Source organism: Benincasa hispida, chromosome 4 (genome assembly GCF_027475165.1).
Source record: "Benincasa hispida cultivar pf3 chromosome 4, pf3_genome.v1.1, whole genome shotgun sequence".
Classification (NCBI taxonomy): Eukaryota; Viridiplantae; Streptophyta; class Magnoliopsida; order Cucurbitales; family Cucurbitaceae; genus Benincasa; species Benincasa hispida.
Window position 1 is genome coordinate 52845432 of NC_143481.1, and position 64102 is coordinate 52909533.

At 36.9% G+C, this 64102-nt stretch overlaps 1 long non-coding RNA gene across 2 annotated transcripts; it reads left to right on the forward strand.

Moving 5' to 3' along the window:
* Window positions 1-36199: 36199 nt before the first annotated feature.
* LOC120076740 (uncharacterized) lies at window positions 36200-46866 on the forward strand. Of its 2 annotated transcripts, XR_016529195.1 has the most exons (5): window positions 36200-36381; window positions 36679-36764; window positions 42418-42571; window positions 42666-43208; window positions 46311-46866. It is a non-coding gene; the product is annotated as an uncharacterized LOC120076740 (long non-coding RNA). The 2 variants fall into 2 exon arrangements; XR_005481631.2 differs by lacking the exon at window positions 36200-36381 and having other exon boundaries at window positions 36623-36764.
* The last annotated feature ends 17236 nt before the right edge of the window (window positions 46867-64102 follow it).

The window sequence follows — 64102 nt, forward strand, 5'->3', positions numbered from 1 at the left end:
AATCGAGAAATTAAGTTGATATTAGAGAAGGTGGTAAAGCCTTCAAGAAAAGATTGGGCAACAAAGTTGGACGATGCGTTGTGGACATACCGGACTGTCTATAAAATACCGATAGGCATGTCTCCGTATGCATTGGTATTTGGTAAAGCATGTCATTTGCCATTGTAGCTAGAACATAAAGTGTTGTGGGCGATGAAGAAGCTTAATTTTGATTTAAAAGCAGCAAGGGATGCAAGAAAGCTACAACTGGTCGAGCTTGATGAGTGGAAACGCAAGCTTATGAAAATGCCAAAATATACAAAGAGCGAGCGAAATGGTGGCATGACACTAGGCTATGCGGTAAAAATCTCCATGTTAGACAAATGGTCTTACTCTTTAATTCATGGCTACGGCTCTTTCCTGGCAAGTTAAAGTCGCGCTGGTCTAGACCCTTCATCATTAAAGAAATATTCCAACATGATGCGATGGAGCTGATTACCGAGGACGGGAGCCGTACATTTAAGTTTAATGGGCAGCGAGTTAAGGCATATTACGGGGGTGATTTTCAGCAAGAAAAGACCTCTGTATACCTGAAATTCTTGGAATAGAGAAAAATGGAGTGGCCCTGTGCTGGCATGTAACATCATCTGGGGCGCAAGTCTTCTGGAGTATCCTTTTTATGATTCATGCATTCTCATTTCTATGACACTTCAATTATCATTTATCTATCTGCATTTTAATTGTTCTCTAAAAAAAAAAAAGCAAAAAATATTTTGTTAACTTTTTTATCATTTGACCCTCTCGATGTTTCTTTGCAAACGATCAAGGTACACAATTGCGGAGGCACTATACGAAGAAGCAACTTATGTTACTCCGTCATTGCAATCCAAAGAAGGTGGATCACCGCAAACCAGGATGAGTCAACAAACAATGCGGGCGACAGCGCAAATTTGGGGGTTGTATTTTTCCTTCACTTTATTCCAAATTCTGCACTATCGCATCGCATTTTTACTTTTGAAAGTTTCATCACCGCATCCTCTTTAATTACCGCAATCATTTTATTGATGAATTTAGTAAGTCACCATATGTTGTCTCTTTGCCAATTATGATTTCAATGTTGAAACACATGCTTCTATTTTTTTTCATATATACTAGAGTCAACTTAATCTTAGAAAAGTCACCTCATGAAATATTTCTAGAAATTTGTGGTCTGCTAGCTTTCTTTCAAACTCTCTTTACGAAGTTTTCTAAGAACATTGCATGACTTCTTTCAATCATTTGGAAATGGGGACCGCATTTTAAATTTGGGGGTGAGGTATTTATTTTCAACCTTGCTATTATTAGCTTTACGGAAAAAAAAAAAAAAGGAGGGAAGAAGAAAATTTTGAGAATAACAACTCCACTGTCAACGCAATAGGGAAACCCATGTTGACAAGAGTTAAGTTGTGAAGGGCACTTACCCGTAGTTGGATGTCCGCATGACACACGTGGAGGCAAGCCAAAACGAAAGTAAGTTGCCAGGATCAATGCATAAATAAATGACCGCAACTCCACTGCCAAGTATGTATAAGTTTAGTCTGAGGAAGAGCGCCTTGCTCGTAGTTGGATGTCTTCATGACACACATGAGGGCAAGCCAAAACGAAGGCGAGGTACTTGGATCAGTGCAAGGTTAGAAATAATAATAATAATAACAATGATAAAAATACGCAAGGAGAAAAATCATTGAACAACCTAGTGAAAAAAGTTTTGTTGAAATAAATCATGCGATGTCCTGGAATCTAGTAAAGTCCTTTTGAAGGTTAAACTTGCGATCCCTAGATCTTAGAAATATTTTAAGAGGAGACTTGAATAAGAATTGAGGAAATTTTGGTGTATAGGATTTGAATGAAGCATCCTTGAGAAATCTAGGAAAAAGGATTTGCGGTGAACTTTCTAAAGGAAATCTTTAGCTTATGCTTGAGGACAAGCATTGTTTAAATTTGAGGGTGTGATAATGGGCAGAAATGCACATTATTGCAGTGCTAAGTTATTAAACAATGAAGGTTTGCATTAATAACATATGTTAGATTTCATCCAAAAAGCATTAAGTTCATAACATTGCGGTCTCATGTGTTCATCGCATAGAAACAGTTAATTTTTGTATTTTTATGCAGAATATGCATTGACGCAAGGTGGAAAGCACGATAACAAGAAATCAATGGTCGAGCGCAGCATTACTGCAAGGCTTTGTGGTGATTTGTGTTCGCAAACATCTGCTCAAGAAGGATTGCCGCATAGAGCCAGCGCAACTTGGTGGGCGCATCTGGGTGAAAAGCATAATTAATCACGATGGGACAGAAAGTTGATGATGGTTAAATTCGTATTAAGTTGACAAGCCGCTAACGATAACAAGTACACTCAGCTTTTCGGTGACAAATATTCGGTGCATTAGTCAGAGAATTAATTAATCTGTGCAATCATAAGAAAGAAGCCGCTTTTCACCCCGAAGCTCTATAAATACCGAAGGCATCCTTTAGAAAAGGGGTTCAACAAGTTCAGATACTTAGATAATTTTCTCCATAGTTAGAATAGCCTTGTTCTTAGATTTTCTTTTATTTTAAGGAAGCGAGAGAAGAGAGATTGTGCCGACAGATCATTCCGGTGAACTTGGGAGAGTGCTAGAAGCTTCAAGATTAGAGAGAGGGCTAACTCCTGCGGAAGCAGGAATATCTTTTGAACCGAATAAAGTTGATAGTGTAAAAGCCTTAGGAAGCAAGGGATTGCTACCAGGCTCTCTATCCTTATCTTCCATTGTTATTTTGTACTCAAACTCATCCATTGAAATGGAATTTACTTCTCTATATCTGTTCACTCTCTGTTTATTACGCATGAGTAGCTAAATCTGTTGAATGGGTTGAGAAGCACTTAGCTAGCATAACTAGGGATCTTCATTCTATGCGATTATCTTGTATTATGTTTGCTTCATTCGTCCATTAGAGATACTGGGAGGGTAGTCTAAGGACAGGATCTAGGCTTGGAAAAGTCAGGTTAGAATCTAGGCTCGGGAGAATCAGATTGGAATACATAATCAAGAGATAGGAGATTAGGAATAAGCACTGTTTGCTATTAACGCACCACATGCATCCTAGAGATAGGATATGATTGTGTGCTATCACCTTGTCTTTGTGTGCATCTTGCATCATCGCATAGGAAAAGAGTAGAGACTTAGGAATAAGCTCTATGGACACTTTGGCATTCAACACATGCGTCTTAGACTTAGGAGCACCGCATTTGCATTGGAAAATGATTTGCTGTTGCATGAGTGTAGCATGATCGCATAGTCTGACGTATTCTTAGGTAACGTTAGTTAAAGACCTTCTCAACCCGTTCATCAGCATACTCAGTGCATCTATCGCATAATAAAACTTTTCTCAAATCCGCCACATTTATTTATTTCATTATCGCAACCAACAACACCAAACAACTATTTGAGTTACCGGTTACTGCAAATTCTTCGTGAAAAATTATCAACGCATACTGTTTTCCCAAGTTCCTGAGTTCGACCTTGGGCTTACTAGGAAACTCAGTGGGGTTTATACTTGGATTCTGTTGAGAAAGCTTGATTGCTCAACGCATTTCCATCACCGCATTTCATCCATATTTTCATCTCATAAATAATGCATCAAATACTGACCCTACTGATAAGGCGCGGAGGTTAGAAAGAACACATCAGGAGGAAAGAGGAAGGTAAACGATCCTGTGGGTCAGGAAATGACATCGTAGGGAGAGTCTAGTACTCCCCAGGCAAGGGCAGATTCCAAGATAGAAGATATAGTTTTTGATAGAATAGCATAGAGGTTGGCAACCAGTGTAGGCTCAGTACGGGGCCGACCTAGAGAAGAAGTATGACATTGAGAGGTTTAAAGCCCAAGAGGCTGTGACATTCAAGGGTACAGCAGACCCGACTGAAGCTGAGTTATGGCTGGATGTACTTGAAAAATGTTTCAATGTTGTGGGTTGCCCAGAGGGCAGTAAGGTAGGATTAGCCACATTTCTACTGTAGAAAAGAGCGGAGCAATGGTGGAAGGTGATATCCGCCAGACGAGCTAGTACAGATGCAATATTATGGCCTGAGTTTAGGAAGGCCTTCAAAGACAAATATTACCCCAGCTCATTTCGAGATGAGTTCCTCAAACTGACAAGGGGAACGATGTCAGTAGCAGAATATGAGTAGAAATTTATAGAGTTATCACAGTATGCTCTACCGATTATTGCTGAGGAAAGAGACAAGTGCAGGAAGTTTGAGCAAGGACTGAGGAAAGAGATTAGAACTCTGGGGACATCTACGGCTAATTGGTTAGACTTTAACTAGTTAGTAGAAATGGTGACATGAGTCGAGTAGAGTTTAGCAGATGATGAATAGTTGCAAAGGGACGATGAGGCTGTGGTAGGATCGATAGATAGGGGATCCTGACCCTCAGTTGTGAGTCAGACTAGTGGAAGCCAATTCAGGGGTACGAGTTGGCAGGGATCCAAGAAGAGGAAATGGAGACCGTCGGCCAGTGCAATCAACCTACCAAAGATGCCACGAGCTGATGAGTCGATAGCCAGCATAGACAGGAAATCGGTGTGCCCTAGTTGTGGCAAGAGGCATCTTGGAGTGTGCTATAGTGGCAGAGGGGTATGTTTCCAATGCGGTCAGGCAAGGCATTTCAAGAGAGATCGTCCGCAGGTAAAGAAGGAAGCCCTATAGCACAGCAGACAACCTCTCAGACAGTTAACCAACCAAAGAGCGCTGGAAATTGAGGTGAAGGGTCAAATGGTGCCAAGCAGAAGGGTGTGGTAGGTCGACCCCAGCAGCAGGGGAGAGTTTATGCCATGACACACCAGGAGGCATCGAAGTTTCCAGATGTTTTGACCGACAATGTGATATTATGTGGACAGTCTGCCTATGTTTTATTTGACCCTGGTCCCACACATTCATTTATATCCAACATGTTTGCATCAAGTATAGATAGGTTGTATGAGCCTATGCCTGAAGAGTTATATATCTCTACCCCTATGAGAGATGTGATAATAGTAGGGGAATGTTATAAACATTGTGAGATGCTGATCAATGATCAAGACTTTTATGTTGATTTACTTCCTTTGGATTTGCTAGAGTGTGATGCTATCCTAGGGATGGATTTCCTAAGTAAATATCGTGCCTCAGTGGACTGCTACAAGAAAGAGGTAGTGTTCAGAAAATCAAATGGCCAGAACGCAAACCTGGTAGGAAGCAAAATGAAGTATCCAGGCTTCGCTTAGAAAAAAACTCAATTTGGAATCTATCTATTCTATGATTACTACTTGTATCATATTCGATTTATAAATAGCATTGATAGAAAACTTTTAATCAATCGAGTAATATTATGAATACGTTGGTTGAATATTTGGTTAAAAGTATGAAGTAAATTGAAAAAAAAAAAAAAAGAAGTTGTAGCAAAAAGACATGCTATTGGGGCATTTGTCCTATATGTGCAAATCCAAATCGGGCAGATCTTGACTCAGAGTAGAGCATAAAGGTTAACGGTGGGAAGTCTAATATCAGTAGTGAAGGCTAGGAAACTACTAAGTAAGGGATGTAGGGCCTATTTGGCTCATGTTGTGACTGATCAAGGGAAAAAGCTAAACCCGAAAGACGTCCTAGTGGTAAATGACTTCCAGGATGTATTTCCTATGGAATTATCGAGATTGCCACCTGATAGAGAAGTGGAGTTCACTATTGACTTAATTCCAAGGACAACTCCTATATCACAGACACCATAAAGAATCGCACCAGCTGAGTTAAAGGAATTAAAGGTTCAACTGTAAGAATTAATTGACAAGGGATACATTCAACCTAGTGTATCACCTTAGGGAGCTCCAGTGTTGTTCGTAAGGAAGAAAGATGGTACACTTAGATTGTGTATTGACTACAGGCAACTGAATAAGGTAACAATTAAGAATAAATATCTGTTACCACGCAATGATGACTTATTTGATCAGTTAAGAGGAGCCACGGTGTTTTCAAAGATAGACCTGAGATTGTGTTATCATCAACTGAAGGTGAAGAAGGCTGACATTCCTAAAACCGCATTTAGAACAAGATATGGACATTATGAATTTCTAGTAATGCCATTTGGACTGACAAATGCCCCTGCAGTATTCATGGACCTTATGTACAGGATATTTCATCCTTACTTGGACCAGTTCGTGATAGTATTCATTGATGATATATTTGTATATTCTGCCAGTAGGGAAGATCATATGACCCACCTGAGGATGGTATTGCAAACACTGCGAGATAGGCAGTTGTATGCTAAGTTTAGCAAATGTGACTTTTGGTTAGATCGGGTTAGTGTAGATCCCCAGAAGGAGGAAGCAATAGTTAACTGGGAACGACCCACAACTGTTCCAGAGATACGCAGTTTCCTAGGTTTGAAAGGTTATTACAGGAGGTTTGTAGAGGTTTGAGGGGAGTCGTAGCATTCTCCAAGAAAGACTCAAGATTAGGTTATCACCAGTTGAATGTTAGGGAAGTTTATTTTACCAAGACTGCTTTTAGAATGAGATGTGGGCATTATAAGTTCTTAGTCATGCCATTTGATTTGACAAATGCTCTAGAAGTGTTTATGGATATAATGAATGAAATATTTCATCCTTACTTAGACTAGTTCGTGATCGTTCTTATTGATCACATTCTAGTTTACTCAATAGATAGGGAGAAAAATACAGAACACCTAGCAATTGTACTGCAGACACTATGAGAGAAGCAATTATATGCTAAATTCAGTAAATGTGAGTTCTTGATAGACGAAGTTGTATTTTTAGGACACGTAGTGTTAACTTCGAGAGTATGTGTGGACATTTAGAAAACATAAGCTATAGTGAGGTGGGAGCGACCTACCTCAGTAACAGAGGTACGTAGTTTCCTTCATCTGGCAGGCTATTACAAGAGGTTTGTGGAAGGCTTTTCAAAGATAGCTATTCCATTGACAAGTTTGACCAGGAAGGATGTAAAGTTTGAATGAAATTAGAAGTGCGAGCGGAGTTTTTAGAGCCGAAAGCAAAGATTGGTGCCTGCACCAATTCTAACTCTTCAAATGCTAGGGAAGGAGTTTGAGCTTTATTGTGATGCTTCAAGACAGGGTTTAGGGTGTGTGTTGATCCAATAAGGGAAAGTAATTGCCTATGCTTCTAGACAGTTGAAGAAGCATGAATGTAATTACCCTACCCATGATCTAGAGTTAGCAACTATAGTGTTAGCTCTAAAGATATTGAGATATTACTTGTTTAGTGAGCGATGTCATATATTTACTGATCACAAGAGTTTGAAGTATATTTTCAATTAGAAACAGTTAAAATTGAGATAGAGGAGGTGGTTGGACTGATTAAAGATTATGATTGCACTATTGAGTACTAACCAGGAAAGGTGAATGCGTTAGTGGACGCATTAAGATGGAAGTCAATTAAGGGTATATTGTAATAGAAGTTGAAGAGTGTCAATGCCACGCTGACAGTAGGCTAGTTGGGGAGTTTGGTAGCCCATTTTTGGGTAAGATCTAGAGAACAATCAGGGGATCCCAATCTTCGGATGTTAGCCGAAGAGGTGAGTAAGAACCAAAGGTCAGATTATGAGTTGACGTCAGAAGGAGCCTTATTTAAGGAAGGCAGAGTATGTGTGCCTAATGTTCTGAAAATGAAAAATGCTATTCTAGAGAAGGCCCATAGTTCAGGCTATGCCATGCATCTAGACAATACCTATGTACAGGACCCTGAGGAAGTCCTAAGACATAGTGAAATTTGTAGACAAATGTTTGATATGTCAATAGGTTAAATCTGAATGACAGAGGCCTGCAAGATTTCTTAACCCACTTCTAATGCCGGAGTGGAAATGGGAACATGTCACGATGGATTTCTTGTTTGGATTACCCAGGATGTGGAGTGGTTATGATGGCATATGGGTAATTGTTGATCGGCTCACAAAGACAGCTAAGTTCTTACCAGTTAAAGTTACTTTCACACTTGACTGACTGGCTAAGCTGTATGAAGATACAATAGTGAGCCAGTATGGAGCTCCTGTGTTGATTGTGTCAGATAGAGATCCGAGGTTCACCTTGAAGCTTTGGCCCAGTTTGCAGAAGGCTATTGGCGCCGAGTTACATTTAAGTACAATGTTCCATCAACAGATAGACGGACAATCAGAGTGGACGATCCAGACCTTAGAAGACATGTTAAGGGCATGTGTTTGCAATTTAAAGTGAGTTGGGACACAAACTTTCCGTTAGTGGAATTCGCCTACAATAATAGTTACCGTTCCAGTATTGGAATGGCCACTTATGAGGCATTGTACGGGAAATCGTGTAAGACTCTAGTTTGCTGGAATGAGGTTGGGGAAAGGAAATTAATGGGGCAAAAATGGGTGCATTCAACTTTAGATAATGTAAAATTGATAAGAGAGAATTTGAGGATAGCCCGAGACAGACAGAAGAGCTATACAGATAAGAGAAGAAGGGAATTAGAGTTCGAGATTGAGGATTGAGTGTTTTTTAGGCTATCTCCATGGAAAGGGATACTTAGGTTTGTCAGGAAAGGTAAGCTGAGCCCAAGATATAGAGAACCCTATGAGATAATTGAGCGGGTTAGGCCAGCAACCTACAGTCTAGCTTTACCTACAGAGCTATCGAGGATACATGATGTTTTTCATGTATAACTGTTAAGGAAATATGTATCGGACCCTTCGCATATTTTACAAGTTGAACCAATACAATTGACGGAAGATTTGTCATATACGAAAGAACCAGTACAGATTCTCAACAGGAAAGAACATTTATTGAGGAATAAGATAATACCATTAGTATAGGTATTGTGGAAAAACCATGAAGTTGATTAAGCTACATGGGAATCCGAGGAATAGATGAAGAGTAGATATCCCCACCTGTTTTTGTGATAGAGCTTGACACAAATTTTGAGGACAAAATATTTCTAAATGAGAGGTAAATTGTAAACCCCTAAACCTACTTTACTAAGTAATTTTGTTACTCTTTTTAATTATGTGTTTATGATGTTAGGAACTGTTAAACTTAAATGTATGTGATGTAGAATGTATATAAATGTCAAGAAGAAGAGAAATTTCTCTTAGTGTTAAGAAGGTATGGCTCGGGTAGCTTGTTAGACAACCAAAACTTAGTAAAACATTGAGAGTTGTAAGTAAGGGGAAGTTAGGCGTGAAGATAAGCCAAATGAAGGAAGGAAATTCCCTAAGTAAGGAATATTGATGCTATCGGGTGAAATAAGGAAATTTTGTTGGGTTTTATATCCTAATACTCGCACTTTGTAAAATGATAAACATTTTCTATAGTCAATAAAGTTATTATTGATTTTATAAATTGTATACATGAAAGTCTAAATCAAATAAACTAAGACCCATGACTATTATATGAGTACTTGAACTTTATGTGGAGACATAAAAGTGGATCAGGTTCGAGTAAATAGTCAAAATAATCTATAGTACATGAAAAAGGTTGGGTATCTTATTCTGGTAACACTATTGGATGCGGCCTACTCTGTAGTTGTTACAAAGAGTTGTAAAGTGCTACATACGAAGTAATCCTAATTTGTACATGTTATGACATGAGGAGTGGGGGCGTCCTATGCAATGAGTTTACATAAGATCAGAACAAGAAATAAGTCACTCTTACTTTATAACGTTGTTTACTTTATAAGACTGACTATTTCACTTAGATGACCTAGGTAACTCAATCTTAATCCTGAGCTAACTATGAACTCCTGTTTATTCGGGATTATCCTTAGATTTGCATAGGTGAGGGTTGGCTCAACAGCGCCGGCTTAATAAGCCTCTCATTTAAGGGGTAAAACCTAATAGATAGTTGGGGACATAGAGTGCAATATGGAATTCACAGCTACCCAATTTTAGGGATAGGAGAAAGGTTGTTCTCTCAAGTACTGAATCCAGGTCTTGAACAAGGGGCCCCACCCACTCACCAGGCTCAGAGAGTTTTGGTTTATGATTGGATCACAAACCAGTTATTCATTAGAGGATTAGTAGGAACTTGAGGAACAAGAAGTAATCTCGAGGTTAAAAAAGATATTTGACCCAGCCGTTATTACGAATAACCTGTGAAGGGTCGACTTACTAATTATGGTTAAATCACGTGGACATAATATATCTACAGTGAGGGGAGTGCAACTATGGGCTTTAGTGGAGTGACCCATTAGTTAATGAATGAGGGTTAATTTGGTCTAATGGGTTTAGCCAATTAATCTCAGATCGTTGGAGCCCATGATTTGTAGGTCCGCGAGGTCCCCCTACTAGCTGGTAAATGGATTAGCTTTAGAGTAGCATGATAAGTTAATTTGAAACGTTCAAATTAGAATTAAGGGAATTAGTAATTATGTGAGATATAATTACGTACTTAATTTTGAGAATTAAACAAAATAGGAGAATTTATATTTAAATATGATTTAAATATATAAAGATGGATATGTGTAAAAATTAATTTAATATTTGATATTAAATTAATTAGTATTATTTAAAAATTAATTTATGAAATTAATTTTATAAAATTAATACAATTTTTAGTTTTTAAATCAAAATTGGTTTTGAAATCGGTTTTAATGGAAATTGAAAATTGGTAACATGCACAAATGGAAAAACAAGTTTTTCCATTATCGATCTTCTACTTGCTCACAAAAGACCCATCATCATTGGCTTCAATTACTCCAAGCATGAGCTGCAACTCATGCAGTTGTCTTCCTTGCATGATGATCTGCAATATATTGAAGAGTTTGGAGTGAATTTGAGGCAGGCAACCGATAGAGTTTTAGTTGAAAATTCGTGGCGATGAAAGTGTTCTTCAACAAGATTACTACTGTGAGCACTTCTAAAAAAATCCCTTGATTCAAGCTTGTTTTGAGTCCAACAACTCAATCTAGAGCACCAAGAGAATAGTGGGGAAGATCTTGAGCTGGTCTGCAACAAGATTTGGAGAAGATTGCAGTTGGAAATCGAGCTTTGAAGAACATCTACAAAGGTATGTCTTGAAACCCACTTGTTTCTGCAAAAGCATGCTTTATATTTTGTAGAAATTAATGAATTAGAATACTTAATGATCCTTGTTGCTTCCGCTGTTGCTGATACAATCCTTCGATTTGTATTAGAGCATCATATAAGCATTCAATTCGGTTTAATTTTTGTGTGGTGGGTGTTTTATATGAATTATATGAAACTACTGCACTGATATGGTTTTCTGAGTTTTGGCTTTTAATTTCTCTTTGATTTCGCAATTAAATTTGTAATTGGCTCTTATTTGATGAGCTTATATGTGTTTTCTAGAGTTTGTAATTTATTTGGTGTCATTAGAGTTGAAATTAAGTTATAATTGAAGAAACAAGTGAAGAAGTTCGAGCTGTTGTTTCCAGTTTTTTCAGCTTCTGCTCAAAATTGTCGTTGAGGTTCAGATGCTAAACAATTGTCTAGTTCCAAGCGTTACACGATGTGAAGAAAAGCTAGACGATCGTATAGCTATGGGCGCTGGTCGTTATGATATTGGACGCTAGACGATCGTGTACCTACGGGAGCTAAATGATGTGTTGAAATGTTATACGATAGCACTACGCGATTGTTTAGCTTTGTGTGGGAACTAAACGATGCGTTGGAAGTGGTATATGATGGCACTACATGATCGTGTAGTTGTTGCTCACCCTAATTGATGCGATGGCACTATGCGATCATCTAGTTGCGGTGCTAAGCAATGTGTTGAAGTTTTATGCGATAGAACTAAACGATCGGGCTTAGCGAGATTTTGAGTTTGGATCGAGAGTAGCCGATTCGACCGGTTTTCTCGAGGTTCACTCTGGTTCAGCCTCAAAGGGTTTTTGGCTAGTCTGGTTCAGACTTTTTTGATCCAATTCAGACTTATCCAGTTCGGTTCAAGATGCTTGGGTTCGGTTTGGAGCGGTTCGAGCGGTTTAAAGACGATTTTGAAGCTGTTTGTAATAGTTAGGCTTCTGGTTTCTTATTTATGTCAAAACTAAAATCATATCGGTATGTGTTTAATTATTTATGCATTTGATGTATGTTATAATTAAATAAATCTTGTATGTGCATATAGTATGCCATTAAGATTTAAAATCCCACCATAGGAAGCATGTTACATGCATTGAAAATATGTTATAGTATGCATTTTAGGGTTTCTTGTATTAATATAAGTGTTATATTAAATATTGAATGCCTTTATGTACGTTATGGATGTTTAGTATGTCTAAAGTTTTATAAGTTATAAAACTGGGTTAGACGTTTAAAATCCATAAAGAACAGTTGCATGCTCACGTAGGTTGACCACCTGTTTTAATAGTTAAAACTTGTAAAACTCGGGTTACAAACTCAACCGGCATATAATCCTGTCTAAGGTTGGGGGTGCTTAAGTTGACAGTCTACGGAACACCTCCTACCTGGGGATTATGGCCAAATTATTGAGCGTTGGTAATCGGTTTTATGAGCATACGTGAGCGATGTGAGGTAACAAAAAGGTTTATCACTTAGACATCGTAGGTTAAAATCCAATTATAAGCGTTATACTTGGATAAACCACATACCTAGGGTTGTTTTATTAGCCGAAAAGAACCTAAGTACAAATCTACCCAATAGAACACTTCAGTGGCAGTTTAATAACTTCTATATGATAAAGTTATTTGAATGCTTCAGTGGGAGATTAATAACATGTACGATATGTTATTTTAAGCTTTCATGTCCCTAAGAGTTCACAATCAAGATTTAAACGGTACTTCGTGTCACCCTGCAAGTGACCTCCATTTGGAAAGTATTTTTTAGCTTAAATCTAGATTGCAGTGAATAAGGGGAAGTTGTTCAAACACAAGTCTATTATATGATATATAGATTTCAACTGCCACGTCTCCACGGTAGTTTACACCGTGAGATTCATATGACCCTTCGTATCACCCTGGAAGTGACCTTCAGTCGGAAAGTGTTTTGTATGAGTCAATAACAAGGTAAATGGAGGAAGTTGTTTATAGTAAGTGGGTGAAGGATATGTGTCAATATATCCTGCAGTCTCTTCCATTAGTTTAGACTGTGAGTTTCCGATATTGCACCTACTGGTTTGCTTTAGGCGGCTCTTGCTAGTCGTTTAACGACATCTATCCCCTCGAAGGGTTGTAACATAGGATTCAGAACAACTCAAACTCCAGAAATGGATAAGATTTATTAAGTCCATTCCCAACCTTGACTCTCCATTTCGGTACCATAGTTGGGGCCGACTTCTAATGTTTGAAAACGAAGGGTTACACTTACAGAATTATTAAGAGTGTTAGTAATTTCTGACCGAAAACGATAACTACACGACTATAGGAATAAGAGTTATTCCAGAGATAGTGTTTGGTCAAAATTGTTTTCTTTCGTAAAGGAATATTTGACTACCCGTTGGTAGCATGTATTCTGACTCACTAAAGTATTGTTGCAAATAAATAATTGTTATGGGAACATTATTACTTTTTGCTAAAAATTGATTCTAGATTTTGTTACAATTTGCTAACTAGAATTTGTTAGAATTTTATCAACATGTCGAATTCTTCTAGAATACTCTATTCCGAATTAAATAACAGTAAAATCAAATCAACAAACAAATTACTAGCAGTTGATAACACCAAAAGAGTTTTAACAGGGGATTGGCCTCTATCTCCCAACTCATCTAAAATTTTGAATTATATAGATGAAAATGAAGAATTCGAACAAGTAGTTAAATATGATTTACTTGTTATCGAAGCATGTTTAGTGAAAAACGATAAAATCTGGATAATTGATTCAGGTGTCGCTAATCCTGTTTGTACTATCTCACAGGAAACAAGTTCCTGGAGACAATTCTCTTTTCTAGGCTCATTTATATTGAATCAGGGTGGTTTTCCTTGGAGATGGAAAATTCGCGAGTGACGGAGGGATCGTACCATTCGAGTTCTTTCTTTGATCTTCCCAAGAGCTTCTTTTACTTTACAAAGTGGAAGACCAATCACTTCCCAAAGGTAAGGATCGGGGAGGTTGTTCAGCTAAAGTAGTGGGAGATATGAGGTTATTTATAGAAGATAAGTACATTTATTTGAAACATGTGTATTAGATTCCTTCCATGAAAAGAAATCTAATATCTATCTCTTGTTTGCTAGAACAAAATTATAAAGTTTATTTAGAAAATGATGAAGTGTTCGTCAATTAAAGAAGTAAACAGATTTCCTCTGCAAAATTAGAAAATAACTTGTATATGTTAAAACCAACTTAGGTTAAAGTTGTATTAAACATAGAGATGTTTAATACTGTTGAGACTCATAAGAAAAGGAAGATTTCTCGAAATGCCTATTTTTAATTTTGGCACTTAAGACTGGGTGACATAAATCTCAATAGGATTGAGAGATTGGTTAAGAGCGATCATCTAAATAAGTTAGAAGACAGTTCATTACCACCTTGTGAGTCTTGCCTCGAGGGCAAAATGATAAATAGATCTTTTTCTGGAAAAGGTCTGAGAGCCAAAGAGAGCTGATTCACTCATATCTTTATGGGCCTCTAAATGTTAGAGCGAGAGAAGGGTATGAATATTTCATCAGTTTCATAGATGATTATTCTAGGTATGGGCATATTTACCTAATGCACCAAAAGTCTGAAACTTTTGAAAAGTTCAAAGAGTATAAGGTTGAAGTTGAAAATAATTAGGTAAAAAGACTAAAACACTTTGATCAGATCGAGGTGGTGAGTATATAGACTTAGAATTTCAGAACTATTTGATAGAACATGAAATTCAGTCTCAACACACAGCCCTGGCACACCTCAGCAAAACGATATGGCAGAAAGGAGAAATAGAACCTTTTAGACATGGTTCATTCCATGATGAGTTATGCTCAGTTACCAAATTCTTTTTGGGGACACGCAGTTGGAACTATAGTGTGAACCCCGAATCCTAATTTCTCTACTTGAGTATGTTCCCTACTAAGACTAGTGTGGTGAGTAGGTTGATGTGGAAACTAGTGTGTAATGGTAGAGAAAAGAGTAGAGATTTGAAGAAAAGAGGAAATTTGGCAGTTTAACTTTTGGGGAAAAAACTTGGAAATTTGGCTAAGTATAGAATTTTGTGTGTTGATGTGTTGGAAGGGTGGTATTGATGCGTTGGAAGGGTTGATGTTGAGGGCATACAGCTGAAGGAGGAAAAATGGAGGTGATGCATTGGAAGGCAACCCATACATCGAGCAGCCTCGGCCAGATGCCCCTGCCCATGCATTGAGCAGCCTTGGCCAAACACCCTGCCAATGCGTCGAGCGGCCACGCCCATGCGTTGAGCGCCTTGCCATGCGGCCACACCCTTGCATTGAGCGCCCTGCCGAGCAGCCATGCCATGTGCCCTGCCATGCAGCCAAGTGCGCAGCCATGTGGCCGAGCGAGCAAGCGATGGCTAGCATACGCCACACGCCCATGCATCAAAGCAGCACGCCCATGCTCATTGGCCAGCACCATGTGTCCATGCCAAGCAAGCCATGCGATGCTGCCTAGTGAGCCATGCGTCGAGGATGGACGATCACCCTATGCGTTGGAGATGGTTAGCTCTTTGCGATGGCTAAGTTGGATTGCGATGGCTAAGTTGAATTGTAATGGTAGTGAATTGGCTTGCTATGCGTTGATGATAGGCTATGCATTGAGTATGGATTATGTGTTGAACATCCAAAAGTTGGACGCATACAAAGGATGAGATCACCCGGAAAACATCATCAAACCATGTGTCTTCTTGGGAGGAAAGCCTTAAGCCTTAAGAATTGAGGTGGTGGCATCAGATTGGAAGTTCATGCGTTGGCAACGTGAGAAGAAGACACTTAGATTGCGCTGATCAAAATGATGTGTTGGTAGTGTGTGGGAGAAACACTTGGCCATGTAGCCAAGTAGGTGGTGTAGACTTTGGAGAAGGTTTGGATGCCTATAAATACGGCCAAAAGACTTAATTTTTAGATCATAATCAGAAATACCGTAAAAGGAGTGGGAGAGTTGAGCAAACCTTGCTTTGGAGCCAAAGTCCATGCGTTGGTCATAGAATTTCAAAGAGGACGCATTGGACAGTGAAGTCTAGAAAGCAGCATCAACTTGGGACGAGGAGTTCTCCCAATATACTCATGCGTTTGGAGTGATTCCAAAGTCACCTGAAATCTCAGAAAGTCTAGTTTTCAGGGTAGGGCTGCTAGAGGAAAAGCTCTAAGGGATCGGGCTGGAAACTAAGAAGAAGGCAAAAGGGTCAGCTATCGGATAAGCTTGAGCCAGTCTTGAAGATTATGTGATTTCGGCAAAACCACGGGAGACTCTGAGCTCAAATTTTAGGGTAAGCTTCCTGAGACATTTTAGAATATTTTTTAGAAGGAAGTATCTCAAAATAAGATTTAGAACTATGAGTAATCTAAGTTGTAATTTGAATCTGGATTCTAGGGGTGAAAAAGGAGCCCGAGGTAGAAAAGGGAGCTACTAGAGTGAAAAGCTCCTAAGAAATCAAGGTGAGTGGCTAAAACGTTTTGACTAAAATATTTGCTTAAAATGTTTGATTACAACGTGTTATAGAAAGCATGCTTTAAAGAAGATTATTCTCATGCCAGTTAGTTTTACAAAGTGATTTCCAAGAAAACCATGAGTTATGTTTTAAACGCATGCATGTGTGAGAAATTGTTGAAAAGCGATTTATATGTGTTAAATATACTCAGCATGCATTAGTACCTTTAAAGACATGTTTTTATATGTGTTATACTTTACATGCTTTAAAGAGAGAAAGTCATTTATGACTAGTTTTACTTAAAACACGATACCGAAGACATTTGAGAAGGTATCCGCCCAACTAGATACCGAAGGACTTTGAGAAGGTATCTATTGGTATTAAAGGACATTTGAGAAGGTACCAAACCAACCAGATACTGAAGGACATTTGAAAAGGTATCTGAATAGAAGTACCTAAGGTATGACGGTACTTAGTATGGCCACGTGCACGTAGATAGAGTCAGAGATTGAGCGAAAGGGTTCTCTCTTGACCAATAGTTGGTGTTGGGATTGTTTTTACCCACAATAGGGTTATCCTCAACTGAGAAACAGTTTTACTGTTTCATGATTAAAATAGCTTTATATGTTTCATGCTTGGAAAATGTTTATACTGCAGTACAAGTACTGTAGAAGCTTATATTTCAGTTAAACTCTTTATTGAGATTTTGCATGAGAATCAATTATCTTTCTTAAGTCATTCACTGGGCGCAAGCTCACCTCGTTTTCAAATGTTTTCCTTTCCCCCACACAGGTAGCGGTCAAATCCTCTGAAGATAGCTCTACATTTTCTCTGCCACTAAAGGATAAAGAGATTTGTAACCCGTCTACTTAGGTGGTTTCTGTTAATATTGTACACATGTTACATTGTTCATATAGGGACTAAGGTTTTTGGGTTTTGGGACTTATGAATCTAGTGTTGTAATGACTCTAAATATGTTATGTTCTGAATTAATAAATTTTTGGCCTAAAGACATTCCACTGTATATAAGTTATATTTTGGTATCAGAGTTATTCCGCAAGAATTATTAGGTAGTAAGTGTCAGCCAAAGGGTTGATAACTGCTACAGTCACACCCTTCTCTAGGCTAAGAGGGTGGTCTGGGGCGGGGTGTGACATGTAGTGTATATTTTGAACATAGTTCCCTCGAAATGTGTTTCTAAAACACCTTACGAGCTCTGGAGAGGATGTAAAGGAAATTTACGTCACTTCAGAATTTGGGGTTGTCCAGCACATGTGTTGGTGCAAAATCCCAAAAAGTTGGAACACCGTTCAAAAGTATGCCTTTTTGTAGGCTAACCAAAAGAAACAAAAGGTGGTTTCTTTTACGATCCTCAGGAAGACAAGGTATTTGTATCGAAAAATGCAACCTTCCTAGAGGAAGACTATGTGAAGAGTCATCAACCTCACAGTAAGCTAGTAATAGAGTAAATGTCTGGAGAAACGACAAACGTATCAACAAGATTTGTTGATAGAGTAGGTCCTTCAACAAGAGTTGTTGATGAAACTGGGACTTCACATCCTTCTCAAGAGTTGATAATGCCTCGTCGTAGTGGGAGGGTTGTGCAATGACTGAAGCTCAAGTCATCATACGAGATGATGGTTTAGAGGATCCATTGTCTTTTAACCAAACAATGAATGATGTGGATAAAGACCAATGGATTAAAGCCATGGACCTTAAAGTGGAATCCATGTATTTCAATTCTATTTGGGATCTTGTAGATCAACCTAAAGGAGTAAAATCCATCGGTTGCAAATGAATCTACAAGAGAAAACAAGACCAAACTGGTAAGGTATAAACCTATAAAGCAAGACTTGTGGTAAAAGGGTATACCCAAAGAGAGAGGGTAGACTATGAAGAAACTATCTCTCCGATTGCCATGATAAAGTCAATTAGAATACTATTATCCATAGCTAAATTTATGATTATGGAATATGGCAAATGGATGTCAAGACAGTTTTTCTGAATCGCTATCTTGAAGAGAGTATTTATATGTCTCAACCAGAAGGGTTTATACAGCAGGATCAAGAGCAAAAGATTTGCAAACGTAATCGATCCATTTATGGGTTGAAACAAGCTTCTATATCCTAGAATGTGAGATTTGACACTGCGATCAAATCTTATGGCTTTGAACAAAATGTTGACGAACCTTGTATATACAAGAAAATCGTTAACAAAACTATCACTTTTCTGGTGTTGTATGTTGATGATATTCTACTCATTGGGAATGAGGTAGAATTTCTAGTTGACATTAAGAGATGACTAGCTTCGCAATTCCAAATGAAAGATTTGGGAGAAGCACATTATGTTCTTGGAATCCAAATAGTTCAGAATTGCACGAACAGAACATTGGCATTATCTCAAGCATCATATATAGACAAGATGTTGTCTAGGTATAAAATGTAAAATTCCAAGAAAGGATTGTTACCTTTCAGACATGGAATTCACTTGTCTAAGGAACGGAGTCCTAGGACACCTCAAGGGGTTGAGGAGATGAATTGAATTCCATATGCATCAGCAGTAGGGAGTTTAACGTATGTAATGTTGTGTATTTGTCCTGCTATGCCGTAGGAATAGTCAGCAGATTTCAGTCCAATACTGGATATGATCATTGGACTGCTGTTAAGAACATTCTCAAGTATCTTCGAAGAATGAGAGATTATATGTGTTGTGAAATCGAAAATTAAAGAACACAAAAAAGGAACGTAGAGTAGGGAAGATCGACACACAGGTATACTTGTCACTAACAGTGTATTAGCTACGTCCACGGGCAGAGGGAGAACAATATTATTTGAGAGAATTTTTTCAAAATTACATCAAAAGTAGCGCCTCCAGGGTTAGAGAGTTTATATAGCGCACTACTCTAAATCCTAGGGTCAAAATCGTAAATAACAGATTCAAGGCATTTCAACAATATGCTTATGTATGGTGCTAAGGATCTGATCCTTACTGGAAACACTGATTCTGACTTTTAGACCGATATTGATTCGAGGATATCAACTTCGAGGTCAGTATTCACTCTAAACGGAGGAGCAATTGTGTGGAGAAGCATCAAGCAGAGTTGTATTGCTGCCTCCACAATCGAAGCTGAGTATGTAGCTGCAAGTGAAGCAGCAAAAGAAGCAGTATGGCTCAAAAAGTTCCTGATAGACCTAAAAGTAGTTCCTAATATGCACCTGCCTGTCACTCTCTATTGTAACAACAGTGGAGCAGTTGCAAATTCAAAGGAACTATGAAGCCATAAAAGAAGAAAGCATATTGATGCGTCATAAATATGATGAAATAATGGTGTATATTGTGATGGTGGTGTATGCGTTGCACATGCAAGTTTTCCTAGTAAAATCCAAGTATAAATCCTACTAGGTTGCCTAGTAAGTCCAGCGTCGAACACAGGAACTACTGAGACAATATGCAACGGTAATTTTAGATTCCTTTGCAGTGATAAAAAAAAACAATAAGCAGTGATAAAAAAAACAATAAGTTGGTTAGTATGTTTGTTTAAAGTATAAATCCTATGCGGCGGAATTGAGAAAAGAGTTAATAACAACGAAAGTTACAATGAGTATGCGGGGAACGGGTTGAGAAGAGATTTAGTTGATACTTCCTAAGATTGCATTCAAATTATGCGATCATGCTACACACATACAATAACATATCATCTCTCAATGCAAATGCTATAATTCCTAATTTTAGGACGCATGCGATGTATACGATGATGTCTATAGGACTTATGTCTAAGCCTCTTTTCTTGTCTGTGCGATGATGAATGACACATACATACACAAGGCGACCGCATACTATCATATCCTCTTTCTAGGGTGCATGCGATGTATGTTAGCAAACAGAACTTATCTCTAAGTTTCTATCTCTTGCTTATGCGGTTCTAATCTGACTTTCTCAAGCCTAGATTCTAACCTAACTCTCTCAATTCTAGGTTCTTTCTTTAGATTACTCTCTCAAGCATCTCTAAAGGGTGATGGATGCGTACATAAAAGAAGATAATCGCATAAAATGAAGATCTTAGATCATGCTAGCTAAGTGCTTCTCAACCCATTCGGAAGTTTAGTTACTCATGCGTAATGTAAAGAGAGTGAACAAATGTAGAGATGCATATTCCATTTTATAAATGAAATCAGAATCCAGAATGACAATGGTAAGTAAGGATAGGGAGCCTGATAGCAATGTCTTGCTTCCCGAGGCTTTTACATTGTGTTTTACTCTACTCTGCCTAAAAGAATGTTCTTGCTTTCGCAAGAGTTGGCCCTCTCTCCATTCTTGGCACTTCCCAACAGTTTCTCGAGCTTACTAGGAACGATCTTTCGATGTCTTCTCTCTTCGCTCGCCTCCACCTTCTATGTATAAAAATTACAGACTACGACTATCTATTATCTCTATGTATATGGCAAAAGAGAACTCCAAAATTCTGAACTCCTCTAATGAAGGTGGCCTTCGATATTTATAGAGCTTCAGGGTCAGGAGCTTTTCTCTCAAATGATTGCACTGATGGGATGTCATTAAATCTCTGTCTGATGCGCCGATTAATGGTCACCGAAAAGTCGAGTGTACTTGCTACAGTGCATCGTTAACGGCTTGTCAACTTAATTCGAATTCGATCGTCATCAGCTTTCTGTCCCATCGTGACTTATTAAGCTTTCACCTTGATGCATCATCTTTATGTAGCCACCCCTTTGAGCAAATCTTCACGAACACATACGATCACATAGCTTTGCAGTCGCAATCTTCTAATGCGCTCGGGCGCTGAATTCCTTGGATCGTAATTCTTCTTTGCACCAACGCATTTTCCTGCACAAAATAAGAAAATTAGCTGCTTTAATGCGATGGGCGCCTGTGATCGCAATGTCCTCAACTTAATGCCTTTGAACACGATTTTACATATTTTTACCGTCGCAATCCTCCATTGTTTTATATCTTTGCGTTGTAATAATGTGCATTTCTACCCATTATCACATATCAAGCCAAAGTACCATCTCATCAGGGAGATTGTACACAGAGAAGACGTAATTGTCACCCAGATTGCTTCACAAGACAACTTAGCTGATCCATTTACAAAGGCTCTCTTAGCTAAAGTGTTCGAGGGTCACCTAGAAGGACTAGGCCTACGAGTTTTGTATCACTAGGGAAAGTGGGAGAATTTATGGGTATTGTAATCCCCTAGTTTATTATATTTGTACATTTGATTCTCTCCATTTAAACTCAACATTGTATATATTTGTATATATTTATGGGTATTGTAATTCCCTAGTTTATTATATTTGTAAATCCACTGGAGTTTTAGTCCAAGTGGGAGTATTGTTGGGTTTTATGTCCTAAAACTCGCAGTTTGTAAAATGAAAAACATTTTCTATAGTCAATAAAGTTATTATTGATTTTATAAATTGTATACATCAAAGTCTAAATCCAATAAACTAAGACCCATGACTATTATATGAGTACTTGAACTTTATGTGGAGACATAAGAGTGGATCAGGTTCGAGTAAATAGTCAAAATGATCTATAGTACATGAAAAAGGTTGGATATCTTATTCACACTATTGGATGCGGTCTACTTTGTAGTTGTTACAAAGAGTTGTAAAGTGCTACATACGAAGTGATCCTAATTTGTACATGTTATGACATGAGGAGTGGGGGCGTCCTATGCAATGAGTTTGCATAAGATCAGACCAAGAAATAAGTCACTCTTACTTTATAACGTTGTTTACTTTATAAGACTAACTATTTCACTTAGATGACCTAGGTAACTCAATTTTAATCCTGAGCTAACTATGAACTCCTGTTTATTTGAGATTATCCTTAGATTTGCATAGGTAGGGGTTGGCTCAACAACACCGGCTCAATAAGCCTCCTATTTAAGGGGTAAGACCTAATAGATAGTTGGGGACATATGGTGCAAAATGGAATTCACAGCTACCCAATTTTAGGGATAGGAGAAAGGTTGTTCTCTCAAGTACTGAATCTAGGTCTTGAACAAGGGGCCCCTCCCTCTCACCAAGCTGAGAGAGTTTTGGTTTAATGATTGGATCACAAACCAGTTGTTCATTAGAGGATCAGTAGGAACTTGAGGAACAAGAAGTAATCTTGAGGGGTAAAACAAATATTTGACCCAGCCGTTATTACGAACAACATGTGAAGAGCTGACTTACTAATTATGGCTAAATCATATGGACATAATATATCTACAGTGAGGGGAGTGCAACTATGGGCTTTAGTGGAGTGACCCATTAGTTAACGAATGGGGGTTAATTTGGTATAATGAGTTTAGCCAATTAATCTCGCATTGTTGGAGCCCATGATCTGTAGGTCCATGAGGTCCCGTTACTAGCTCGCAAATGGATTAGCTCTAGACTAGCATGATAAGTTAATTTGAAACGTTCAAATTAGAATTAAGGGAATTAGTAATTATATGAGATATAAATACGTGCTTAATTTTGAGAATTAAATGAAATAGGAGAATTTATATTTAAATATGATTTAAATATATAAAGATGGATATGTGTAATAATTAATTTAATATTTAATTAGTATTATTTAAAAATTAATTTATGAAATTAATTTTATAAAACTAACAAAATTTTTAGTTTTAAAATCAAAATTGATTTTGAAATCGGTTTTGATGGAAATTGAAAAATTGGTAACATGCACAAATGGAAAAATAAGTTTTTCCATTATCCATATTCTACTTGCTCACACAAGATCCATCACCATTGCCTTCAATTACTCCAAGCATGAGCTACAACTCATGCAGCTGTCTGCCTTGCATGATGGTCTACAATATATTGAAGAGATTGAAGTGAATTTGAGGCATGCAATCGATAGAGTTTTAGTTGAAAATTCGTGGTGAAGAAAGTGTTCTTCAACAAGATTGCTGCTGTGAGCACTTCTAAAAATCCCTTGATTCAAGCTTGTTTTGAGTCCAACAACTCAATCTAGAGCACCAAAAGAATAGTGGGGAAGATCTTGAGGTGGTCTGCAACAAGATTTGGAGAAGTTTGCAACTGGAAATCGAGCTTTGAAGAAGTACAAAGGTATGTCTTGAAACCTACTTGTTTCTGCAAAAACATGCTTTATATTTTGCCAAAATTAATGAATTAGAGTGCTTAGTGATCCTTGTTGCTTCCGTTGTTGCTGATACAATCCTTCAAACTTGACACTTAGAAAAATTGGAGAGCTTGAGAAAGAAGGCCTTGGCAAGACTATGCGCCCAAGGGTAAAAGGTAGAATGTTTGATGGGAAATGGCATGAGGCATGCATTTATGAGTATATCAAGGTCAATATGTCTAGCGAGGAAGGACTTGGCCAAGGCTACCAAAGGAGGAATTAACCTCACAAGGAGGTTGGTGAAAACAAAGTTAAGTGAATGTGAACAAGCAGAGCGTGCCTAAATGAAAGCATGATGGTTGCGAATTGATACTAGAGAGTTAGTAGGCATGGCAAAGTGGGTAGCCTAAGGCAAGCGCTAGGTGACCACAAGGAGAGCATTGGCTGGAAGGTTTAGAGGTTAGAGCGTCTAACTGAAAAGGGGTATAGGATGATGCTCTGGGCACCAAGGCATGTTTAGAGGTGAACTAAGGTATTAACGGGCGGTAAGCATACTGGTGACAAAAATTAGTGAATGCAATTGTGTGATGAATGTCTTACGTTATGCGTTAGTTCTCATGCATCAGTGGTCATGCATTGGAATGAAACTATGTGTTTACAATTGTAAGCGATGACCATGCGTTCCCGTCACAAGTTTTCTTACGCTCTCGCTAAGTATAACGAAAACGCAAGTTTCTCGGGTGATCCGAGGTCGAACTCAGGGACTTGTAGCTAAATGCTATGCGATAATGTGTATGCGACAGATGAATAAAAGAATGATGGGGGTTTTAAGCTACAAACTACTCCTACTCCTAGCTAACAGACAAAGCATTTGAAGTATGAATGAGAGGTAGAGACACGGCAACTGTTGACGCGTAGTAAAATGCATGGAAAATAGATAAAATATGAGGATGTCTTCATCGCAACCCTAAGCTTGACCGCAAGGGCAACCTCAGCCAATGCAAGCTATGCGATCATGCTACACACACTTGAGCCTAATTCTAGGACGCATGCGATGTATATGCGACGTGTCGAGAGGCCTTATTTCTAAGTCTCTATTCCTACTCGTGTGCTTCCACACATAAATAAGATGACCGCATACCACCGTATCCTACTTCTGGATGCATGCAATATCCTATCCGTAGGGTGCATACATTGTGTAATAACAAATAGAGCTTATTCCTAAGTTCCCATTCTTGCTTATGCATTCCAATCCGCTCTCTGGAGTCTTAGATTTGGTTTTTAGGCTACTCTTCCAAGTATGCCTAAATGATGAATGATGCGCTCATAAGACAAGATAACCGCATAAACTTGGCTGACATAAGATTATTCCTATCTCTAGTGAACACTTGCTTACATTGCTTAATGTGACCAAATACTTACCCTCCCAGGCAGTTAGTTGTTGCTGACTTTACTCATAGACAAGCGTTGTGTCCGCCTATAGACAGGCATTACTATAGCTTCACACTAAGCAAATAAGGTTTTCTCACAACACTCACGCAACGCATACCTCTCGGTGGTTTGCTACATGCTTTATATTCCTATGCCGCATGATTAAATATGCAATACTCTAACAATCTCACTAAGTGATGCAATGAAGATTAAGGATGCTAAGTAAATGAAGATGGAGATAGAATAGAAGGAAATATAGAAATGCATTGATGAAAAAATGAATTAATTTCTTAAGCTAAAATGTAATACAATACAATATAAGAAAAGAAGAGAAATGGAAAAGGCTAGCTGGAAGCAATGTCTTACTTCCAGCAGATGTGTGTCAAGGCTGCCGGTGGTGCCAGAAGGGCGGTAGAGTTGACTCTCTCGAGATCTAACTCCGGGGAAGGCTCCGGTCGTCACTTGGAATGGATGAAGGAGATGAAGAACTCTCAAGCTTTCCTTTCATGCTTTCGTCTGGATCACAAGGATCCATCCGAAGGTAAAAACTTAGATGAAATGAAATTCTGCTCATCGGCTTCTATTTATAAAGCTTGATCACCGATAACATAATGGACCTTCACTGATTCTGACATTCGTGGCACGTTGGTCCTTTTCTGAATTCTCTGCTGCTAACGGCGTGGTAGGTGTAATGTCAACATCATCTTTTGATTTTCCTGAGATATGTGTTAATGTTTCCATTCCACCATCCTTGTGGTAGTCCCGCTATTATGGTTATCATCGTGTAGCAACAATCTTGCAATGACCGCATTCGCTTGATTACCGTAACTTCTACACGATGACCGCAGTCGTTTGACGATCGCACTCCTATGCGATGGACGCATGCGGTTGATTATCGCAACACCCATGCGTTGAACGTATGCATTTTCCTTTGCAATGGAGAAATTCTCCGCATGCGGTCGTCTTTGTAATAGCCCAACTTCTGCGTATGCGTCCGCTTCCTGCGTTAGCTACAAATATAAACAATTGAACGCATAATAAAATAGTGGGTTAGCCGAGAATCATGCTGAACGACGCAAACTCATTTTCTCATGAATTCCTAACATAATTGCTGCATATTGCACTTAACAATCCTCATAATTCTAAATAAAAGGCCTAAGATGACGTGCATTTCTGCCCGTCATCACATACACACAAGCGCCTAAGGAAAGGCGTGAATGTGCACTGGTTAGAGATGCGATGACCAAGGGAGTACAACACCAATTAGAGTATGCAATGGTTGAGAAGGGAGGCTTACATGGTCGCATGGCTATACATTAAGGAAAGGCTAAAGAAGCCAGCTTAATCACCCGATTAGTGGGCTTTGTGGCCTAATTAAAGGTCTTAAACAGGTATTAGTGAGACGAGTTTCACCCTAATGAGTAAATCTAATCATATAGCCCCTAGTATAATACAAAGATTGGAATGGAGAGTTTTGTTTATGCAAATTACTCATGTCGAAAGAGGGTAATTGTTGCCAAATTGAAGCTTGGTCTATGTTAAAGTTGATCTAGGGCTGTCAGGAGAAAATTCTCATGAATTTGAGCTGAAAGCTGAAGATTTCTACAAGCGTTCAAGGCTCTTGGGTTACTCGGATAGGTTGGAAGAATTTTAGAATTCCTAGATCATTAGGAGAAATCAGAGGCTAAAATTTTAAGGTAAGATAGTTAAGATGTTTAGGAACAAGTTCCTAGAAAAAAATTTCTTGGGATAATATCTAGAATTTAAGTTATTTGAGTTGGAAGATGAATTTAGAAATTTGGTTGGATGATCAAGTAGGCAACTACAACCCAAGCATAAACAAGCAGCTAGACGGCTGATGTTGTGCCTTGCTAGTGCATGCATTGACGAGAGTACACATTGTTATAGACGGGCATTGGGCAAGGTGTGTATGGAAGAACCTGAGTCTGCGTGTGAACGATTGAGGTGCACCAAGAGTTTCGACTATGAGCGTTTGTCACATATGCAAAGTGGGCTATTCCTAACGCCAATGAGCGTTCGTGTTCATGCTGCCACCCATCAACCTAGTTTCAAGGTAAAAATTTGGTTATATGTGGTGGCATAATTAATTTACCTATATGCCTAATATGTTGAGCATGAGTTTTTATGTAAAGTTGAGCATGCCTTGTTTGGGTTGCACTACGAGTTCTTAATATGTTTTCCTAAGTTTCCAAACCCAGTTTAAAGCATAAATGAGATGAGTTCTAAAAGAGATTGTGATACATACTTGAGTTTGAAGGCTTGATAGCGAGTTTACTAGCACTCCATGAGTTAAAACATTCTCTAATGATTTGACACATGATATATTTTCTGCTGGAATTTTTTATGCCTGTAATTATTATAGTTTATTTTCAATAAAATTTTATGATGTGGTATTAAGGAAACCCGATACTAAAGGTATGAAGGTATCTAGGTCCCTGATACCTAAGGGATGACGGTATCCAGGGTATTGAGTAGCCTATGAGGCTTGACCACATGCACATAGGATCTATATTGACGATGTTGATTGCATTAAGATTACTCTGCATCAACTAAAGACTTCGACGTTGAGCGATTGAGCAAAAGATCTCTCCTTCAACTAAGGCTAAAGGATGACGTTTCCAGACGATTTGTTTGATATTTTAGGTGTTTATGGTTCCTAAAACATTTTCAAAGATGTTATGTTGTAATGGTTTTTAATGTGTACCGAACCCTGAGTTTGTTAAGTTCTACTCTGAGTACGTTTATGTTTTCATAACATGTTTACAAAAAGGTAAGTTTTAAAGTCACTCACTAGGCATTTAGCTCACTCTTTCAATTGTTTTCATTTTCCCCAGGTAGCGGTCAACACCCCATAGCCTAGTTGATCTTCCATTCCTCCACTCAAAGATCTCTAAAGAAGCTTGGGTGGTTAAGCTTGTCTTGTTTAAGTAAACTCTTATGTGCATATTAGGGCTGAGGGTAAACTTGACATGGGATTCACTGTTATGTTAATTGTTTTGGCATGTATACATAGCTTGTGCTTCTGAATTGGCTGCATATATTATTGGGGAATATTTAGCTGATTGTATGCTTATAGACTATTTATCATATGTATAAGGCTTGAGAATATGGGTTTCTAAGGTTAAGATGGGCAATGGATGTCATAAAAGGGTTGACATCTGCTGGCTTCACATCTCCTTCTAGTTTAAGAAAGTTATTTGGGATAGGGTGTTACAATATATCTGTCCTTCTTATGAACACCCTTTTACTTAAAGAACTTAGGCTCCCCCTAAGTTTGAGAACTCCTTCTCAATGAATGAACCATTAGAATTCCTCTAAGGTTGAGAATGCCTCCTTACTCAATGTTGTCTTAGGCTCCCCTTAAGACTGTATAATACTTCTAAAGGTTGAAACATCCACAAAAAGAACGACTTAGAGAACAAGCCGCCAAGAGCTAAGATTATGTCTTTCTTTAAGAACAATGAACACACAAAAAGTTGTCTGTTAGAACTCAATAATTGATCTCACACAATAGTACAAGCGCTAACCGTAGCATAGATACTTATTATACTTAAATAGCACAGTGGAAAGATGGAAAATATCCCTAAATATATTCGGTAGAACATCAATAAGGAAAGCATCCCAGATAAAAAAAAAATGAAAAATATTTCAAATAAGGAAAGAGAGATTCTACAGAAACATGATCCTGTGAAACATTTTCTGAGACATCTTCTAAGACCACCAAAAATGCATAAGAAGTAAAAACCAGATACCTTAAACAAATATATAGCAAATAACACATCTCTAACATACTCTTTAGCATTAGGTAAAAAGTATCGACCAATCCACTTGTCCTCCATTCGACTCCGAACTATTTTCCCTATATTTTCTCTTTATTTTTAGAGTGTTCTTATGTATTCTAGTCCCCTAAACTTGTATCCATTATAGATGTCAATGTTTAGCGGCTAACAGGTATTTTCTTGCTTAAGTTGAGGAAGAAACCTGTTATATTTATGTTGTGAGAATTTGAATTTCATAATATTATTTTCTTACGAATGCTTGTGATTCTTGAATGCATTTAAACTTTTATGCCTCGATTTATGTTTTGATTGATCACCTTTGCATAGTTTCTTTGCCTAGCTAGAGATTCATAATTGGTATGTGACATTTAACCTTGCATGAATCGACGAGTAGCACAAATCAAAACATGCTTGTGTGTAAATTATTTCGTTATTCATGGTTACCCTTCTATAATATTACATTATTAGTTAAGTTCATGACTAAAACCGGTTAGACCATTTAAGCATTACTTAATAACTAATTATCATTTTAGCTTTCCCTTTAATTTTAATGTATGTGTTGATTGGTTTGGAGATACATTTCGCTATTAATTAATTGACACCTAGTTTTATTAAGCGTCTTGATTAATTTCATAGGGCACTTGTTGTAGTATTATATGAACAAGTGGGCTAAGCACTTGCATGATTTTGATGATTATTTTAATTTCCAATGAAAAGCTAATTAAATGGGTGGATTCGGATACGTAAGCTAGATCTTTTCTCACTTGAAAACTACTTTAATTTCCTTGCCTTTACATTTCATGTTATTTACTTTTCTTGTCGTTTACTTTCCTTGTACAAACATCAATTACAAATCCCCCTTTGGTTACTTTAAGGAGTTTGAACATTGATTAGAAGAAAAAAACATAACTCTCTGTGAATTGACTCAGTCTTGATTTTAATATTACCTAGTAGTTAAAGTTCATGATCAATTTTATAAATTTGTTTGCTTGGTTAGTACCTTTGACAAGTTATCTCAACCACATTGACGCCATTGCAGAGGAGTCAATTGCTTTTCTTCTAACTAATTTGAATTTTCTTCACATACACTTGTTATCTCCTGTGATCGTTGAAAGAACCAGTGATGGTTCGCAACGGAAGATGACCGGCCCCAATTTTTATTTTTCACATAAACCCAATTTTACAAAACAGAACAAAATTATGCATTATACAAATTTAATTTATAGCATTCTTAATTCACAGAAGAATTATGGAAGAAATTGACTTACCCTTGTAGGCAAATAATTCTTCACGTATTCTCTTGATCCGAATCACGAACCCTTCATTGAGATCTCCATTTCCAAAAAAAAAAAAAACTTCTAGCAAATATAAATGGCCACCATCAAAAGGTCAACCTCTGTATTCTCTTGGGAATGAGAATCCAGGAGTTGTGGACTTTGTAATTTTGGAAGAGAAGGAAAGATTTGAGAGGATGAAGAAGAATAATTTTTCTTCTCTGTTCTTGGAGAATATTTCCAGAGATCACTCACTGACTCTCAGAGAGAAGAAGAAGATGATTAGTCAAAACCGAACCCTCTCTCACATTCTAATTGAGAGAGAATTAAGGGGAAGGAGTTGTAAGTCCCTCCCTTTAATTAAATTAAAATTAAAATTAATTTTATTTAACTAATAATTATATATATATAATAACTAACTTATATATATACAAATAATAACTTATTTTATATATATATATATATACATATTATATGTTATATCAAATATAACACATAACCTATAGTTTTTATATTGTATCAAATACAATATAACCTATAGTTTTATTTTCTTTCAACAATGCATGGTATTTAAAATAAATCATATTTATATTAAGTTTAATTATATGAATTTCATTCTATAATTAGTATTTGAATCATATTCAAATATTTAATTCCTCTCAAAGTAATCTTTATGTTATAATGTATCGAATACATTACATTAACTATATCACAGATAATTCATTTAATTAATTATATTATATATAATTAATTCTTTCAATTAATTTGAACAATTCAAATTAATCCAAAATTAATTCTCAATAATCCCTGTTGAGCTACAGAGGGGACCTTATGGACTCGTAATTTGAAACTCCAATGGTACTTGAATAATTAATTAAATTCTTTAATTAAATTACCCAACATCCATTAACTACTGGTCATTCCACTAAAAGACTGACAGCTGCACTCTTCGCACTACGAATATATTTCTATGTCCACTGGATATAACCAGTCAATAGTGTGATGACCATTCACAAATTGCTCATAAGTATAGTTGGGCCAAAATTATCGATTTGCCCCTATAGTAATCTAAGTCTTTAAGTACCACTGATATCTCTAATAAACAATAAGTCATAGTCCAACTATGACCATATCCCTCTCGGACCAAGAGAGGGTGTGGCGACATTGTTCAAGCTCTGGAATCATCCCTAAAGGGAGAAAATTATTTATTTACCTCAACATCAGGGAAGGAGTGAATTCCATCTTCTGTAGCTGTTTCCCAGCTCCCTAATCAAACGAATTCTTAAAATGGTAGGTATATTGAGTCGGCGATTTGACCCTCTCACCCATGCGAATCAAAGGACCGCCTTCATAGGTAGAATTTCACAACTCACTCAGGATTCAGGTCATATCACGGATCATCCTGGTGAAATGTAAGTCTCTATTATTAACGTCGTTATATAATGATACAAGTCATTTCGTGGTCTGGTCTTATACGAACTCTTTGTATAGGATACCTCCACTCACATATCTCCACATGAATGATTAGGATCAGATAATTTGTAGCACTTTACAACACTTGTAACATCTACAAAGCGGGTTATATCCATAGTATCACTAAGATAAGGTACCCAGCCTTATCCATCTATTACAGACCATTTAGGTTATCATTTAAACATGATGCACTTGTATGTCTCTACATACATGTTTAAATTACATAAAATAACCTAGGATCTTAGTTTATTGGATGAGTAAATGCTCATAAAATAATAATTATTTTATTAATAAAAATTTGTTTATACAATATTTACAAAATACAAGAATACAAGAGAGATTTAAGATACCAATCCCAACAATTGTATAACCCGTGCTCTTGGAGGTTGGAGCATTCACGTTTTTTTGCAGATATTAATGTTGCAGAGGGATGACTCAGGTGAGAAGCAAGAGAGGTCGTTGGAGCAGGAAGGCAAGTTGAACTAGTTAATATTGACATCGAAACCCTTGTTAACATAACGATGGCTAAGAGGACATTGAGACAGTTGACGGAGCTAGACATGACTTATTATCCAGATACATCACTTACCTCAAGACGACAGGTACATTTGAACATAGCATGGTCTTATTCACTTATAGCTTTTGGGACACATGGACTGACCGAAGAACGAATCAACATGAGAGTGTTTCCCTTCTCACTGAAGGACAATGCATAAGATTGGCTCTATTATCTCCACTTCGAATAAGCCACTACCTGGAATGACTTGAAGAAGTAATTCCTAGAGGAATTTTTTCTTGCCTTAAGAGCTACAAGCATCATAAAGGAAATTTATGTGATCATTCGAAATGTATGTAGATGCATTGTACAAGTATTGAGAGTGTTTCAAATGCCTCTATATTAGCTTCCCAAATCATCGAATCTTAGATCACCTCTTGATCCAATACTTCTATGAAGGACTGATTCCTAATGATGGGAGCACTATAGTTGCAGCAACTAGAGGAGATTTGGTGAGCAACACTTCTATTAAGGCTAAAAAGTTGATCTCCACGATGGTTGAAACTCACCGGAGTTCCGAACGCAAGCTTCTGGCATGTTGTCTTTATAAGAGCTAAAAGCACTTAACTTTGAATTAGCTTCCTTAACTGCTTTTGTGAAACACGTTGTACTAGCAAAAGCACAGCCTCAAGAATCTATTGTGGAGGTAAAGTATGCTGGAAATCACCAACGGAGACGATACAATAGGAATAATCAAAACTGTTGGGGGAAGTCGAGGTAATTGGTAGAGTTATTTAGGTATATCTTTCGAGAACATAATGAAGACTTTGGTAGAAACTACAATGAGACTTTAGCATGATACATTGAAATTTCAGCAAGAGACTCATGCTGGGATGCAGCACATGGCCAATCAAATCAGTTAGTTGGCCACCATTCTCAGTAAGTAGGACACTCCGTATGAGAAGCTTCCTTCCCAACAAGAGCATCAACTCTACAGTATGAGTTCTATTATGAAGGTAAGCTATAATGAAGTCTCTTCTGTTGCAGCTTCTACAATGATTAATGAGTAAAAAGAAGAAGAACCTGAGGAAGAGCCTGAAAGACCAGCACAACCCATGAGACATGGGATAAGATTTGATCTACTTTGAATTTAAATTCTTACATTCCTCATGCTCATTTTCCACATAGGTTAACTATTCCTTGTTGAGAATCCCACATTGGAAAAATCAAGGGGACTCACGCTTCTTATCAGATAAAAACATTAACCTAGATAACCTACCAGTTAAATGCGGCGATTCGGGTATGTTTTACTTACCTTGTCAGATAGGTAAGAAAATATTTTTAATGCATGCATCCATCAATTACGAGCTTAGATTACATGACTTGTATGCTTTTGGCATTTTAGTTCAATTGCCTAACCATTTTCTTTAGTTAAGCCATAGAGTAAATGACTTAGTTTTCCCCTCAAATTTTTATGTAATTAATGTGAATGAAAATAATTCTCCCTCATGGACTTCTATATTGTTAGGAAGGCCTTTTCTAAAAACTTCCAAAGAAAAAAATGATGCGGATAATGAGTCTTTTCTACTGAGCATGAGCGACAGTTTTATTTTCCTTCTTTTTTAATTGAGTTATTTACTTTACAAGATAGTGGACAACCAAGGAAAGTCAAGATAAAGGATAAACCAAGGCGATCAACTTTGACTGTATATGATCGAGCCTAATTTCATTAAGCTTAACGATGTTAAAAATTTACACTACCTGGAGACAGTCAGAAGTTTTGAATTTTATTGATTTCTAGTTTAGAATATTTTTGCTTTCTTAGTTTCTCTTTCTTTTTCTTTTCTTTCAATAGGTGATAAAGAAAAGATGGAGGGAAGCAAAACATTACCACCATCTCGTGCACTCCAACATTCAAGGGGAGGTTTTATGTTCCCTTTTCATTTTCATTCTCACTTTTTACTATTTTATACATTGAAACAATTTATAATTCAAAAGTTGGGGTGGGTAGTTTAGGTGCTATGAATTTGGTTGAGTCCTAACCTAGCTCGGACTAATTATTAATTGTTATTTGAGAGCTATTTTGGTGCCTATAATCTCTCTTATTTATTATGTTTAATATGCTTAATTGTTTATATTTATAGGATCTTAAAAAATTCTTGAATTATGGAGTCTTATTTATCGTATGGGTTAACGAGCTATTAGAAGCTATACCGAACATCTAATCTTAAGAGACAAGAAAAACACAAAAAATGCCCAAGGAAGGCACAGCGCCAATGCCTCGACTCTATGCTCAGCACGAGTTAAGAGGCATACCATCCGAGAGGTGCTACGACACTATCCTATGGTACTGTAGCACTCACCATCTTCAGGTGTGCACATGTTGTGAGCAACATGCATCACGTACAGTCCGCGCACAACATACAGAGGCAAGGTAAGCATGTGCGCGCGCATGAACGGAGGCAGAGTGTAACAGCAACAATCGTCGCGCCAAGCGTGGCTACAAAAAATGGATTTGAGCCTGGTGCTATCCACAATGTCCCGGCGCTGAATCGATTTTTATGAATTTCTACATTTGATTTTAGGGTTTTTATCAAAGGATATGAAGATAAATACATCCACTTGTCCCTTTTTCTTCTTCCCCTGCTTTTTCTTTAGTTTCTAGTAAATTATTTTGGGTTGTAATCAAAGATTGAATGCTTCCTAACTTCTTCTACATCATCATGGAGTGTTGAGGTTAGTAGTTTTCTAGTTAACTTTTTGAAATCCTATGTAAACTTTTTTAGACTTTTTTTTATTGAACTAATGTATTGTGATTTAATCCTCTTTGAATCTTTTTTTATTTAGACTTGTATTTTGTAAATGGATTAACACTCTAAACACAAATTTGTTTCGTCTAGCTTAAATCAAACAAGTAGCAAAGGTTGAATCAATTGATGCTAAGGAATATAAGCTACGCATAGAGCTTTGAATGTATTGCTCAATCTAGATTCAAAGATAATTTGGTTAGTTAATTAGGCTACCCAATTGACTTAACCACATAATGGAATCCTTAATCTTTATGCAAATGTTAGTCTTATACAGACACTATTGAACCCAGTAAGAAAAAATTCATTTAATTTAATTAGGGCATTAACTTCTGTTAATAGTTAGGACACTTGCTTAGCTTATCCAATGATTTGGTGCTACACGTAAGAATTGGTTGAGTGAAACAAGTCGTTGTGCTAATATAAATCAAATACATGTTTAATTAAGAGAGTTAAATGATTGAAATTGCATAAAAAAAATCTTCTTGCTTCTTGACTAGATACTCCAATCTAAGGTTACATTTACCAGTTATCCTTTATTTTTTGCATTTTATATTTCTATCCCCACCAACCCCCCTCCTTCGTTTACTACTTTAATTAGGTAATTGGCAAAGTAAAACACATCTTGCACTTTCTTGCGGGTTGACTCAGTCTTATCACTAGTCCATAAATAGTAAAAGTTGTAATGATCGGTATTTTAAATGTATGTAACGGTCGAAAAGGACTCTACAACAGCTCCATTTTCTAGTCCAATCACTATGATTATTTGATTTATGATATTAAGAGTTGACAATATGATGTTTTTCTTTTGACCTTGTTTTTGTTTTAGAAAATTTGAGGTATATTAATGATTTTAGCCCATTTTAAAAGAATTTCTTGTTTATCATGTATGTTTAAATTCTTTGCCCCTCAATCTTAGGTCCTTTTGAAGTTAGAATTGACTTATACAGTCTATATTTTTGCTGTCACCATGAAAGATACCACTGATTATAAAGTGTCTTGCATGATGGGTTAAATGTACTAAATGAGAAAAGAAAATGGTTTTGATATGCAGGATAAAAAAGAAATTTCAGCTTAAAAGAAAAAAAAAAGGAATGAGAAAGAATGAGAAAAAGAAAATATAAACTTGTAATGTGCATGTGTTGGTTTAATCTTGTCTCACAGGCCCACGAGAAGGAGCAGTCCAGCCCAAAACAAGTTGGTAGGTGAAAAGAAAGGCACACAGAGTGCCACACCTCTCGGCTTGGAATGCAACACGTGGAAACTCCACTAATTCGAAACAGTGGGAGTGATGAAGCCGCCTAAGACAATTTTGATTGTATTCTTCAAACCCTCTTTTCTTTTCTGAAAAAGAAAATTTCTTCTCTCTCGAAACCCTTGCCTTACCGATCTATTTCTTTGAGATTTTGCAGAGATCAAAGGAAGAAAGCAAGCATGAAAATTAATGAGAAGAAAGAAGAAGAAGAGAGAAGCACAATCATGTACGTGTTTCGGCCTAACACAAGGCCTACGGCCACAGAAAGGGGAGATCTTTTATTTCTTGAAAATTTAAACAGAGATAAGTTTCTTACAAGTATTTTGATACAGAAAAATGTAAAAGTCGTAATAGAATGTACATGTAACTTCTATTTATATGAGTACATTTCTGTTATAAAAGGACTATTAAGAAACTATTCGTTGGCTTCAATTTGAGATTATTTTCTTTAAATCAAACACCTTAATCTCAACTCTGTAAATCTTCTCCCTTCCAAATCTAACCTCTGATTAACCTTTTTCAGGTAGAACGAAGCCGATAAGGTCAAGACACTTGCTGAGCTTGAGCTTCGGAACCGGCTTGGTAAGCATGTCTGCAACATTTTCAGAGGTATGAACCTTTACAATTTCTATTTGTCCTTTTTCGATTCTCTCTTACAAAATGGTATTTTATGTCGATATGCTTTGTCCTTGGGTGATATTGTGGGTTTTTGAAAAGATGGATTGCACTTTAGTTAAAACAGTAGATCTTAACTACTATTTGACTGATACCAAGTCTTCTAGCAAGCCCTTTAACAACAATGCCTCTTTTACTACTTCTGATAGGGGTATTTAGCTTCAGTAGAAGAAAGTGGTGGATCAACACCAGCACGCATTGGAAGAAATCAGGATTCATAAGCATTCTAATTCATTAATTTTAGTCGAAAAGAAACATGCTAAAAATAGAGTATAATGGGTTTCATGAACGTACCTTGGTCGAACCAACGAAATCTCTATTTCCAGCTATAAAATCCTCTGAATCCTTGCGTAGACCACCACAAGATCTTTCCTACTATCCTCTTGGTTCTCTAGATTGAGTTGTGAGACTCAAAATAAGTTGGAATCAAAGGAAATATGGAGAAAGCTCACTGAACAGAACCCATTGAAGAACACCTTCTTTATCCCAATTTTTCAACAAAAACTCAGTCGGTTCCTCTTGCATTCTTCACTCCAGTCTCTTCAATATATTGCAGACTATCATGCAAAGAGATGTACTGCATAGGATGCAACTCATGCTTGGAGTAAACCAAAGGAGTGGGTTCCTTGTAAGCTACTTGAAGACGAACTTTGAAAAACCCATTTTAAAGTTTTGTGTAATTTTGAATTTTCAAAACTATATTTTGATTTTAAAATTATATTTTGTTTCTAAAATCAAGATTTATTAATTTTAAAAATTAATTTCATAAATTAATTTTCCAATAAAATTAATAAATAAATATTTAAACAATTTAAATAATTCTAACTAATTTAATATCCAATATTAAATTATTTTTACACAAATTCATCTTGATATATTTAAATCATATTTAAATATATTTTCTCCAATTCTGTTTGATTCTAATTTGAACGTTTCAAATTAACTTATCACGCTACTCTAGAGCTAATCCATTTTTGAGCTAGTAGGGGGACCTCATGGACCTACAGATCATGGGCTCCAACAATCCGAGATTAATCGGATAAACTCATTAGACCGATCTAATCCTCATTTGTTAACTAATGGATCAATCCACTAAAGCCCATAGTTGAACAATTGTTTTGTGATCCAATCACAAAACCGAGTCCCTCTCATACCAAAGGAGAGGGCGGGATCCCTTGTTCAAGCCCCAGAATCAGCACTTAAGGGAACAACATCTCTACTATCTCTAAAGCGGGTAGGAGTGAATTCCCTCTAGCACCCTATGTCCCCAATTATCTATCCAGTCTTACCCATGAAATGGCAGTCATATTGAGCCAGTGCTGTTGAGCCAACCCTCACCTATGCAAATCTAAGGGTAATCTTAGATAAACAGAAGTTCATAGTTAGCTCAGGATTAAGGTCAAGTTACCTAGGTCATCGCTTTGAAATAGTCAGTCTTAAACAGTAAACAGCATTATAAAGTAAGAGTGACTTATTTCGTGGTCCGATCTTGTACAAACTCTTTTGCACAAGGACACCCCACTTCTCATGTCTAACATGAACGAATTAGGATCACTTCGTTTGTAGCACTTTACAACTCCTTGTAACAACTACAGAGCAGGCCGTATCCAATAGTGTTACCAGAATAAGGTACCCAACCTTATCCAGGTACTATAGATCATTTTGACTATTTACTTGAACCTGATCCACCTTTGTCTCCACATAAAGTTCAAGTACTCAGCCAATAGTCAAGGGACTTTTAGGTTTATTGGATTTCTATTCAAGTAATAGATCTATTCAATAACACCTTTATTGAATTTTCAAAATAAGCTCCATTGTTTACATACCACGAGTTTTAGGACATAAAACCCAATAGATAGGGCAGTTATAGATTGTAGGTTAGCTTTCCAACTTAGTAAATTTGAGCCATATAAGAAAAGATACCCTGTTAAGGACCTTCTCTTATCTTGATCACCTGCAAAATCAGAGTCTACATATCCACAAAGTTTGTTAGTTTAACACTTCTATAGACTAGTTTGGACTGTTTAGACCAAATTAGATATCTAAGGATCCATTTAGTAGCTTTCCTATGCCTTTTCCCTGGATTTGACATAAATCTGCTAATAAGACTTGCACAATAGGATAGGTCAGGCCTAGTAGAGATCATGAGGTACATTAGACTTCCTATAGCCTGGCTATAGGGCACCATTTGCATCTGTTTTTAGTGTTCTATGTCAGTTTCTTTATGTGAATTGTCTGCGGAATGTTTAAAGTGTTGAGCAATAAGGATAGTCACTTGTTTAGCATTAGACAAATTAAACCTTCTGATTACCTTATCACAGTAGTTTGCTTAGTTAATGCTTAGGGTAGAGGATCCCCTGTCTCTTTCTATTTCAATCCTAAGGATCCTTTTAGACTGACCCATATCTTTCATGTCAAATTCTCTCTTTAGGAGATTTTTTACATGATTTAGATCTTCTTTGGTGGTCCCAACTAGCAACATGCCATCCACACATAGGAGAAGATATACCTTATTCTTATAAGAGGTAGAATTAATATAGGTGCAGATGTCATAGTTGCTTTTCTTAAAACCAATACTTTCAATGTAGTCATTGAACCTCCTATACCAACATCTAGGAGACTGCTTAAGGCCATAAATGGACTAATTTAGGAGACAATACAGATCGTCTTTGCCCTTTTCAACAAAATCTTTTGGTTGAACCATGTAAATAACCTCATTTAATAACCATGTAAGAAAGCTGTTTTAACATCTAGTTGATCTAGTTCAAGATTATATTGAGCAACTAGTGATAGAAGAAGTCTAATAGATGTTTTCTTGACTACTGGTGAGAAAATTTCAGAGTAATCTATCCCTTCCCTTTGAGTGAAGCCTTTGGCCACTAACCTAGTTTTATACCTAGGCTTTTCATCCTTAGTGGCTCCATCCTTTAGCTTATAGATCCATTTAGAAGCTATTTCTTTGCACCCTTTAGGAAGGGGTGTTAAAGTCCAAGTGTCATTCACACTTAGTGATTGCATTTCTTCACATATAGCTTCAATCCAGTTCCTAGAGGGTAGCTCATAGCCTCCTCAAAATTGGCATGTTCCTAGTCATTAGGTGCTATGGTTGCATTTAAAACTAGTTTAATGTAGTTTGTTTCTGTATACCTAGCTGGTGGAATCATCACTCTTCTCTACCTATCCCTAGCTAGAGAGTACTGACTCAAATCAGGTTGAGCTTCAATGATTTCTTCTTGTTGATCTTCAACTTCTTCTTCTTCTGATTCATTAGAGGAATTTTGGTCTACAGACTTGTCTTTTTTAGCCTCCACCTCAATCCTAGTTGAAAGGCTTCTAGGAACCTCTATTGTAGTCTTCTTCTTTTGCATGAACATTTCCCTTTCTCTAAAGGTAACATCCCTACTGACTACAAACCTCTTTTTAGTTGGGTTCCACATCTTATTGTTTACAACATTAGTAAACCCAACAAACATGCATTTCACAACCCTAGACTTTAGCTTCCCCTGATTTTGATGTATATAACCCACACATCCAAAAACTCTTAGGCTATCCAAGTTTGGAGGATGTTTTGTCCATTTTTCTTTAGGAGTCATAAAGTTTAGGGATGCATGAGGGCATCTATTTAAGGTGTAAACAGTGTAGTTAGCAGCTTCAGCCCAATACTTTTCACTGAGTATAGCATCTAAGAGTAAGCACCTGACCCTTTCCATAATGGTTCTATTGAGTCTCTCAGCTACCCTATTCTGTTGGGGAGTATATCTGACTGTTCTGTGCCTAGTTATGCCAGATTCCTTACAGAACTTATTAAACTCTTCACTACATAACTATAACCCATTATCTGTCCTTAGATATTTGATTTCCTTAGAGGTTTACTTCTCAATCATGAGCTTCCATTCTTTAAATTTATCAAACACTTGGTCTTTAGATTTAAGAAAGAAAACCCAGCTTTTCCTTGAGAAGTCATCAATAAAGGAAAGTAGATACCTAGAACCACTTAGGCTAGGAGTTTGAGTTGGACCCCAAAGGTCTGAGTGAATGTAATCTAAGATTGACTTATTTGAATGGTGTGCTTTGGTAAAGCTATGTCTAGTAGCTTTACCCAAAACACAATGTTCACAAAAAGTTAGCTTGTCTGAGATTCCATTTGGGAGAATTCCTTGTTTAAACAAAGCTTCTAGTCCCTTGGCACTTATATGAGACAGTCTTTTATGTCATACATCAGCTTCTGTTAGATCATTAGGAGTGGCAACATATGCCTTTTTTATCATTTCTACACCTCTAACAACAAACAAGTCATTTACCTTTACCCCAACAAGGACTACCTTAGAATCTTTAAGAACCTCTAGAGTTCTACCCTTGCCCTTGTATTCACACCCTACAACATCTAACATACAAAGGGAGATTAGGTTTCTTTTAATGAGTGGGACATGTCTCACATTCCTTAGAAGTTTGATAGTCCCATCCTTTAGTTTCATGGAGACTGACCAAATGCCTTCAATTTTAAAGTCTTGGTTATTCCCCATGTAAATAATCTCCCCATCTATTTCTTTGTCTGAATTAAACCAGGGTCTCATAGGTGTCATATGGTAAGTGCATCGGGAGTCCAAAACCCAATCATGTTTACCTAAGGGATTGACTTGAGTAACCTTATCAAGAGTTGAGTCTAGGGCATCTGAGTAGATATAGGAGCTTTCAACTACAGAAGCTTCTGGTTGCTTACCTTTTGATTCATTTTCTTTCTCTTGATTTTTTCTTTTAAGTATGAAATAATCTTTGATTAAATGCCCTTTCTTTTTTCAATACTTACACTTGATTTTATGTTTGGGTTTGTTTTCCTCTGTTGAGATTGTTTTTTGTCCTTAGTTTGATTTTGTTTAAAATTTCCTTTTACAAATAATCCTTCTCCAGTAGGTTGTTCCTTCTTGACTACTTGTAACTCTAGTTCCCTAGTTCTTAAGGCATGAATTATTGTATCAGTGGTTATGCTATCTCTTCCATACTTCGAGGCATTTTTTATTTCCCTATAGGATTCAGGTAAGGAATTTAAAAGAACATAAGCTTCATTTTCATCTCCTATTTTCTCCCCTAGATATTTAAATTCAGCAACAATCTTTTTAAACTCATCTAGATTATCAGAAAGAGTTTTTGAAGAATCCATTTTAAAAGTAAAAAACTTCTCCCTAAGATATATTTTATTAGGAAGATCCTTAGTGGCATATAGGTCTTCCAACTTTGTCCAAATCCTATAGGCAGTCTCTTGATCAATAACTTACCTTAAAACATTATCACTAAGATTTAGGACTAACGTACCATAGGCTGCCAGCTCCCAATCTTCTTTTTCTTGAGTTGTCACAATATTTGGGAAAGTAGATGGATCCATTAGGGCTTTGTGAGCCTTTTGCTGACCGAGGTTTGCTTTTATTTTAGCCTTCCAGAGGCCAAAATCTCCTTTACCATCGAATTTTTCTACTTCATACCTTGCTACTGCCATCTTGAATGAATCTTGTAATCTTGATGCTGCAAGAATTGAAGTCTTTAATATCTTTTTGTTCTGATACCAGATTGTTGGGTTAATCTTGTCTCACAGGCCCACGAGAAGGAGCAGTCCAGCCCAAAACAAGTTGGTAGGTGAAATGAAAGGCACACAGAGTGCCACACCTCTCGGCTTGGAATGCAACATGTGGAAACTCCACTAATTCAAAACAATGGGAGTGATGAAGCTGCCTAAGACAATTTTGATGGTATTCTTCAAACCCTCTTTTCTTTTCTGAAAAAGAAAATTTCTTCTCTCTCGAAACCCTTGCCTTACCGATCTGTTTCTTTGAGATTTTGCAGAGATCAAAGGAATAAAGCAAGCATGAAAATTAATGAGAAGAAAGAAGAAGAAGAGAGAAGAACAATCATGTACATGTTTCGGCCTAACACAAGGCCTACGGCCACAGAAAGGGGAGATCTTTTATTTCTTAAAGATTTAAACAGAGATAAGTTTCTTACAAGTATTTTGATACAGAAAAATGTAAAAGTCAAAATAGAATGTACATGTAACTTCTATTTATAAAAGGACTGTTAAGAAACTAGCCATTAGCTTCAATTTGAGATTATTTTCTTTAGTATGCATAGCTAGATGTAGAAAGATTTTCCTTTGCTGTGATTAATCAGGACATCCATAAAGCCAATGTTCTAGGCACGAGTCCTTGTGATGAATGTGTGAAAACCAGTGCCTCTAGACAAAAGAAATGAAAGTTTACGACCCTTAGAGTTTTTATTCAAACACCTTAGTTGATATATTACTTTCTTGATTGTTAGGATACTTGAGGTTGGCGGCTTGAGTTGGAGTATGAGGGAAAACGAATTGAGGGCCATATTAAGATTTTCCAGGTTTATTATAGTCTAATAAGAAATACTTTGCATTTTCTCATTCATGAAAAAGTTAAGAGTGTTTTAAATATCGTCTCATGGACTAAATATACTTTTATGATTTTCTTGCTTGCAAATATTTTTCTTGGGTGCATTCAGACTTGAGTCATAATTCATTAAGTTGAGAAAATATTTTATTTTGATATATTTTTCTACCTTGCTCGAGGACAATCAAGAATTAAGGTAGGGTGATTTTATAGCACCTTAAATGCAACAAATAAGCTTCCAACTCTCTCTCACCTTTTGAGGTTTTACATCACGCTCTTCTACAGACTAAAAAGAGTTATTTATAAGAATTGAAAGTAGTTACTGAGTTTAGTTGTAACCATATTTTTACTACTTGCTTTCACTTTAGTTGAGTAACTTTTAGTTTCTTCTTAACAAACTCCAGCTTAAAAGAAATTCTACTAAAACTTCTTGCTCCCGATTTTATTTTGTTCGTACTTTTTCTAGTAAGTTAAAGCCTATCAGATCCAGGCACTTTAGGAATTTAAGTTGTGTTGTGAACTTTGTTAAGATATCTGCTATGTTGTCATCGGTATGAACCTTTTCAACTTCAATTTTTCCATCTTCTATACGATTTCTCACAAAGTGGTATTTCACATCAATGTGCCTTGTTTTATTATGAGTTGAGAATTTCTTGATAGATGAATTATATTTTGATTAACATATAGGATTGTGAAACTGTCTTGTTTTATGCAAGAATCTTGTAATAATCCTTTGAACCATAATGCTTCTTTGACTGCCTCTGATAAAGCTATAAACTTAGCTTCTGTTGTTGATAATGCAACGAAAAATTGGAGAGTGACCTTCTAACTCAGTAGATTTTTGCCTATTAGGAAGAAATATAGAGGCCTTCTTTCGTCCAAATCACCTGCTTAGTCTACATCAACAAAGCCAATTAGCATAAGATTACTAGATTCACTCCTTTTATAAAGGAGTCTGGCCTTTTTAGTACCCTTTAGATATTCGAGAATCCAATTTGTAGCTTTCCTGTGTCTTCTCCTTCAATTGGTCATATATCGATTGGCAAGGCTAGCTTCATAGGATATATCTGGTCTAGTTGAGACCATTAGATACATAAGCTTCCCACTATTTGGGAATAGGGGACTTTGGACATGTAGTCAATTCAATGGGTTCTTCATCATCTTCTTTAGGTGAATTAGCTGTAGAACGTTTGAAGTGGTGGGCAATTGAAGTCGTGACTGATTTTGCCCCTTCCTTGTTGAATTTCTTCAATACTTTGTCATAGTAATTGTATTGACTAGGGGATAGTTTTTCCTTGTTCCTATTTCTGACAATCTCAACCCCAAGTATATTCTTGGATTTTTCATTTCAAATTCTCCTTTTTAGCATAGCTTTAACTTTGCTTATTTCACTTTCAGAACTCCCTGCAAGGATCATGTCATCCACATAGAGAATAAGTAGACTTTATCTTTAAGGGAATTTGAATTAATATAGACATAGTTGTCAAAGTTGCTTCATAAGAATCTAATCTATAGGATGAACTCATCGAATCCCTAGTACCAACACCTAGGAGCTTGTTTCAACCTGTAGATTGACTTATTTTGTTGACAAACTAAATCCTAATCTTCTTATTTAATGCAACCTAAGGGTTGTTTCATGTAGATTCTTTGTGTCAAGTATCCATGTAAAAAATGTCGTTTTTACATCCAGTTAATCATGCTCTAGGTTGTTTTGAACCACCAGGGAAATAACATTCTTATGGAGGTTTATTTGACTTCAGGGGAAAAATTTTCAATGTAATCTATTCCTTCCTTTTTTGAAAACCCTTGGCAACAAGCCTTGTTTTGAATTTAGGTGGTTCAACCCCTAGTATACGCTCTTTATATTTGTATATCCATTTAGATGGTATGGGTTTGTAGCCTTTAGGAAGAGCAATAAATGTCCATGTCTCGTTCACATCTAGTGAATGTATTTCATTGTTCATTGTCTCATCCAATTGTGAGCATTAGGCCCAGTGATTGCTTCCTCAAAGGTGCTTGGTTTCATTTCATTAGTGTCATCTGCTATACAAGTAAAGTCTGCTTCTCCGTATGAAAAAAATAACTTGATAGTACATCATGGGAGGTGTGATAGTTCTTCTTTGTCTATCTCTAGCTAAGGCGTAGTTCTGTAAGTTAGTTTAATTAGGAACTTATTATGGTTCTTCTTCTTCTAAGGTTTGTGTAATTGACTCATCTTCATGATCTTCTTGAGTCATTAAATCCTCTGTGTAAGGGTAGCTCCCCCTCAAACTTAGTACTCATTCCTTAAGGGTCTTGGTCTACTCTAATTTTTAAGCATGAATGTCTACTCTAATTTTTAAGCATGAACGATTCATCTTCTTTGAAGATTACATCTCTACTGTGAACACGCATTTTCTCAATAGGTTATTGCCCTATGTACATTTTCTCAATTAGTCCAAAGGAAAACTAAAAGCTAGGGCAATAACCTTTATGTACATTAGTTCATTTTATCAAAGGGTACTAAAGGTTAAATCTCTTCATGTAACCTATAGTACTTTTTGTGAAGCCAACAAACATACACTTTATTGTCCTAGTTTTTAGTTTTCCTTTGGACTAATGTACATAACCCACACTTCCAAACACCTCTAGCATATTTTGATTTGGTGGATGACTATACCATTTCTCCTTTGGAGTTAGGAAGTTTAGTGGGGCATGTGGGCATTTATTTGAGGTAGAGATTGTATAGGAGACTGTTTCAGCCTGCCATTTCTCATGAAGCAAGGCATATGGCAGCTAACATCTAACTCTCTCCATGATGGTTCTATTGAGTCTTTTAACAACTCTATTTAGTTGAGGAGCCTCACTATCTGATAACTTGTATTTATACTAGTTATTATCTATTATAATTAGAATATTTAAGAGTAGCTGATGTATTTATACTAGTTATTATCTATTATAATTAGAATATTTAAGAGTAGCTGATGTGAAAAGCATTGAGACCATATTAAAATAAGGCAAAATTTCCTTCCATGTGCTCATTGAATTTAAATATAGAGCCTATGAAAATTACATCACAAACTAGCTAAATGTGTAGGTCACATATGAAAGCAAGGGAGAAAAAGTTATGTGTAGGACCCATCAGGTGGTAGAACGATCAATTGTGGCGAAGGAATAATCAAACGGATCAGAGGGGTCCACCGACAACTACAACAACCTATGTGAAAAGCTATCTGCTGCATCTACTATTGTCTTGAGTGGTAAAATGGTTCCCATGCCTAACCCTATTTTTATTGGACCTGAAAGAGAGAGCATTGATTCAAACAAACAAAGAGATTTTCAGACTTAATTCGGTGAGGAACATTTCATTCATTCCCGAGGTGATCTTCCTCGAGAACACTCGCTCCCATGATCACCGCCAGAGAAGAAAAGGTCAAGAGAGTCATCATCTCCTCAAGCTCACCGCATTTGCCTCATTGCACAACAACACCATAACTTTAGCTCGACGGGAAGCAAGAGACTATCGTCGCTGACTGATTTTCACTCCATTCATCTTCTTGTCTTACTATTCTGTTAATATATTCTCTGTATTTCTTGCTTATATCTTATAACCAATTAGTATCGACACTTAATACACGTCATGATTTCCATCTTCCTCTTCGTCATCTTATGCACTTTAATTTCTTTTACAATGAGTAGCTAAATCATTAGTGAGTTGGAATGAGTTAATCATCATTTCGGCGAGCTTAATGATAAGTGAAAGTTCTTTTGGCTTAGTGTATGATTTAAGTCCAACTCTTGGTTCCATCTAGCTAATAAAACAAAGTGGTAACAATAAACTACTTGAGAGTGTAAGTGATTATGGATTCATTAAGTCAACTAAGTAGTGTATTTAGAGATAAATACACCCTTACATTCAAAATAACCTAGATCATGCATCATATAGATATGATATGTGGCTAACTCATCGAGAGGTGGAGTCCATTTGAGGTTATAAACATGAACAAAAACTTGTGAGTTCAAAGGATTGGGGTGATAGCACCGAAAATGTGCTATCTTTCTCTATTTGATTCGGGATTATTATGCTATTTAATGTGTTTAAATTCATTATTTTGTACGAATCGAGTGTATGAGAGGTTGAATGAAGTGTTGGGGACAAAAAGACAATTAAAGAGCCAAGTTAGGAGGTAAATTGCACAAAAGGAGAAAGTAGGCCAAGGAAATTGAAGATTATGCCCAACCGGATTGCATCGCTAAATCAAGCATTGCACAACGCTGAAAGGCAGTAGCTACCGAACTTGTGCAGAACAGGGTAGTGTCTAATGCTAAATCGAGTGTTGCAATGCTATGAACATGAAGCGGACTTGCTGAAGACAGGACAGTGTCGCAATGCTGCTTGTAGTGTCGCGATGCTGCAATAGATTCTATAAATAGTCGATTTGTCCGAGCTTAAGTCACTACATTCCAACCATTCGGCTGCCACACTATTCCTGCTCTATTTCTCCCTCTCTTCTGTCCAATTTCTTGATTTTTCTTGCCCCTTTGATGCCCATAGACCCCAAGGATTCATGATTTGTGGCTAAGGGGTAAGTACTTAGCTTGGATTGTGTAGTTTAATTCTATTCCATTTCATTCTTGAGACTTGCTTTGTAATTCTGTTGAGACAATTCTGAACTTATGAAATTTATCTAGAATTTATTTTCAGTTGTTTTGCATGGGATAATATGACAAATTGGCTATGTATGTATAATTGATTGCTTTGATTGGCCCTAATTTGTAATCGTTAGGTAATCGTCACCTAGAAGTAAGGGTTAAGTAAAGTTTGTGAGGCTAAGTTAGGATTCCATTTAATAAGCATTACTTTCTAACCAGATAAGTTTCATTCAAATAATTGATTAGACGATGGAAATCGATTGTTTGGCTTAGCTTTTCCTTTAATCTAGCCTATTGATTTATTGATTAGTTGAGGATTCTCGCGTTTCCTTAAATTAGTTTGATCTTATAGACTATCAGTTAGGATTCTAAACAAGTAGGCTAAGTTTTAATTGGAATTTCTCGCATGATCTTTAGAATAAATCTATTAGTTCAAAGCTTCAATTTTGGGTAATCTAATTTGGCTCTCTGTGCGATCGTCTCCGTACTTCCCTTGCTATATTTATTAAGTTACGGAATTTAATTTTGGTGCGATATGACTTAGTTTGTGGTTCAAACCGTACACACCATGAGGTTACTCATCTCAATCTCCTTCTTCTCTCTATATTTTTAGTCACAATCATCATTGTTGTTGTACGCACACCCTTTCTATTACATCTCAATGAAACACTGTTACTCTTTTTAATTTCTTCAAGTTTTATGCATGATAACACATGCACCTTTCCAATCATTAATCTTCTGTGAATCTGAGTATAGAGCCAGTACTTAATTAAGTTATATTTAAATAATCCCTTTGACCTTGGTTCTCACCAAAACTACCTTCTACTAAGTTTACACATGAACTTTTTAGGAAAAAACTTGCGTATATTGCATAATAGATTGAGCACATGACTGAGCATAGACTCGGAATAACAAGTTTTTGGCGTCATTGTTGAGGATTATTTTAGATTTGACTAATTTTGTTTCGATTTTTGGTCTCGATTTTGCAAGAACACATGATTCTAGGAGTATTGCAAGTTTTTGCTGGAAAACTGCAAATAGTATATGAGCAACGATACACCACCAAAGTTTAGTATTGACCATGAGATTGAGCGAACCTTTCGAATGAGGGTTAGAGCAAACCGACGTAGAAGGCAAAAAAACTGTGACATAGCCGACCAACAAAATAATCTTGACGCACCAAACATAGCCAACAATGTCGACGCAAGGCTAATCCCATATTACAAGTGCATGATCGTAATAGATTTATAAGGGAGTATGTGTCGCTAAACCTGTATGACTTCTCACTAGGAGTTATGCATGGGGTCATATAGCCAACTTTGAAAGAAGAATATAGAGATGTTGAGTGATGCATGGGCTTGATTCAAGAGACTTGTTAGGAATTTCCCAAAATGGAGATCTTCTATGGAGGATTCAACAAGCCATCCCAATCAGTGGCCGGTTCTATAGCCACATGAGGCTAATTGGACAAAACATACACTGATGCAAAGACCTTCTTGGATCAAATATCAAGAAACAACGATGAGTGGCTAGATGACGGTTATGGAATTAAATCTGTAGACAAGCATAAAATGAATGTTGGAGTAATAGAAACTGACGTGGTTACTGCCTTGTCAACGTAAATGGCTACTGTAACTAGCCTGTTAACAACAAAGACAATGAACAGTGGAGCATTAGCAGGCAATATTAATCAAGTCAATGCATCGAATCAAGTTGCTGCTACTAGATGTGTGGAATGCGGTGAATCGCATTCCCTATGACATGTGCCCACAGAACCCTTAATCGGTCTGCTTTGTTTGTAATAACCCATATAAAAATACTTACAATCCAGGATGGAGAAATCATTCTAACTTTTTATGAGGTGGTAACCAACAAAAATAGTGAGATTAAATGGGATGACAACAATAGACAAATAGAGGTACTTCACTAGGTTTTCATTAGGCAACGGAACCAACAAACGTAGAGTAGATCGCAGCAAGCATCCAGATCCTCATCTCTATTGGAGGTTTGACTGAATGAATACATTGAAAAGAATGTTGAAAAGTAAAGCAATATCAATAAGAAATTTGGAACTCCAAGTTGGCCAGATTGCTAGAGAACTGAAAAAACAGACCCCACAGAACGTTGCCATGCAATATTTTTAGACACCCTGGGAATAATGGCAAAGAACAATGCCAGGCAGTGATTCTGCCGAGCAAGAAAATGTTGTTCGCTAATGCTCTCGAATTTGGTAAAGGACTCAGTTAAAGCTTTCATCAACAGACCCTACTTCTAATGATCATGCAACTTACTCCTCAATTAAGAATGACACAGAAACATTAGCAAAGAAAAGAGAGCAATCCATGTATCAGAAAAAAGAATGTTTGACGAAGAATGAAATGGGACAGGGAAGCCTTATCTACTGATGCCACAGTAATGCAGTCTCCACCAGAAGTCGACCCAATCCTGTGTCCATCACCACCATTTCTTCAGAGGTTGAAAAAGAAAAATGATGAAGGACATGTCAAACGCTTCTTAAATGTTTTGAAACAATTACACATCAACATTTTTTTCTGATGGAAGCGTTGGAACAGATGCCCAACTATGTGAAGTTCCTAAAGAATATACTTCCAAAGAAGAGGCGACCCAGAGACTTTGAGACAATTGCCTTCATGTAAGAATGTAGCGCGCTTTTTAAGAAAAGTATTCCTGCAAAGACGAAAGATCCAGGCAGCTTCACTTTACCATGTATAATATGAGGAATTGATTTGGGGCAAGTCAAGAACTATGCAGTTTGGGCACAAACATCAATCTAATGCCTATCTCAACCTTCAAAATGTTAGTAATTGGAGAAGCGAGGCCCACCACAGTTACCTTGCAGCTTGCTGGTCGATATGTAACCCATCTAGAAGGAAAAACAGAGGATGCGTTGATCCATGTGGATAAATTTATATTTCCAATTGACTCTGTAATCCTAAACTATGAGACAAATCAAAAAATACTAAACATTCTAGGTCATTCTTTCGTATCCACAGGAAAGGCCTCGATTGATGTGCATGAGGGTGAACTAATTATATGAGTAGATGATCAGCAGGTTAAATTCAATGTGTTTAGTGCATTGAAGTATACGGATGAATTTGAATACTTCTAGATGATCGAGGAATTTGAGTTTAACTATAATTCTAATGAAGAGGAGCCAAAGAGTTTGTTAGTTGATGAAGACAAGAAATGCATGAGTTGAGAGTGTGTATGCACTGAATAAGATAAAAACAAAATTTGAGCCTCTTAACACGAGTAATCGAGATGTTGTGAAAACAAAATCATCCCTCGAAGAGCCTTCGTCTAAGGATATTTGATAGAACTAAAATGTTCTATCTCACTCCACTTAATTTGGGGTCTTTCCTTATTTTACCGAGTTTATTTAGTGATTTTATAGGTATCATGTTGGGTTGTATGTCCAAAAACTCACAATTTGTAAGAAAGAAGTTATTAAAATTTATTCAATAAAACTGTTATTGTATATGTAAATTACACTAAATCTAATAAACTATGATTCATGGCTATAACATGAGTACTTGGACTTTATGTGGAGACATAAGAGTGGATCAAGTTCAAGTAGATAGCCAAAACAGTCTATAAGTATACGGATGAGGTTGGGCACTTTATTCTAGAAACACTATCAGATGTGGTTCACTTTGTATTTAGTACAAACGATGTGATCCTGATTCGTTCATGTGGAGACATGCGAGTGGGGGCATTCTATGCAAAGAGTTTGTATAAAACCAGGACCAAGAAATAAGTCACTATTACTTTATACTGTTGTTTACTATTTAAGACTGACTATTTCAAAGCGATGACCTAGGTAACTTTACCTTAATCCTAAACTAACTATAAACTCTTATTTATTCGGGATTATCCTTAGATTTGCATGGGTGAGGGTTGGCTCAACAACGTCAGCCCAATAAACCTCCCATTTCAGGGGTAAAACCAAGTAGATAGCTGGGGACAAAGGGTACAAGACGGAATTCACTTCTACCCGCTTTTAGAAATAGTAGAGAGGTTGTTCCTTTAACTGCTGACTCTAGGATTTGAACAAGGGATCCAACTCTCTCATTGGGCCAAAAGGACTTGGTTTGATGATTGGATCACAAACCAATTGTTCATTAGAGGATCAGTGGGATTTAAGGAACAAGATGTAATCTCGAGGGTAAAACAGCTTTTGACCCAGTCGTTATTATGAACAACCAAGGAAGGGTCAACTTACTGATTATGGTTACATTAAGTGGACAAAAATATATTTTGAAAGAGTAATATAACATGTAACGGAAGACTTCAGAATCAATAAGCACTTAAACTACATTTAATTTAAGTTTTAAATATGCTATTCATATGACATTTATAAGAGGGTTTGAACACATATTTCCTTTGAAGATTTCTTACACGAATTCAGCATAATTTCTCCAAGATTGAGCTTGAATCTTCAAGAAGACCACCACCAAGATCTTTTCCACTATGCTCAAGAAGGAATGTGTGGTGGAAACACTCAAACAAAGCTGAATTGTGGATGAACTAGTAAGGGTTGAGTAGGGTTTTCAGATTTTTCACTTCGATAAGTAAACTTAGACTTGTATCAAATCTTTCTACATGGAGCTTCTATATATAGATAGAAATCATGCAAACCAATAGGGCTGCATGGATGGCACCACATACTTTGTGATTATTACATAATTCAATTAGATTTTGGTGAGAATTCATTAAAATGTAGTTAGTGTTTTCCCAAAATTTGGAAAAATCCACTAACATGATTTCAAATAAAATCATTTCATTTTATTTTTAAATTAGTTCTATAAATTAATTCAAAAATAATTAATTTTAATAAAACTAACTTTAATTTTTAATTAAACTTTTTAATTAAAAGAATATTAATTTAATATCTTAATATTAAATTAATAAAACACCAATTTCACTAATATAAATCAATTTCATATTTAAATCATAATTTAAATATTAATGGATTATCCAGTTTTGTTTAATTTCAATTAAATTAAATATTTTTAATTGTATCATATACAATAAATTGAAAACCCTAAAATTGAATTTGAACATTTCAAATTCATAACCCTAATTTCATACATCAATACTCAATTTGTTATTCCAATTTAAGAGCTAGTAGAGGGACCTAATGGACCTACAGATCATGAGCTCCAACGATTTGTAATTAATTCGTTAAACTCTTTAATCGAATTAATTACTACGATAACTATCAAGACACACAACTATAGCTCGATAATTGTACTCTCCTTCACTATAGATATATTTTTGTCCAGGTAAACCATCATCAGTAAGTCGATCCTTCACAGGTCGTTCGTAATTACAGCTGGGTGAAAATTACCGTTTTACCCCTGTAAATACATCTTGTTTTTCAAGTTCTCACTGACCCTCTAATGAACAATTGATTTATAATACTACTTATGAATCATGTCTCTCTTTATTATGAGAAGGAAGGGCCCCGATTGTTCAAGACCTAGAATCAGCACTTAAGAGAACAACCTATCTGCTAACCCTAAAACGGGTAGGAGTGAGTTCCATCTTGCAGGGCTATGTCCCCAGCTATCTATCCGATCTTATCCCCAAAATGGAAAGCTTTTTGAGCAGTGCTCTTGGATTACTCTCACCTATGCAAATCAAAGGATAATCCCAAACAAAAAGGAGTTCATAGCTAACTCAGGATTAAGATCGAGTTATCCTAGGTTAATTTAGTATGAAATAGTCAGTTTTAACAGTAAACGATCGTTATAAAGAAAAGTGACTATTTCGTGGTCCAGACTATATGTAAACTCATTGTATAAAAGGCCTCCACTCACATGTCTCTACATGAATGATCTGTGGATCACATCATTTGTATTACCTATACAAAAAAAGGCGCATCCAATAGTGTTACCAAGATGAGATACTCAATTTCATCCATATACTTATAGACTATTTAGGTTATATACTATTAACTTGAACCTGTTTATGTCACCACATAAAGTTAAAGTATTCATACTATAGCCATGGATATGTTTATTGGATTTTCATAATAGAATTCAATATCAATAACTTTATTGAATATAATACTCAATAATATTTTATTGATAAATAGAATGTTTAACACACAATTTAAGAACTGTGAGTTCTAGGACATTCTCAACATATCTACGGTGAGGGGACTGCAACTACTGGGCTTTAGTGAAGTGACTAGGTAGTTAACGAATGTTGATTAATTCAGTTTAAAGAGTTTAGCCAAATAATCTCAAATTTTTGGATCTCATGATCTGTAGATCCATTAGGTCCCCCACTAGCTCACAAATGAACTAAACCTTAGAATAGCGTGATGAGTAAATTTGAAACGTTTAAATTCGATTTAAGGGAATCAGTAATTCTATACAATATAATTAATAATAAATGGATTTGGAGAATTGGATAATATTTAAATATTAATTACATGAATAGGGATTCATGATTGTGGATTTGGTGTTTAATTTAGTATTTGATACTAAATTAATATAATTAATTAAACTGTTTAATTAATTATTAAGAATTAATTTGGTACAAAATTAAATATGGAATTAACCTTGTTTAAAAATTAATGTTTTTTAATAATATTAATATAGAATTAATATTTTTAAAATTGTATTTTCTTATTATCTAAATTAGTTTCAAAATTAAGAAAATTGGATTTTTTAAAAAATTCAAATTAAAATAATGAAAAATATCCTTAAGTGATTATTCCCACTTTGAGCACAACCTTCTCCCATTTAAGTTGATGTTTGAGGTGTAAATTTCAGTGCAAAAGAATTGCATGCTGAAATTAAACAAAAACAAATCAATTTGTGCTAAATTGTAGGACATGCTATTGAAAATTCTCTGTAATTTTTGTTGAAGAAGGTTCTTCAACCTTGAAGAAAAGAACCAGTCTTTTCTCTCTAAGTTTCCCTACAATTCCAACTCATTTTGGGATTCACTTTCCAATCCAAGATCCTAGAAGATAGTAGGGAAGATTCAGTGGTGGTCTACTAGCATTTGGAGTGAAGAATCAAGCGGGATTTAAAGATTGAAGAATTCTTCATAGGTTAGTTTTCTGAAACCCTATTTTAGTTCTTGAACATGCTTACTTAGATGCTGAAATTGATTGAATTAGAGTGCTTAATGATGTTTCCACTCATTGCATGCTACTCCAACACATCAAGCATCTAAGAGAAAGAACAAAGCATTAGATTCGAATCATTGATAAACGGACTAAAAGGTAGCTTAAATGCATCAATGGGGAAAAATGAAACAAAATGACCAAAATTCCCCTAGAAGAGCACAACGCAGTGGTGTTTTTTCCCATGAGCAAGTGTTTTCGAAAAATGAGGGAGCACCGTGATGCTGCTTTGTGCCACTATGGCACTACGTAAAATGGCAGACGGGCATACACGCATGAAGTACCGCTACACATGAGAAACATAGCCATGCGCTTTGGCAAGTATGGGCTAATTTTCCCTCAGCATCGTGGCACTGCATTATAGCGCTGCGATTCATTAATTTGAATGTTGATTACTGGTTAGAGGTTAATTTCCCATCTTTTCCATCGAAGTTTGATTAATCATTGTTCATTAATTTGAATGTTGATTAGTGGTTAGAGGTTAGTTTTCTAGCTTGAGTTTGATAGTTTTCCCTTTTTAAATTAATTGTGAGACTTGTTCTTCATTGTAAATAGTTCAAACACTCTTGCATATGGGTTTTACTATGAATTTATTGATAATTAATTGTTCTCTTGACTATTGACTAACAACCAATACTTGATTGTGCATTCCATGCTTTAGATTTATCCTTGATTATGGTAATAAATCATAGGGAAGCAAATAGTTAGATTAACTTACCTATTTTGAAGTTGACCATCGATTGGTATTATTTTAGTCAATCTTGATGTAAAATCCTATTGAATGAGTTAATTAGGCGATTGTAAATTAAATTGTTCATCCTAGCGCTATCCTAGCTTAATGCAATTAATTCAATAGTTTAGAATGGATTCTTCTATGCATATGGGCTAATTAGGTAATTAGGATGGTTTGTTAGGATCCTTTAACAATTTGGCTAGGCTTAAGCAAGAAAGGTTGATTTATAGTTCAATGATCGATTAAACTAATTGGGGAGACTTTAAATTGAACTTGAGTTAGATCTTTCCATTATCAATTTCACAAATCTCTTTCTTGTGCTTATTTACTTTTTATTACAAACAACTCCAATCAACAACCCCCCCCCCCCCCCCCAATTATCTCGTGATCGTAGACATTCTATCTGAGAAACATGGAGGTTCCTTGTGGATTTGACATGTACTTCCACTACTGCATAATTAAGGAAGGAACGGAACTTTATTTAATCTGATAAAAAAGATTCGACACCTTTTTAGTTTGGTCTAATTGGTACCATTGCTAAAGAACCAAGTTATTTCTCTATTTGTTCTTTAGCTTTTCCTTTTGTGAATGATCTAATGATAGCACCGAAAATGTGCTACCTTCCTCTTCTTAATTCAAGATCATTACTATGTTTAATGTATTTATTGAGTGTTTTTGTAGGTATCGAGCATCTTAAAGGTAGAATTGGCCATTACAGGCTGTTCGGGGTTAATTTGGAGTAATTAGGAGCTAACTTGAGCATCCGGGCTTCAAAGGAGATCAAATGACTAAAAATGCCCCATGAAGGGAGCATTGCAATACTATGCCCAAAGGCAGCAACCTTAATAATCTAAAACAGCAGGACAACGAGCATTGCAACACTCCGAATTTTGATGGAGGCAGAGTGTAGCGTGTGCACAGTCGAGCGTAGCGACATCGTCATTATGTTGTGACCCCTACATTATGGCAACATGAAGACCAGTGTCGCAACACTCTTGTTGAGTGTTGCAATGCTGTGCAACAGATTTAAATACCTTTCTTCAATTTTAGGGTATAAATAATCACTCCCATTCGGCCTCCAGCTAAATTTTTTCCTCTTTTCTCTCTTCCACTTATTTCTTCTCTTCCTTTCCTCTCATGTAATTTGTAAAATTGAAGTTGGATCTTGTCTTCTTCATCTCCATGGAAAGAAGGTTTATGGGTTTCTAGTTTAGGGGATCTTAGGATGAACTCCAGGAGTTTTATTTGAATGCAATTTTATACCTTTTCTATGGATTTCTTTTGTGATCGATTGGTTTGCAATTATGTTTTCTCTTGATTGTCTAACAAATTACTTGGGATTTTGTAGTTGAATGCATAAGATTGACTTGTAATATGTGAGATGAAATTATAGGTTAATTTCAAAGAAACAAAAGATTAGATAGACTTGCAATTTGTTGTCTATAACGAATAGTATTATTCCTATTGACATACGGGAAACCATATTGAATATTTGATTAGACAATGGAAACTAAATATTCATCCTAGCGCAAGCCCTAGAACTTAATGTGGTTGGTTAAATGTGTTTAGTATAAATTCATCTAGCATATTTAGCTAATTAGTTAATTAGGACCATTGGTTGGATTTCCAACCAATTGAGCTAGGTATAATCAAAAGTAATAAATTTATATTTGAAAATTTTGATGAACAAAGTTATAAAGACTGATTCTGATCTGTATCCTCTAAGCTAGAACGTCTCTATTAATTGCATTTCTATCTTTACTTTTCTTGCATTTTATTTTATATGCATTTCCAATTATCCAATCCACACCAACCCTTCTCCCCACCTTATTTTCCGCTTTAACTAAAAATGAGCTATGAGGAACAAATCTTTCTTGCTTCTTCGTGGTTTGACCCCAGACTTGCCACTTGTGCTACTAGTTAGTATGAGTTGGTAATTCAATGAGATTATAAGTATTATTTCATTAGTATAGGTTTTCTAGTGATGACATATCCCTTACGATCCAATTGACATTGTTGCCAGGGAAGCCAATTAGTTCTTCTTAGTTTAATTTTTGTTAAAGTTTCTTTTGTTTTGATTTGTTTTCTTTTTGTGTCAGTTGAGCATGATAGGATTTCCAAATCAATCTTGGATGTACGAAAGTCGAGTTGCAAATCTTGACAATGAGGTAAGTGGACTTAGCCTTCAAATTGTCGAGTTAACTGTTGGTTAGCCACGTGTGCAGATGGAATTCGTAGTAAGCAGAGGCAATTTGCCCGAGGTTGCACTGGAGAGTACACATTACTATTTCAAGTAGGGGTATTATGGTCATTGGGACTATGAGCCTCAACATTCTTGGTGGGAGGAGTTCTTTGACCATAGATACGTATGATGGCAATAAAGCATGGACAACCAAAATTTCACAACACCCCACCAGTCAACTCATGCTCGATCTTCCGGTTCAGGTAAGTCTTTAGAGGCTTTGTTTTTAGAGCTTGTTAACTGTACTTTCAAGTTTCAGCAGGACACCCTTTGTAGGGAGCAGGAGTTCGAGTGCTTCCAGTAGGAGAGTTTTCACCCTGAGCAAAGTCTGAGTAACTTTGATGCTGGACTTGAAACTTCAGTTGGGAGGCCGAACGAGCTGTTACTAGACCATTCGTTAGATTTTCCAGAGACTTAGAGGCATGGGGTAGTTTATGTCAACATGGTGGATGTCACACCCCCTCCCTAGCCTTAATCCCCAAGACCGGGAAGGGAGTGTGAGGGTACACCAGTATTATTTCAAGACAACATTTAAATTTAACATTCCCCCCATATCTATTAAAAACTTTAACATGTTTACAACACTCTATCTATCTTTCATACACATAGTTCAATTTCCTATATTCTTTATTACATGATCCGAGCTGTGCCCTGAGAATTTACCAAGTCCTGGTGTGATGGTGGTTAGTAGACTCCTTCCAGAATGCTCCGCTTTGCTACCTGGGGGGGATATAAGAAAACATTTGGAAGAGTGTGAGCTACTAAGCCCAGTGAGTGGTTATTTTAAAATAATAATCACTTTGCAAATCATATTTTTGGGAAATCAATCACATAATCATAATTCTAGTATAATTTATGCATGATCATGTATATGTTCACTCAATCAACATCCTCCAGTCCCATGCTACACGTGGCATGCTCATATCATGGACACATTATCAATACTCACAACTTTTTATGGAAACTTTCCTATAACCCACTTTTCCTGCTAATGTGCACATCGACTATTCTTTATCCCGCTAGTCATGCTTAGGTACTTGACTATATTTTCCGCCGGTCATCACCGACTATTATTTCCCGCCGACCAAGGCCGACTATATTTTCCCGTCAAGCACCTTTTGTTAAGCATGCTAACTTATGTAATCTGGGTATAATCTCAGTTTCCATAGCAAATTCACAACAATATCATGGCAATCATCATATCATCACAAGCATGTATTTTGCACTTACATATGCATTTATTCACATATCAAAGCATAAAACTAAGTAAACACTCACTGTCAGTAAGTTTTTCTACTAAAATCACCTTCAGACTACCTTCCTGTGAATTTCTCCATATCAATGGAAATTCCTCAATTAATATTTTTTATATCAATAAATAATATCAAACTAGCCAAAATACCATTATATATTGAAAATACCAACTTACCTTATTCAAAATTAGCCAAAATACCAAAGTTAGACTCTTTAGAGGTTATTTGGATCGAGATAGGTAGCTGGGCATTGGGCGGTAGGCAGAGTGGGCGTGTTGCACCGCATAGAGGACTGGTGCATTTGGGCGTGCACTGCGCTGGGCGTGAGGTGCCACACGGGGATGGCAACTACATTGGGCTGGCGCACGGGTGCGTCGAGCGAGGCGTGCGTAGACGGACGAACGCAGTGCTACGTGCACGTAGGGTGTGGGCTAGCTGTGCATTAGCCTGACTAGGTGCCTCACCAATGCAACCTTGTTTCTTTCGATGTCCAATCAACTTGGCAGCCTAATAACTCAAATGTCACTCTCTAAATATGCTCTCAACATGCATTTAGGTGCTGGTATGAATGAATTCCCCTTGCCCAACTCCTTTATTTATAGCCATTTCAAACTCACCCCATGTTGACAACACAACTCTCATTTGTCTCACTTTGGAGCTGCCAACATTCAATCTACCCAACCTATCCTTAGCCTAGCCTTGAGTTGTTCTTATTTCAGCTTGCCAGCCAAAATCTCCTTTTTTGCATGAAATCTCCTTCATCCACCTCCTACTTGGCGTGATAAGACTTCAACTGTATGAAATCTTCTTTAGCCACCTCCTACTTGAATTTTATGTGATCTTCCTTTTGCCACCTAAATCCCTTAAATACTTCACATATTTCTCTACTTAAATTGTTTAAGTCTTATATTCGTATACCCTTGGCACTCTCCCTTGAAGTTTTCCATCAATTAGCCTCTCCTCTTATTCTTAACGCATAGCAACTCACCTTTCCTTCATAAAAGTCCAACTTAGCCAATGCATGAGTTGGTCATCACCAACGCATAGGGTAACCACTCACCCTCGATGCATGGCTTGCTAGGTGTGCTTGCTTGGCCTACTAGGCGTGGACGCATTGTGCTGACCATCGACGCATAGTGTGCTACCTAGGCACTTGCACGCTTGGCCGCATGGCATCCTCGGCCGCATAGGCACTCTCGACCGCGTGGGCGTGCCTCACCGCATGGGCATGCGCTTGGAATGGCGCATCGACACATGGTTGCTCGGTAGACTCGGCAGTGCATAGAATGTCTCGCCTGCTTGCCCGTTTGACGCATAGGCAGGGCGTTCATCGACGCATGGGCTACACGCTTCGCATACACCATCGACGCATGGGCTGCGTGCTCGATGCATGGCCTGTGTGCTTGGCCTCGACGCATGGCCTGTGCACTTGGCCTCGACGCATGGCGTGCCTAGCATGCTCACTTCGACGCATGCTTGCTGCCCGTGTCCTCATGTATGCCTTTGCATTGGTTGTGTGCAACCCTTAGCCATTTTTCAAGTCTTCTAGCTTCCATCCTCCATGCCTTCTTGCGTCCAACATGTTTTAAGTCCTTTATAGAAGTTTGGATTTTGGTCACCTTTTTGGATAATTTTGATGTTTTCCTCCCTTTGTTCCAATATCCTTACTTAGGATTTTTCGTCTCTATTTAACTTCCATTTTAGATTTAGTGTTAGGGTCTTACATTTACCACCCCCTTAAAATAATTTCGTCCTCGAAATTAAACGAAACTCTATTTACAACAGAAATTTTATTTAATAATTTACCTCATACAGTTTTATTACACCACGACTTTTATTATAGTCTTCTAAAACTTTCTCTTTCCCTTTTCCCACCAGCGAATAGTCTTCCCTATCTTGAGTCAGTCCATATAGTTTTCCCAATGTCATTTTTCCTGTTTCCTCTTTTCTCCCTCCTACAGTTCGTCCTCCTTCAACCGTCGTTGATTTTCCTCCCGGGTTGTTTGGTGGTTGTACATTTTCAGTATCCATTAACTGAGGACATTCTTGTTTAAAGTGTCCTAGTCTGCCACACTTAAAACATGTGTGCGACCGTTCTTGGGTTTGCTCCCAACATCTTCCCTAGTGATATTTATTACAGACCGGGCATCTGGGTCTTTGGTTAATGCTCATCATCGATTCCTTTATTTGACTTTCCCATTCAGGGTTTGCTTTAGTGTTGGTAACTCCTCTTCTTTTCTATCCACTTCTTCTTTCTACCCTAGGGATAAAATTTCTTGGTTCTTTCCTCCGCCACCGACTCATTGATGAGTTTCTTTTCGATCTTACTTCTTCCACCGTTAAACTTCTTTCTACTCTCATCGCGGCTTCTATTAGCTTTGAAAATTCTCCCCATTCTGCAGTTGCTGTAATAGGAGTTCGAATCTCTTGTTTTAATCCTGTTTTAAACCTCCGACAGTGTTCTTTTTCATCCATCACTATGTTTAAAGCATACTTGGATAATTCCATATACTTTAATTCATACTCCATTACAGTCATGTTTCCCTGCATGAGTTGTAGGAATTCATCTTGTTTCATATCCCTGAATGATCGGGGATAGAATCTTTCGAAAAATGCTTTTCGAAATTCCTCCCAACATATTTCTTCTTGATCGCCTCTCCTATTCTTTAGTAGTTTCCACCAATCTTCTGCCTGTTTTTGCAGTAAGAATGTGGCAAGACTTACCTTACAGGACATCTCATCACTTCGAAACATTTTTCTATTTGATTCATCCATGCCTCCGTATCTGCAGGATCCTTTGTTCCTTCAAAGTTTGTGGCTCCCAATGCCTTTAATCGTTCTATCCCATATTTCTTCTCAGGATCAGGTTGTATATTTTCTAAGCTTGCTTGAAGTCTTTGGGTGAATTTATCCATTTTTTCTTCTTACCTGGATTTTTCTTTTGGATGGCTTGAGGCACTTTCACTGTTTTTTCCAGAGGGTTGCCCCATTTTACGTTTTCCACTTCTCAGCATTTTGTCTACAACCATTCACATATAAATTAGACACAAGTTATCAACATACTATTTTTACTTATGAACATGGTTTCTATTTACTTTAGTAGTTTCTTTCAGTCTACATAATCTTTCACTCATTTTCTGGTAGTCCTAATTTTTCAAAGTTAAGACGCATCCTCTCGTCTCTTCATACACACCATTCCTGAACATGTCCTATTTCCTTACAAGAAGATACAAAATTTATAGGATTTTGCATTGTTAGAGTCATAGGTGGGCTGTTCCTCAAATTCAATTACGATTCATCGAGGAATGTCCTTCTTTTCCTGCACGTGCCCATTCTTGGTCCACCGTCAGTTCAGGCAATATGTTGTTGCTTCCTGAACTTGAACCTCCGGCCAGTTTTCGTTGATATTTTTCCCGAATCTCTCTTGTTTTTCTCTAGAAAGTATAACAGTTTTGGTGGATATGGCCAACCTTGCCACACCCGTAGCAAATTCCGGTCCCTCTCAGACACAGACCACTATGATTTTTACCACACTGTGGGCATCCCATGTTAGCTCGGGATCCCATTAAGTTTACATTAAGGTAATAGGATATTCAGTATTGTTATTCACACTATTCTCAGACAATCAGGGTTTTCCCTTGGGTTAGCATTGCAGTCTCCAGTTCGAGTTCCGGAGTCATTCCACCACCAATTTTGTCTGCTCGGGTCCATTTCCTACAGTGGACATTATTCAAGTTATTACTTACTAATTTCTTTATTTTCACTTCCCCTTTCCCATGTTTCCCTATGCCCACTTATTATCCTTATTTCTTTCTCCTAACCTTTCCTGATTCTACTTTAGGTTTTCCTAGTATCATATACTTATTCCTTTTTAGGTTTTGATCTAGCCTAATATCTATTATCTGGCTTCCCTACATTAGGTAACCCCCAAGACCGAGAAGGGAGTGTGAGGGTACACCAGTAGTATTCCAAGACAACATTTAAATTTAACATTCCCCCCATATCTTAATATGTTTACAACACTCTATCTAACTTTCATACACATAGTTTAATTTCCTATATTCTTTATTACATGATCTGAGCCGTGCCCTGAGAATTTACCAAGTCTTGGTGTGATGGTGTGTCACACCTCGCCCCAGACCACCTTCTTAGCCTAGAGAAAGGCATGACTGTAGCAGTTAACAACCCTTTGACTGACACTTACTGCCTAATACCTCTTGCGGAATAACTCTAATACCAAAATATAACTTATATACAACGAAATGTCTTTAGGCCCAAAATTTATTAATTGAGCAACATAACATATTTAAAGTCATTATAACACTAGATTTACAAGTCCCAAAACCCAAAAACCCTAGTCCCTATATGAACAACAGTAACATGTGTACAATATTAACAGTAACCACCTAAGCAGACGGGTTACATATCTCTTTATCCTTTAGTGGCAGAGCAGATGTAGAGCTATCTTTAGAGGATTTGACCGCTACCTGGGGGAGAAAGAAAACATTTGAAAACAGGGTGAGCTTACGCCCAGTGAGTGACCTAAGAAAATAATTGATTCTCATGCAAAATCTCAATAAAGAGTTTAACTGAAATATAAGCTTCTACAATACTTGTACTGCAGTATAAACATTTTCCAAGCATAAAACATATAAAGATGTTTTAATCATAAAATAGTAAAATTATTTCTCAGTTGAGAATAACCTTACTGTGGATAAAACAATCCTAACACTAACTGTTAGTCACGAGAGTACCCTTTTGCTCAATCTCTGACTCTAACTACCTACGTACACGTGGCCACACTAAGTACCGTCATACCTTAGGTACTTCTATTCAGATACCT